Here is a 72,089-nt window from a genome sequence, read left to right as displayed (position 1 = left end):
ATCATCATTCTCCCCTTGATCACTATCACCACTCACCTCTTCTTTGTCATCTAGACTATCATGCTGCACATTAGTCTCTGTAGGAGCAGATATTAATAAGTAACAATTAAAAAAAGTAGCATTAAACCAATCATATTTAATACATAACACTGAACAAAGCGTCATATGTAAATGAAATGGACACATAAGTGACTACCTGTGTGCTCCGCAACCCCGTCAATTGTATTGGAGTCCCCATCCACTTGTGCTTCGTCATCAATGTAGACACATATTTTTGGACCACGTCCTTTCTTTGTTGAAGGAGTGTCCACTAAACTCAAACGCGATGATGCTTCTTGCTCTAAGATCCGCCCAGGAACACATCCTGAACGTAGCTTCATACAGACTTCACGGCTACTATGAGGTGACACACATTTCTTTCTCTTTCTAAGCACTCTTTTAGGTGCCATAACTTTCTCTACACACTTACAAATAGATACACAATCAACCTCTTTAAGATTAACAACACAATCAATCTCTTTAAGATTAGCAACACAATCAATCTCTTTAAGGTCACGGGACGAAGCCACATGCTTGTGCATAAGCCCACGGATCGTCCGCGCGGATGCGGACGATTGGGGGTTCAATCTCTTACCTTGTTCTCACGAAGCATATGGGATGAAGCCACACGCTTGTAGCCATGGGACGAAGGATAAGCCCACCCAACGGTTGCGCGGACGCGACCATAAGCTTCAATCTCTTACCTTGGAGGCCCGTCAGAAGGCATACGGGACGGTTGCCACGGGGCATAAACCCACCCATCGTCCGCGTGGACGCGGACGATTGGGGGGCTTCAAGGTGTTACCTTCGAGGCCCACACGACGGCGCATAACCAAATGACAGGGATGGCATACGGGACGATTGCCACGGGGCATAAGCCCACCCATCGTCCGCGTGGACGCGGACGATTGGGGGGCTTCAAGGTGTTACCTTAGAGGCCCACACGACGGGACGGCATAACCAAATGACGGGACGGCATACGGGACGGTTGCCACGGGGCATAAGCCCACCCATTGTCTGCGTGGACGCGGACGATTGGGGGGCTTCAAGGTGTTACCTTGGAGGCCCACACGACGGCTCATAACCAAATGACGAAGCGTAGCACACATGACGAAGCGTAGCCCACACGACGGCGCATAACCAAATGACGAAGCCACGGCAAATGACGAAGCGTAGCCCACACGAAGCGTGACCAAAAGACAAAGCCTAAGCGTGACCAAAAGGCAAAAGAGGAAGCGTGACCAAAAGACAAAGCGTAGCCCACACGAAGCTTAAGCAAATGACAAAGCTTAAGCCCACCCATCGTCCGCGTGGACGCGGACGATTGGGGGGCTCAAGGTGTTACTTGGGAGGCCGCGGACGAAGCCACGGACAGTTGCACGAAGCCAAGGTGTTACGAACGAAGCCGTTGACCATCGCGAGAGCTGCAGGAGTTACGAACGAAGCCACAGACAGTCGCACTGTCGCGAGAGCTGGAGGAGTTGCACCGTTGCGAGAGCTGCAGGAGCTACCGCACGAGGAGTTGGGGAAGGAGTTGGCACCATTGTGCAGGAGTTGCACCGTAGCGCAGGAGTTGGGGCAGGAGTTGGCACCGTCACACAGGAGTTGGGGCAGGAGCTGTCGCGCAAGAGTTGCAGGAGTTGTGGGGCACCATCGTGAGAGCTGTAGGAGCTGCAGGAGTTGTGGGGCACCGTCGTGAGAGAGAGACGGAGAGAGGGAGAGAAGGGAGAAGGGAGAAACAGAGAAGGGAGAAAGAGAAGGGAGAAAGAACAGAGAAAGAGAAGGGAGAAGGGAGAAAGAACGGAGAAAGAGAAAGAGAAGGGAGAGAGAGAGAAAGAGAAGGGAGAAAGAGAGAAGGGAGAGAGAGAGAGGGAGAGGAGAGAGAGAGAGCAAAGAGAGGAGAGAGTTGAGGAGAGACTTAATAACCCTAATAAAGAAGTTAGCCGTTGATTACGTAATTAGGTAACTAGTTAGCCGTTAAATAATTAAATAATTAATACAACATAAATAAATTATGAGTGCATAAAGGTGAAGGATGGTGGGTAGTTGAGTTGTAAATTTTTCTATTGATTTCTCTCCGCTTGTAGTGACGGTGAACTGTTGCCTTCTCTTCATCAAATACACACTGTGAGCTATATTCAGAGTTTTCTTCTCTTCATCAAATACTAACCCACCAGAGGGCACAACATGTCGAGTTTTGCTATTTTGACATGGAGACTAGCCAGTGATTGCTTAGAGCACAGGGTTTCATTAAGAAATGGGGAGATTCTTTTGAGTGAGTACTACCTACAGAATCTATTGCCTCCAACACAAAAATTCCAGGGGTTGCAAGCCGTCATAGAGATGATGGTGGAGCAAACAACGTCAATGTGTCTCCAAGATGGGATCATGAAGGGCATGCGCACTATTTGATTGATAGTACATTATCAGCCGCCTACTCTATCAGGCACTCAAGTAACTATGTGTGCATCTCTGATAGTATTGAGTCAATAGAAGATGAGATTGACAACTACATTGATTGTACTCCTGGTTGTAGCAAATCAAATCCAGTGTGTCTTGACGTACACTCAGATAACAAGAAGGATGTTGATGACACAAATGTTGGGGAGGACCTATGTGTGGGCAGCCAAAGCGAGGACTTATCTTCCTATGATAACTCGATTGCAGCCTTCATTGAGGAGAAAGCTAGAACGGGTAGATTGAAAAAATTACTAGCGCTCTGTGGACCTCCACGAAGGGTGGATGAGCTCCCAATTGAGTATAATGGCACAATTGCTTTTGAGCTTCCAGCCACAGATAGCAAGAAATGAATGATGGGTGTGTGATGGTCACCTGTGGTCGCGGCCCTCACAAACAAATATGGCAATTGAGTGCACTGTGCGCTTGAGCTATTGTCTTGGAAGTCTTCAATGTCTTAGGATCACTTGTCCTTACTACATAACAGAGGGAAAATACAATGATGTTTTTTTCCATGGTCACTTGGATAGAACCGTGAGCATGGGTTATCCTGCAAGTGAGGGAAACTCCAAGATAACATGTCACTATTGTCTTAATGTTGCTACTTGTGCAGCCATTTGCAAATGCATGATCTATTATGTGTTGCCACTAGATCCTACAATGACACGTTTGGTGATCCATGTTAGGGAGCATGCTCATAGTGTTCAACATGGCACTAAGAGGGCAACCCTTGGCAAGGTGCGGAGGCTTGTGAGCACGGTCCTAAAGATCGAAAAGGGAGGCCCACGAAAAATACAGATGCTAGTTGCTCGGCAGATGTTGTTTGAATCTTTAACAAAAGAAGACAAGTCGGAGGCGACAGAGGTGGATCTTAATCATTTTCTAGAAGAAATGATGCCACTTGTGCAAAATAAAGGGACCAGCATCAGGGTGGACTTAGTGAATCGTATGAGGCGAATTGGGACTGGAGATTTACAACGTGCATGGGTGCACTTTGATCATACCCATAGGATTGATGGGTGGGCAACTATGTCTTGTTCAATTTATGATCACGGGTATGTGGCAACATAATGAAAGCTTTTATTGAAATTAAATTGTTTTTGATGAACACTATACTAATGTATCAATCATGAACTAGCATGAGAGCATTGCAGGTAATTGCAATATGTGAATTTAAAGGGGAGGACGAAGAGTCTCAAATCCTATTTTGGAGAAATTTGAATTCTGTCATGGTTCAATGTGGCCATGATCCACCTGACTTTGCTAGATTTATGTCCAATGAGGCAAGTGCGAATTGGATGGCAATAAGGGCTGTGTACAATGGAGGGCCTCATAACATAATGGAAGGGAGAGAGCGTTCTTGTCTTTTTCATTGGGAGCAAAGTTTGCAAAAGCATACCAAGAAATTAGTCACTGTGGATAAACAAATGCACCACATTGAATTGTGTGAAGCATGGAGGCTAGCAATGACAACTCAACTAGCCTCACTTCAGGCCTTTGCTATCCGAGATTGGTGGGCACGAAATGTCAACAAGGAACACATCAAGGCTTTGGATAGGTGGTTGAAATGGTGGGAGCAAAGAATTGCCCACTGGGGAGGAATTGAATCTCATGTAAGTGTGACATTTTTTCCAGCTCATTAAGATTTGTTGCACAGTGTAGCAATGGGGAGAGCTACTGATTCTATTTTTGGATTTGACTCCGCAGGCTAACAAAAGTCCTTGGGAACATGCTCAAATTCCAAGCATAAACTTATCAGAAAGTATCCATGCTAGTTGGTTAGCAAGTGAGGGTGGAAAACGAAAGATATCACTTTATGATGCATGTGTTAGTGATGTTTTGAATGCATATATTCAATGTGCAAAGAGGTTGGGCTATACCACGGGGAGGTTTATTGGATCTGGGCCTTCTATGGAGTCTTTGTTAGCTAGTGCCAGCAAAAGGGAATCCCCAAATCCCTCCTCTGTTGCACGGGTGTTGCAAGGTGTTGTAGCTAGAAGTCCTTTGTACCACGAGCCTATAATGCAAGGTGATAGGGAGACTGTGCAAAGAAAAAAGAAGGGAGGTGGAGCAACTGTAAGTTCTCATAGACCAGGATACGTGATGGAGTCAAGGCAAAGGAAAATCAGGGGCAGGCCGCGGAGTATACAGTTTGACGATGGAAAGATGGAAGAGATATGTATCCAAGAGGATGAGGAGATACCACCCTTTACAGGTGGAGTAAGTGCACCAAATGCAGAAATGTCAACTCATGTAGAAGAGGTAGAAGTGGCACAGGAGGAGTGGGCTTTACGAAGGACACCACCTAACTGTGTGAGAAAGTGTTTTGGTATGGAGGGTAGAAAGAATTGCAGCAGCAAATTACAGAGTCGGCAAGTGGGGTTAGTCGCACCATGCTTTTGGACTGAGAGAGCCTATAAGAACAAGGCCATTGCACAATGGATATGGTTATGTAATCATGATGTCAAGCATACAAACGCTGTGTGCAGAAAGAAGTGATAGCATCACCAATTGTTCCATCTTTGTGGCCAGTTGATATAGGAACAAATATATCGAAGGAAGAGTGTAGCAGCCTAAGACAAGCTGGTTTCAAGTTTGCCTGCTTTACAACACCACCAAGGAACAAGAAGAGCAAACCTCCTATTTCTACAGAATGTGGTTCAAGCGGGAGAAGACGCAAGTGGAGACATGGAATTTCCAAAGATGCACAAAAGAGAATAGAGGCAGTTGGTTGCATGGTTGTGACATTCTTGGAGGAGGTAGTGCAACTTGAGAGACAACATTCAGTATTTCGAGTCTTGACAGAGAGTTGTTATGATATACACATCAAAGAAGAGCTTAGGTGCACTTGTCCTGATTTTGAAAAACGAGAATCTACCCAAAAGGCATTTCTTGCTTGCAAACATATGTATTATGTGTACATGCACATACTTGGCCTTCAACCCAAGGAGCACATGGTCATACATCAGCCTGCACTAACCCCCACTGACCTTGCCTTTGTGTTACGGCAAACACGTAAGATATGCCCTGTTATGTAGGAAGCCCAACGTAAGCATGGCTCATTCATTGTTCTGGATGACTCATCATCATGCACTTCATTAGGGTGTGACATGTCCTTTTTGTTACATGAAGATCTTGGAACCTTTCTAGATATTGTACTCCTTTTGGGTAATGCAAAACTTTCGAATGTTATTATTTGTTGTGATTATTCAACACCATTGCTCCCTTTATTGTGAATGGGTTAATAATGCATGATGCGCAATATATTTTTGACATGTCATTTGTAGAAAGCATCCAAGGTTGTTTCAAAAAGCTCTAAAAATCAATTTCAATTGCAAAAGCACGAAATCAAAAGCTCGCAAAAATAACACACCCGTTACACCCTCTCTCTTCCTTTATCTTCTCTTGTCACGGTTCATTTCTTCCTCTCTCTCATTTTGGGACAACACTTGCCTTCTTGTTCTTGCTTTTCTCTCTTGTGCTCCTTTGTCAAATCTCATGGAGAGTGAGGAAGAGGAAGAGGGTGAGGATGGAAGAATTGTCCAATTTCTTGTGCGCCTTCCTCTTGTGTGTCTTGAGGATATGGATTCTTGGTGAGAATGAGAGTTTTCTTGCAGGTTTTCATGGCCAGCAAATGTATTTGCAGCCTCTCTTGGCCGGTTCGTGGTTCGATTTGTGCCGTGGCAGGGTGCTCTTCACTCTCTACTATTTACCCTAGGTATAATCTATTTTCTCTCTCTCGAATCTAAATTTCCTCTGTCTCTCCATTATCTCTCATTCTAAAGTGTGAGACATGCTCTAACACAACAGAATATTTTAAGGTTTTAAATTTCTTGTGAGCTTATTTTGGAGTCTGAGAAAGGTTCCAACACAACAAAATAAATTATGAGCCATTATAGTCATTCTAAAGTGTGAGAATTTCTCTAACACAATAAAATAATCAAATTACTTATGTGCAAGTTGAAGCACCACTCGAAAGAAATGACAATTTATCCAATTTTATATAGAGAAAGCTCTTTGATTAAAAAAACTCTTCCATCAAGAAGCTTTTTTATCAAAGAGGTTTTTGTATGAAATATATGTAGTATTCCACCATTTCCTAAAATGTTGACATGGCACCATATAATATTAATCAAAATTTTGGATGCAATGTGAAATTCTACCATTATTCACATAGAAAATGAATTCCAAATAACATAAAATGCAACCTAGTCACAAAGTCCTTTTCTTTTTTGTTAGCCATAATCCAAGTTTTCACTTTTACATTCTTATCTAAACAAAGAAAATTTCTTTCTACAATGATTCCTAAATGTTTTGACCATAAACAATGGGTTGTAGTACATTGACTTAATAGGATTTACAAATTGTCATTACGGATTTGTAGAGCTTATCAATAGTGTCACATGGGATCTTTGGTATATATTGTATGTGGTATTGAACATGCCATTGAAGAAGAAGATATCCTAATGAACAAAATGTTAAATTGGTACTTTCTATCCAATTGCAAGTTATGCATAAACAACATACACAAGGAACATTGAGTTAATTTAAGTGGATGACAAGGGGTTCTTTAAGGACCTGGTCAAGTATACTTTTGTCATCAATCACTCCTCCTCAAAGTTCTTTTAATCTACTAGTACTTGATGAACCTTTAGATTATGTGACCCTTTGATTTGACTAAGGATATGAGGATAAAATATAAACCTTTCAAATCATTAAGACTATACACAAAGTGACAATGTATAACATATTCTTCACAAAAATAATTGCATGATGGAAAATTTCCACCTAAAAGTGAGCCGAAAATTGCTTACATTTGTACTAAATGTACTAGAAATTGTGATGTAAAATATGAGTTTTTTTTTTTGATTTCACATATAATTCTGTGCTTACACACATGCATATACATGTGTTTTCAACATACATTATTACATAAACATATGATATAGCATGTATAGTTCCTTGAAGTTTTGCCATAGAGAGAACTAAACATATTATGAAGTTATGAGCAAACATAACCATTGTTTGGGATCTTGCATAGCATACCTTCATAAGAAAATAATTAATATAAAAATCTTATGACATTGTAGAAAATATAAGCCAATCAAGCCTATGCCATGAAAAATCATTCTCATAGTTATGCTCTTATTTTGTGAGAAAATGTGTGTAGTACGATGAACAACAAATGTTGGATTGGAATTTTATCTCAACAAGTGCAATTTTGGGTTGCTTATTCCCTCTTAAATGATCGTGAATGCATTCATATTGAAAGATGCTCCTTTGGTATAACCAACTCCTCTTGGGGGACAAGGGTATGCGAGGATTACTCAATAAGGTTTCTAAGAATCATGCTTATAGAGGTTTTCTACCCTAGCTTGACTTAATCTTCTTAAATTTTGTGTTACAAATAGACATTTCAAGATAATTGATGTCAGTGAGACTAGGTATTTCCCCATGGTTCCCATACAATCTCACTTTTTACACTGTCTCAACCCTAAAGGTTTTTGCCCTAAAAATTGAAATAAAGAGACTTACTATGATGCTCAAAAGTGGGGATGTAGAGTATTACTCTCATCAATAATATAAGGAAAGAAAATTTGAATGGAGAGCTCACATCCAAGAGGAATTGGGGTGTATAGGCATATATGAATAATATACATGAAATAGTCATCGATACATGGGAGACTTGGCCACCAAGTCATCACAAATGGGGTCTTGAAGACTATGGATAGCATGTTGTCACCACAAGCTTGTGATGGATAGCATGTTGTCCACCACAAGCCTATTGAGATATATCTACCATAACTTTTGATGGGCTATTCTAAATGGGGTCTTGAAGACTATGGATAGCATGTTGTCACCACAAGCTTGTGATGGACAGCATGCTATCCACCACAACCCTATTGGGGTATATCTATCATAACTTTTGATGGCCTACTCTAAATGGGCTATGCCACACGTCAAATGGAGCTTATAGCAAGTATTGTTAACCCATGTATGAATATCTTTGTTGTAATTAGTACATGATTCAAATTGTTCTTAAACACAATGCCATCTGCATGCAATCTGGGGTCAAAATAGGGCATGTCCAACTAGTCTTCAGCCCATCGAGCTCTCTTAAGTGGGAAAACTCCTACAAAATGGTGGTTGGTCACTAAGAGGCTTATTCCAAGAGAAGTTCTTGCTCGTTTAATGAGAGGATAAATGGCTTAGATGCTTATCTCCCTACCTAATGATTGCCTCAGGGATATAGTCGATGATGTCTTCTTTGTTTATGGGGGTTGAACAAGAAATGCTCTCACCATCAAAGAGACAAAGGTGCCAAAGACAATGTGGGCAATTCATAGAACTGAACCCAATAGAAAAATGACATGTTTTGCAAACTAACCAATTAGGTTGGACTATGTGGATAATAAATATGCAATAATGATGTGAATGGTGGATATGACAAGCTTGCACCTTACTTTTGGGGTTGAGAAAGTTTCCTACTAGTGTCACTCAGGGATTCATTTGGTTTTGCTATACCTTGAACACACACTCATGGGTTGTTGATGAATGTCATCTTGTGGGACCACTAAGCTCTAGAGTAGGGGGTGTGGCCAATTTTGCTAAGGGCACAAGTTTCCTTCTATAGGAGGTAATGATGCTTCAAAATAATGGGTTTGTCTTGCAAAGTATTAGTCTTGTTGCTTACCAAACTCCATCTACATCTATTTCTACAAGTATTTCTAGTAGATATTGCCCTAGATATTGGGATGATAAGCTAGATAGATGGAGTTCCAAGTTGACAAATGAATTTTAGGAGAATATTCATAAGGCTAGAACTCTCAATGCACATATTATTCGTGAAGCCATTGTGTTGTGTAATGAGTCACATGTATTGTACATTAGCATAGAAGGGAGTTGAGCTTTAGGCGTTAATTACTCTGTATCAATTGTAGAGTTTGCTCATTGCAGATGCGATGGTTTTTAGAAGAGAGAAAGAAATAATTAAATTTATGTTCCTTGCAAGCATATATACTATGTGTTCTTAAATGTTTTGGGCTTGGACCTCTTCTCACATGAGTTCATTCATCAAGTTGCTTTGACAAAGGTTTTTGAATAGTTCCAAGCTTTAGGAGGAAGAAGGGTCAATGTGCTTACTTAGAGAGATATTTGGTCATAGTGATACCTAATAGTGCATTTTTTGAGTGTATGAGACTTCACCGATTTTGACTACTTACACGAAGATGTAGTGATACAACCCTAAACCTACTCAAATAGATATGCAATGCTATGAAGTTACATTGCTATGATTTTTCTCCTATGTATCTTTTGCATTTTTTATTTGTAGATATTTTGAAGATCATATCTAGAGGTATGCTTCTTGTTCAATATGTATGATCCTTACATTAATTTTCACAATACACTTTGAGCATGCTTCTTATTCATGCAGTTGTAATTCTAGCATGCTTAAATATATCACTATTTCAAGGTGCTATACCCATGTAGAATGACCAACCCATTGCCTACGAGGGTCACAAATTGAAACCTTTTGAGTATAATTATAGCATCTATGATAAAGAGTTATTAGTAGTTGTCTATGCTCTAGATATTTGAAAACATTACCTTATAGATTTAGAAGTTTTAATAAAAACTAATTAGCAAGTCTTAAAGTATATTTTTTTTAGTCATTAATTTATGATAGGCATATTAAATGGACTTTCTTTTTTCAGAACTTCCATTATATGATTTTGTATAAACAGGATGACATGCTAATGTTGTAGTTGATGCCCTTAGCCGATATCCCCATGATCATATCTCTACTCACCATACTATTGGTTTTGACAAGGTAAAAATTGTTTATTTAAATCATGTTTTTTTAGTAGCAATGCAATCTTTTGTTTTTGTGATTTGTATTTATCCTTTTGATCCTAATTTTTGTGATGTATAATATCATGTGTATAACTCTAATCTTTTTGTTTTCAATGATTATACTTTAATTAATGGATTTTCATACTAGAAGTTGTGTGTATTTGCACAATTTAGAATCATGGCTATGAATGAAATGTATGTACCACCCTATATGAGCCATAGAGATATTTAATCTACTTTAATTGCTTGTAAAGAATTTTTCTACTAGCCTAATTTAAAACATGATGTAGCACAATTTGTATTATTAATATATCATTTGTCAAATGGTTAAATGACATCATGGAAAAACCTTTGGTTTGCACATATCTTTATCCATCCCTACTAGTTCTTGGGAATTGATTATCACTAGTTTACCCACTACTTTAGCCCATAATAATATGATTCAGACCATTGTTGATAGGTTTGGCAATAAAGCCTATTTTATTTCCTATAAAAGGACTTTAACCACTCCTCAATTTTCCAAGCTTTTCATTAGCATTATCTTTTTGCACCCTGTTTTTCTCCAAATTCCTGTATTTGATATTTGGGTTGCCTTATTTAAGAACTTAGGTTCTAAAATGGACTTCACATCTACTTTTCATCATGAAAGCATGGTCAAGCCAAGGCTACTAATATCACTATCGTAGATTTTCTTTGATCTTAAACGATCGATCAACCTAATAATTGCAATTACAATTCACTTATAATAACACAGCTCACTATGCTACTAAATACCATTTTTCTATCTTTCTAATGCTTACCTGTGTAGCAGGAGTCGGGTTGATAAATGGAAATCCCAAGTATTGTACCATGCATGTTCGACATGTGGTTGTGATATTTCAGTTTTGAGACACGCCTCATGCAAGAAGAGAAGAAAATGTATTCTCGCTTCTGATTTTGAGTCCCCAAGTGGAATTTTATGTGGCAAGGGGCATGTTTGCCATCTAGCAACTAAGGAGAAGCAAAGGGCAGCTTAGTAAAATAAGGGAAAAAGCAAAAACGTGAGGAGTTTTTTGAAAAAAGAGGAGAAGAGAGGGGGGTTCAACACAAGAGAGAATAAGAGAGAGAGAGAGAGAGAGAGAGAGAGAGAGAGAGAGAGAGAGAGAGAGAGAGAGAGAGAGAGAGAGAGAGAGAGAGAGAGAGAGAGAGAGAGAGAGAGAGAGAGAGAGAGAGAGAGAGAGAGAGAGTGTGTGTGTGTGTGTGTGTGTGTGTGTGTGTGTGTGTGTGTGAAGGAGGGAGAGAAGAATCTTGCAGGTTGAAGAGAAGGGACAAATCTGAAGAAAGAGGTCCTAAGGCTGAAGTTATTGGAGCCAAGGAGCAAGATGGCAGGGCTGGTGAAGTCAATGGGCTGATGCGAGTTCTCAGTTTTCAGACGATGGTAAAATGAGTCTTCTTTTTTTCTTTTTTTCTTCTACTATTGCGTGGGGTAGAGAGTTCACGGATTAGTTCTGATGTATGGATATGAGTAAGACAACAGAGGGCTATTCTTCATCATGTTGAGAGTGATGTATGTTAGTTGTTGTGTGACTTGCTTCTCGTCAGCAAAGAAGAATGGAAATAAAGGATCTCTACATCTGAAACTAGGTATATGACGAAGAATATGTGTTATGGGAAAATGTTGAATGCATGGGTTCAAGTTAGTGGAAATCTGAAAAGATTTGCAACCAACAAAATAATGGATCAGAGTTCATAAAGTTCGAAGCTCCCACAACTCTTCATCAATGCAAGATATGTTGAGATATATCTGCTAATATGCTGAAATGACAATCTGAAGTCAAAGAATGTGTCTTCCCATTTGCAAGTTTGTGCTTTTGGAACAGAATAGTTGTGTTTGTTGTATAGAGCATGTAGGAATTTAGGACTACAGAATGTGCATAGCTATTTCAGGGTAGCAGATCAAGGAATTTGACTCTCAGTTGTTCTAAAAAATTATAGATTGGAAAGATAGATACAATTTTCATTTTTAAACCTTGGCAATCTGAGATCTAGTTAGAAAGTTATGATTTGTTATGTGTAATGATCCATGAGGAAATTTTTGTGCTCTATGAGGAAATATGAGAATTTAGTAGCATCTACGTCACCAACTTGATTGTCTACAACAGTGAAATGCTTATAGCAGTTGATTTGGCATGAAAATTTATTGTATAAAGCTTTGGTTACTTGTGTATTTGGTTTCTATTTATGTGTGCTCTAAGCAAAGAAGAAGAAAGAGGGTCTGGGGGGGGAGGGGGCGTCGTGACATGGTGGGTGGGTGTGTGTGTTGGGGGGGGGGGGGGGGGCACCGCGACATGGTGGGTGGGTGTGTGTGTTGAGGGGGGGGGGGGGGGGGGGAGGGTGTGTCGCAACATGGTGTGGTGTGTGTTGAGGGGGGAGGGGGGGGAGGGGCGGCACATCATGGTGGGTGGGTGTGTGTGTTGAGGGGAGGGCGGCAAGTCGCGTCGTGTCATGTCATGGGGGGGGGGAGGGGGGAGGAGTCTCCCCCTTCCCCCACGACATGGCAACCCCCTGAAAAAACCTCGCTCCATCGATCCCACCCCACCTCACCTCAAAAAACCACGCTCAACCCACCTCACCTCCCCATGATATGGCACACCCTCATCCCCCCCCCACCTCTCAAAAAACCCCCAACCCATCCCCACCTCACCTCATCCCACCCCACCCAACCTCGTCTCACCCCCCCATGACATGGCGCACCTTTCCCCCTAAGAAAACCCCGCTCCACCCAACCCCCCGCCCCCCCACGACATGGCACAACCCCACCCCACCTCATCTCCCTATGACACGGCACACCACAGAAAACCCCGCTCCATCCACAGCACCCCACCACGCCTTGAAAAACCCTGCTTGACCCACCCCACCTCACCTCACCCCCACCCCCACGACACGGCGCATCCCACCCCACCTCACCCCCCATGACGCGGTGCATCCCCCCCGCACCCCACCTTGAAAAACCCCGCTCCATCCACACCACCCCACCATGCCTCCAAAAACCTTCCTCGACCCACCCCACCCCGTGTCACCCCCCCACGACACGGCACAACCCCCCCACCCCACCGCACCCCCCCATGACACGGCGCATCCCCCCCACCTCACCCACCCATGACGCGGTGCATCCCCCCTGCACCCCATCTCGAAAAACCCCGCTCCATCCACACCACCCCACCACGCCTCCAAAAACCCCGCTCGACCCACCCCACCCCACCTCACCCCCCCACGACGCGGCGCATCCCCCCCACCTCACCCCCCCTCACCTCACCCCACCTCGAAAATCCCCGCTCACCTCACCCCAGGACGCCCCCCGCACCCCACCCCACCCCACCTCACCTCACCCCCCCACAACGCGGCGCATCCCCCCCCCACCTCACCCCACCTCGAAAAACCCCGCTCACCTCACCCCCCCTCACCTCACCCCACAACGCCCCCCGCACCCCATGACATGACGCGGCGCATCCCACCCCACCTCACCCCCCCACGACGCGGCGCATCCCCCCCGCACCCCACCTCAAAAAACCCCGCTCCATCCACACCACCCCACCACACCTTCAAAAACCCCGCTCGACCCACCCCACCCAGCTTCACCCCCCCCCCCCCCCTCCCCATGACACGGCACACCCCCCACCCCACCGCACCCCCCCCACAACGCAACGCATCCGCCCCGCACCCCACCTCGAAAAACCCCGCTCCATCCACACCACCCCACCATGCCTCCAAAAACCCCGCTCGACCCACCCCAAGCCCCAGCGTCACCCCCCCCCCCCCCCCCCCCCCCCCCATGACATGGCACAGTACAGAAGACATCCCATGATTCAGGAAAGGTACCAAGTAGAAACAACAGGTGCAAGTTGTCTTTGAACTCAATACCCTATGACAAGAGTTTCTTCATGATAGCATGAAACTGGCTGAAATGAGATAATAGGGATGTCCCCTCTTTCATGCGAAGGTCCATTAACTACTTTAGCCAATACATCTGTGACGCAAGACTCTGCTGCACATAAAGCTCCTAAATCTTCTCCCATAAGTCCCATGCACTCTGAATCTCATCTTCAATAACATTATGATGGACCTCTTTTGAGAGTGACAAGATAATGGTAGACTTACATGGCTCATCAACTTCCATCTAAACATATTCATCCATATCCTTGGGTTTAGCACCCTTGAAACGCAATGGTTTAATCTGCAACTTCTACACCAAAACCTGCCATATGTAGGACTTCCAATACCCATAGTTGGTACCATCCAACTTGGCAATGTTAAAGAGAGCTGTGTCTTTCAGATGACCAGCAATACTGTCCCAAATCAAAGCAAAAAATGCAAAATTGTAGGTGGCTGTAATTAGTTGAAAATGCACTTAAAACACTGCTAAATTTGGTTGAAAGAGTGGATATCACCAAGAGAACCACCAGTCCACCAAATATGACCAAGATAACATCAAACGGTAAGCATTACCCTCATATAAGTGCTCGAAATCTACAGATTTCAACTTTCTTGAATAAATTACAACAGTATGTAAAACTGTCCCAAAGTGAAGCAATCACTGATACATATGTCACTGCAACTGCAAGGTAGCAAGATATATCCAATAGCGAGTGTCAAGAGGCAAGAAGGTACCAAGAACTATCAAACCAATAACCTATCAGGCAAGATATATCTCATAGGTCTAGAAGTCATGCATGTAATGTGTCTTAGGGTAAGAGAAGAGACCAATCACAAGCACAACTGATAGAGCAAGAAGCTCAATGCATAACCTTCCAAGATGCATACAAAACTAAAAAACCTGTGACAAAGATAGGTGCCTACCCCAATAGGTGTATCAAATCATCCCATTACAGACTGTAGACATAAAGCTCTCAAGAGAGTAAATTCATGTAACTGTCCACAAACTCAAGCTCAAGTGTAAGTAAAACTCTGTGTACATCCGAATATGCCAAGAGGCTCCCACTGGAAGTAAAGTCAGATGCAAAAAAAGCAAGAAACACTCAAATACATCGAGTACATATCATGAGGCATTCCAAATCCCAACAGGGTACATCCAGAGCATAAATCCCAAGCTATCTCACACTCGTAAAGCATAAGCCTGAAAGCATTCAAATGTAACTGACAACCAAATGTAATGCCCAGCAAATCCAAAATGCTCAAATACATCCAAAGATGAAGTTCCAAGTGGCTATCATGTATGGGAAGACCAAGTGACAGCCATATCGGACCAAAGCATAAACATAGAATCCCATAACATCTCGGCATCACCAGGCATCAATAGGCATCAAACGGGCAATGCCAAGAAGCATCAAACATCAAATGTCAAGTGCTACCATGTTTTTGACAGTCCTAGCACTGTGTATACAGCAATGGCTGAAGGTGGAAGCACTCGTATCGATCGTCGGGAGCTAAGAACCAATGTCGATGAGTCTGAGGATGATCAGGAAGGTTGTAAACAATGCTAGAAGCCGGGGAAGGAGCCGTAAATGCCAGGAGTGAATTAGCCCCCCTAAAAATGCATCAGATTTTGTGCCAGCTACTCCTGGGGGATGCGGTGTCTTTAGCAGTGCTACTGAGCATTTGGCAATGATTAGGGGGCTCTGATGTAGCCCTCCAAGGTGCCGAATGAAAACCGAAAGATCGAGGAGGAGGCGGGAGATCAAAACATACCTGCAAATGAAGGTGCCATGGCTGCCATTGAAGCTCGAGTTGAAGCTCTTCAAATCCAGGCTGAAGAGAATGTTGGGAAAGCTCCAATGCCTTTGCTCTCATACCAGTTGAAAGGGAAGTAGAACCCAAGAGGAATAAGCTTGGTGGTGAGAGCTATGGCAGATGGAGAGCAAGAGCAAGAGAGAGAGAGAGAGAGAGACTCAAAAGTGGAAACTCCAACAACCACAATGTGTGGCCAGGCCTTCCTTTATTCATACTATCACTAAAAGAATAAATAATAAGTGACTGTGACTTGCCACCTACAATGTGCAATGGCGAGTACTGTTAGTATAGTAATACATGGGCGGCTAGGCAGAGGTTCCTTTACCCCCAACATTAAATAGAGAAAAATAGCTAAAATTTAAAAAAAAGGATTTTCATGTTATAAAAATCTAGAAAATTATGATTCGTGGTTGTGGCTGCATAACAAAGCTGAGGCATGAAGTTTCGGCTTTGTTTATGCGTTGTAGTTCATGTTTTTTCCATTTTATGTAAAAAATACGTACAAAATAATATCCTACACCTATGCAACGCAGCATAACCTAAACGTTAGAGGGAAAGGGTAAGGTTAGGAGATTAAGAGGGCTGAGAGGGTTTGAATTTTTGAAACATTTGATTGTGCATTCCATTTAGAATTGATATAATTCAGTTTAAGGGGCTAGTAGCACGTTTGGTGAGGATCTATAAATTCCTGGATCGTACAAAATAAGAAAAGAGTGGAGTTTGTGCATTATGTCTTATATGTTGGAGCGACACATCTTGGAGCTAATCCCCGAGGTGTAGGAGAGTCATAGTGGAGCCACAGCAATCAGCCAAGGGGAGCTTTCTGATGTTTGTGTGACGAGGCTTTATGCCTACATGTTATAGGATCTCCCTCTAGGGAAGGTAAATGTTGGACTACATATCTAGTGGGACCTAAAATGGGTCGGCACTGGCTATAGCACTAGTCTGACCTGTGACGTGCACAAGACAACCCCACGGCCTTGCGGTCGGAAGCGTCTAAAGGACACATTGCCTTGCCATCATATGCACATTTTGCGTTTGTATCATGTTTGTAGTCCAACCCTTAACCTTCTCAAGCTCCTTAGAGGGAAACCCTACACATTTTGGTGTAATTCACCACATAGAACAACATAGGAGGCATCGATAACACATATAACACATACAAAACAGACTCCGTTCACAGCCACTGCGACCCTCCTACACCTTGGGGATTGGCCCTTCGATGCATCGCTAACACATATAACACATACAAAACAGACTCCGCTCTTGGTACCAATATTATATTGTTCCAGGAATGTACTAGTCCTCACTTACTTGTCCCCTTGGACCGACCATCTAGACCTACAGCTTGGGTGCCTTACTCTCTCACATGTGGATCATTTATAATTCAATCAATTGCTATGCATGCCAGGAATAGATACCATGTGTATGATTTATGCAATAGTGGATGCCTTATTGTGTACAAATAGTTATGGTTTGAAATCAGCCTATGTGTCGTGCAAAACAACCCTTTTAATGAATTTCCACTAATATGCAATGCTTCCTTGCAGGAACCTAGCACCAAGGCAAACCTTGTGTTGCTAGATCCATTATTTCTAAATAAACCGCATCCTAAATGTTATGTATAAAGAGAACAATCAAAATTTGTATTATTTCAATGCTTAGACTGTTGTATAATATCATCCTCCCCCTCACCATTTAAATTTTGCTGCATTGCATAGGTGTAGAGGTTCTTTTATGTCATTTTTTGTATGTAAAAGCAATAAATACACACTTTAACACAAAGGACAAGGGCCAATTAACCTCATGCTTTAGCCCCATCAGACATTCACATACATAGATCTCATTTTTCCATTCTTTTCGAATGCATGAAACCCATTTTTTTCCATTTTTCTCTATTTTTCCTATTTATTTTTAATAGAAAATAGATATTTTTTGGTTTTTTTCTGATGATGACTGATCATTGGAATTGAAACTCAGTATTTTTCCTTATTTACCCCATATCCACTCATTTTTCCCACTCAAAATCAAAGAAATACGAGTTCTACATAACAGTGAGCAGCCCTCAAACATAATGCAAGGAACATTTAAATAAACTTTCACCTCATGTGCACACCATTTAGACCATGAACGATAAACAAACAAGCAAATTTCTTTCATAAAATAGAGCATACTGCCTTTTTGCATGTTTGGGTTTTTTGAATATTTAATTGGGACTGTGTATCGACCAACCAGCCATGGATTTCAGCATAGATCTTCAGCCTTCAACCTCCTCAGCTTCTTGGAACAATTCGATGCCTCCCGGACAAGCATCCATCTCCCGATCCTCTTCTTGATTCTTGCCACATGAAGTGCCTCTATGTAGGAGAGAGAAAGAGGAGAGAAAAAGACTGGTTTTTGATCAGGCCATCCGAGCAGTCATTCCACGTGTGAAGACTGGTGATGAGGAGTGAAGATAGAGTGCATATCAGGCATCCATGCAATTGGGGGGGTTGCTTTCAAGTGCCATAGCCCCCTCTTCATAAATCGTCATTTCCTGATGATGGTGCCTTCCTTCCCGTTTTTTTTTCAGTCGAAAAAGAGCCCCCCCCTCCCCTACGAAATCGAAAAATTGAGGGAAAAAGTCACCTCCTTTGGACCTAAAGTCCTTCCCCACTTGCCCTTTGGCCTTGGCCTCCCAGACACTCCCTCTCCATCGTCTAGTACTCGATTCGCGGTTTGAAAAATCCAAGGCATTTGTCTTGAAGTCCTCCACTACTGGGCATCTCCCAGGGTCTTGTCTGACACACCAAAAATTTATGAAAATTCACCAATTGTCATCTAGTGGGTCTTTTAAGCAAATTCGGGCATTACCGCTTAAAATCGTACTGATTGCCACCTCCACCTTCGACGAAGTCTATTTTTCCCTTGAAATTAAATTTTTTTGGATATTTTTAAGCACTTATCAACATCAAAAATCATCTATCATTGGTGACACGGGATAGGGTGACTCATCCCATCGAATCCCATGAATAGATTTGCACATAAACACAACCACAAAGAGCATCAAGATGATACAAACTAGATACACAATAAAATACATCACAGCTCTCACCCTACCCCCTATCAAAACCAAGGCATGATTCCACGAGGAGTAGTTCTAGTATAATCTAACAGAAAGTCTAAAGCTAGTCACTAACCAACTGCTGCAACACATCCAAGCTAAAAAGAACTATCAAAGAGGTCATCCTAAGTGGTGGTCTAAACTACCTACCTAACTAAGGACAACTCAACTAGGAGCTTCTACTAGGTGAGAACTCCCATAGCCTGATCAAGAAATAGTTTATTTTAGTACATTGCTCTTTTAGCCTCTTATTTTCCATACTCGAGCGTGTAAAAAGGAGGGAGCTGAACGTAGTGACCCAAGGAGAACAAGGCATCGGCCTCAGGTCCTATCTCAGTACCCAAGAACCTACCAAGCCCTTGCAAGGCGACACTGAATCATTTTCTAATGCTCACTTTTATTTTTGCTCCAACCGTCTTTTATTCTTATGGTTCCAGCTAGATGCCACCCCTAGGAAGACAGGGCATCAGCCTCGGGTCTTTTCTCATCCCCAAGAACCTACCAGGCCTTCGCAAGGCAATAAACAACAGCTCAAGGATTTTTCTTTCTTTTCTTTTCTATTTTTATAGGGGTCAGAACCCCTTTTCACACACCTCCGTATATTCATATATTGTCTTTCAGATATTTAGGGTTTTGCATATTTCCATTATTATTTTAGTAGGCTTCTCTAACTGCCTCACAACTAAAGGAACTCCTAGAACGGCCACCTAGCAGGTCAGTAGAATAGGGTCACTAGAATTGCCTTCTAAAACATGTCTTTCAATGCCTGACAATGCCTTTGCAAGAGGCAATGACTACTCAGACCTCCCCCAGACATATAGAGCCTAAACTTGGGACTTCATGCCTTGAGTGCCGGTCCTCAACAAACAAAAGAAAGTAACCCTTACACACACATATATCATTAATTAATTAAGGGAAAAGACTCGAAAAGGGGATGAAACCACCCGGAATGGCCACAAGAAGCTCCTTCGTAGCAAAGGCTCCCTCCAGCGACTTCGTCAACCTGTATGATGAAATCACTACAACAAAAAACCATTAGCTGTACCTGTACCAAACAAACATGGGGCCCTCTTGGCCTAAAGAAATACCACATTTCACTACAAACTAGCTGGCCCTCTTGGCCTAAAGAAATCAAACATGACACGATAAAACTAACTAGCCCTCCTGGCCTAAGTAAATAGATCATTAAAACCTTAAAACAACTGGCCCTCCTAGCCTAAAGATTCAAGCAAACCAGCTCATATAGATCCCTCCTTGGAAGAAGGTAGATATACAAAAATACGCTCCATTCCAAGGGAAAAAATAGGGCTCTCAGCCCTAAACTAAATGCATCAAGGTGTGACCCATATCTCCTGCATATATAGCAAGGAGGTATGCATAGCATGTCATCTGATCAACCTATGGGTCCAGGATAATAGTGGTAGATGGGTTTCGGCCACTCTTCGCATTACCCATATCAACCATCGCCTGCCATATAACGTGTGGTCTGATAACATTCCCCACAAGAGACCAGGTCCCCTCTCATTATCAAGAGTGACATCCGGACTAGGACCACAATTGAAGAAGAGGTCCTCTTCATAAGCAAAATTAGCTAAGGAATCCGCAAACTAATTCCAATAACGTGGAATGAGCACTGTGATGATACATGTGAAGGATGGGATTCCGGACTGTATATGTCCTATTGAGTTGATTTAAGATCGGCTACTATAGGAATCCCCCTTTACCAACAACCGTCGAATACCACTTTTGGCAATATTCAGTCCCATAATCAAGGCTTTATACTTTACCATGTTGTTAGTGAATCCTACCCTAAGATAAACAACTAATTTCATTGCAACCTTACGTCGGGGATCTCAAATAACTACTCCAACACTCCCTTTTTTATTAGGCCTCCAAGACGCTCCATCAAAGTATAACGTGTACGTCCATAATGGGTTTACAAAGCCAGCCATCAAGAACTCCCCTATTTGTAATTATGATAGTCAAAATTCATTATATTTAGAGGATGAATTGACGACTCCATCCCACCTTCTTCATCAAACTCAACAGGGATGCTTATCAAAATTTGTAAATAGTGATGGCAGAAAACTTTGATCTCCAAGACAAAGGTACCATCTTCTTGCTCAATCACTTTGTATCCCTTGCTCCACCAGATAAGCTTCCCCTGATGATATCTTTGCTCGAGATATGGGCGTTCCAAATAAGGGATTAACCGCCCCATCAACTAGTTTAACCTCTCCTACAGGTCTCAAATCAACCCCAGCATATACCTGCAATGCATTTAGCATGTTAGCATATTCAAAAATAATAAGGTTTAATCTTATTAAGATTAATCTTATCCTTAAATTTCACCTCCTGTAGATCAGCTAATAAAGCCATGGACTTATTTTTACCTAACCGAACTATCTTGTAAGGGCCATCCCATCTAGGTTCCAGCTTTCTTGGAAATAGCTCCCTACATGCATCGTAGTATATAATTAATTGCCCTTTCTTAAAAGTATATTTCTTTGCTTTTAGATCATGCAACCGCTTCATGTGATGTTTAGCCACCTCCTGGTACAACAAACTTTGCAATTTAAGTTCATCCAATGGGTTGCAGTTGTAAACAGCTCAAATAGGGCATTTTCATCACCCAAAGAATGATTGATTGCGAATCTTATGGTTAGAATCTCAATTTCTAAGGGCAAGACACACTCCTCCCCATACATTTATTTGACTAGGGTGTGGCCAATGGCTCACTTAAACGTTGTGTTATATGCCCAAACCGCCACATATAATTTTGTATCCTAGTCCCGCTTCTTTTCGGAGACTATCTTGGATAGGATACCCACGAGTTGCTTATTTGTACTTTCAACTTATCCATTTGCTTGTGGATTATAGGGGTCATCTTGTTATGCTTAATTTTCTATGCTTGAATCAGGCTTTTAATTACCTTGATCAAAAAATGGGTTCCACAATCCGATACTATTTTCTTTGGTGGACCAAAATGGCAAATGATCTACTCAATTAGGAAACTGGCAGTCTCTTTTGCATTTTTCTGCCTCTCGCTCGTGCTTCTGACCACTTTGTAAAGTAATCATTTGCTACTATAATGTATCTTTTTTGAGTAGTAGATGATGGGATAATAGGTCCCACAAAATCGATGCCCCACCTCTCAAATGGAAGGGTAGCCATAATCGATGTAAGTGGACACTTTCTATTCTCTCTACTGTCATGTCTTTCACATGTATCACATCTCTTGACGTAGTCAAATGAATCCTGGAAGATGGATGGCCACTAATATCCAGCTCTTAAAGCCTTCTGTGCCGTTAACCACCCAGCAAAGTGCCCTCCACAAGCAGCATCATGGCACTCTTCCAATGTAAATGGAACCTCGTTAGGCATTACACATCAGTGATAGATATCATCAACACCCTTCCAATATAGTGTTCCTGTGATCAAGGAAAATTTCAATGCCTGCTGTTTAATTTTCCTCTTCTCAGATTTGGATAAAGTAGCTCCAGTCTCTCTCGTAAAAAGATAGTGCATTATAGCAGCATGCTAGGAGGGAATAGACGCCGTATCAATCTTGAACAAAGTTTCCATGTCACTTCCTTCAGCCGAGACCTCTTTTGGCTCTCCGAAATCCACAAGACACTCTACAATGCCCTAAAGCTTCGGCGGCTTGCTCTTAATCTCATAATCGAACTCCTGCAAAGTGATTAACCACTTTGCTAAACGATCAAGTGGCTGTAACATATTCAACAACAATCGAAGCCCTTCCGCCTTCCTATAAAAAACCAAATTCTCATAAAGAATGTAGTGTCTAAACTTTTTGGTCACAAATACCATTGCAAGGCACAACTTCTCCATATAGGTGTAGTTAATTTCCGATATGCCCAACTTCCGACTAGCAAAATCTATTGAATGGTAAATTTGGGATAAGGAGCAGCAGCTGATACTATACATGGTTGCTGGTGAAAATATATAGAACATTTTGCCCCTTTTAGGTACTTTTAAAACAGGTTCTTTGGCAAGCTCCTGCTTCACATCGTCAAAAGATACTTTGCAATCATCACTCCATGCAAACTGACAGTTAAAGGACAATAGGTTCGTCAGTGGCAACATTCTTTCTGCCAAGGCATTGATAAACATCTGATAATACCCTACTGATGAGAGAAAGCTATGCACTTCCTTTGGAGTACATGGCGGACTTATGGCGACTATGACCTTGAATTTTTCAGGGTCAGTCACAATCCCTAGTGAACTGACTACATGGCCTAACAATAGCCCATAAGGCACTCCAAAGACGCACTTCCGAGGGTTGAGAGCTATGAAAAATTTTCTACAACACTCGAAACACTTCTGCAAAAATAATCAACTACCTTTCTCTTACGGTGGCTGCCCCCAGGTCATCAATGAATACTTTCAACTCCTCTGGGAAGATGTCACCAAAGGTTTTATCGGTTGTTCTTTGCCACGAACGAGGTGCATTACATAACCCAAATACCATCACATGGTACGCAAAGGTACCAAAGAAAGTGATAAATGTCATTTTCAGCTTGTCTTGCTCAGCATTCGCTATTTGGTTACACCTTGCAAAGCAATCCATGAACGAATATATTTCTCTACCCGCCAATTGATCCAAAAATTGATCAATAAACAGCAACAGGTAGTAATCTTTAACAATTTGTTTATTTAGCTCTCTAAAGTCTACACAAAGACGGATTTGATTATTCTTCTTCTTTCTAATCACAACTGGTGAACACCATTCAGTATGCTGAACTGGGAAGATCAAACCCGCCTTTTGCAACTTTTGAATCTCTTTAAATATTCCATCCCTTAGTTCAAAAGGCATACACCTTACTTTCTGATATACAGGGCAGGTACCTTCCTTTATAGGAATGTTATGCACAGCTAGACTGGGAGGAATACCCCTAAGTTTGTCATAGCTCCAAGCAAAGATGTTGCGGAACTCCTGAATCAAGGACACATAGCCCTCTCTCTTTCCTATGAGCACGGAAACTAATTTGATTGGCCGAGAATCATTAGGCGTGCCAAGGCCCAACTCAATAATGTCTGCATCTCTTATTCAATCTTGAGGCTCTATCGACTCATTCAAGGTTATCTGATTAATATCCTCTATAGTGGACCCTTCTTTAGATCCATTGCTTGATGACGTCTTACTACCAGATGGATCATCTACTATTTCTAGTTCAATGGAGGATAGTGGAGCCCTCTCACTTTGAGGAGACTCAGGGTAAGCATCCACTATTACACGATGGGCACCTCAACCTAGAATCACTCGACTAGTGGGTATATTGACTTGACAGTCTGTCCATAGAATCCATGCCCTACCTAGCAAAACTCGATAGCTAGGATGTCCTGCAAACCTTATCACCCTAAAGTCCAGATAGCATTCCACGCTTGCAACTGTAACATGGACTTTAGTGATGCAACCTTCCGGTTGTCTTAGACTATCATCAGCCATCCTAAAAAGTGTGAAACCATCTTTTTGGATCTCTAGACCTAACCTCTCCATCAAATCTGAACTCATGATATTGACAGAGGATCCAGTGTCCACGATAGTGTGCTCCACTAATATTCCATCCACATATGCTGGAACCCTAGGGCAATGCCTTTCAGCATGATTGAACCAATCTTCTCCCACTCTAGCTATGTCCAAATGTTCTACAATATACCCTATACATAGGATTTTCTTGAATTCCTTGCGTACTTCTGGAGAAAGTTTAATCAATTGTAGGAGATTTACGTCTCGTTTAACTTCGCAAAGAGAAATTGCTAGGTCAAAGTCGTGGTAGTTAGCCAAAGTTCTCTTCTCGCGCCAAACCATTCTCTCCTTTAGTCTTTCAATCAGCTTTGCTGCCTCTTTTTTAGCCTTTACCTTCTTTCTTGCCAATCCTTTATCCTTCTCGGGATCAACTTTACTACCAACAATAGGTCTTAGAGGTCCACCTTCCATATTAGGATTCACAACTCGCTTTGTCAAGATTGTGGGAAAGAAGGAAGGAGTCTCACTTGTAGCTTTCTTGCTTGCACAATGGGGGAATACACACACAGGTGGAGGCTGAAAACAGTTTTCCTCTTCTAAGTTGTGTAAGCCAAAAGAACTCTCATACAAAGAAATAGAAAAACCCTATATATGGGTCTTAAACCAAACTCAACTAACTAAGGTGGCATACTAACTAAGCCACGAACTAGAATAGATAAGGATAGCTGTCATGTAGCTATTATTCATGGGCGGTGTACCAACCGCGCCTGCAAACAACTGACAAGTCGGTGACATAAATACACAACAGTCACCCTGGCGTATCACGAGTGGAGCTCGATATCTCAACACTCCCCCTCGAGCTCAATCCCAATTCCTACACACCAAGCAGGTCTCTGAACTTGCGCAGCTTCTCTGCGCCCAATGCCTTCGTGAATATGTCAGCTACCTGATCCTCTGTGCTGACATAAACTAGATCAATAAGACCTAGTAAAACCCTCTCTCGCACATAGTGATAATGCACCTCAATGTGCTTTGTTCTAGCATGATAGACTGGGTTATTTTCCAAGTGTATACTACTCATGTTGTCACAATAAATGACAACTAGCCCATCTATAGACTGATGCATATTATAAAGTAGCTTATGCAACCAAGCTACCTCACATGCAGCCATTGCTGCACCCCTGTACTCAGCCTCTATGCTCGACAAGGTAACTGTAGGCTGTTTCTTGCTGCTCCAAGTGACTGCAGCACTCCCAAAAGAGAACACATATCCACTGGTAGATCGTCTATCAGAAATACTACCAGCCCAATCAGCATCAGTGTATCCATGCAACTGTATATGAACCCCAGTCTCATAAAATAGTCCATACTGCAATGTGGACTTCACATACCTGAGTATGCATCTAGCCGCATCCAAATGGGGTTTCCTTGGAGCCTGCATAAACTGACTTACCAATCCAACAGCATAGCTCAAATCTGGCCTGATAATAGTCATATAAATCAAACTTCCTACTATGCGTCTGTACATAGTAGGGTCTTCTAGAAGCCCACCTGCATATGTGCTCAGCTTCACATTCTGCTCCAAAGGAACTGAAATAGGCTTACAGCCTGTCATCCCATATTTGGATAGCATGTCCAATCCATACTGCCTCTGCAAGAGTTGTATCCCACTTGGTGATCTAATCACCTCAATGCCCAAGAAATAACGCAGCTCTCCCAAATCCTTCATCTCAAACTTCTACTTCAATAGCATTTTCACATGAAGGATATCTTCATCACTGTCACTTGTCATAATCAAATCATCAACATAAATGACAAGTAGAATAATACCTTTCTCTGTTTTTCTCACATAAAGTGAGAAATCTGCCTTGGAAATCTGAAAGCCAATAGTGACAATATACTGTCCTATCTTGTCAGACCATGCTCTAGGTGCTTGCTTCAAGCCATACAAGGCTTTCTTCAACCTGCAAACAAACTCAAGATGAACAATATGCACACAACCTGGTGGCTGCTCCATATAGACCTCTTCTTGCAAATCACCATGCAAGAAGGCATTCTTTACATCCATCTGATGTAAAGACCATCCCTTTGATGTAGCCATAGCAATGACTGCTCTTACGGTTTCCATCCTTGCAACCGGATTGAATGTTTCTTCATAGTCAATGCCATATGTTTGTGCATACCCCTTGACTACTAATCTTGCCTTGTAACTGTTCACAGAACCATTTGCATTGTTCTTCACCTTATACACCCACTTACAGCCAATTGCATTTTTACCTTTAGGCAAAGGTACCAATTCCCATGTAGCATTTACTTCCAAGGCATCCATTTCTTCATCCATGGCTTTCTCCCATTTTTCTTTTCCCATGGCTTGCTCAAAAGAAGTGGGTTCTGGTTCCTGTATCACTTTGACCATATATGCATAGTGAATGGCTATAAATCCATCATATTTCAGCCTATCCACAGGATACCTAGTTCTCGTAGACCTGCGCAAAGTAGGTTCACTCCCAGGTGCTCTCAAAACATCCCTGGTCTTCCTTACTCCAGGTGTAACAATAGAAGGAATACCCAACTCATCATCAATGCTCTGTTCTAAGCCACTGGATTCACCATCCACATAAGAGTGACCTGCATTCACATCAAACATGGGCTGATCAACCTTCTCTTTTCCTTTTCGTGATACCTGCATACCACTATCTGCATTACTTTGAGAAGAATCTCCTGATCTCAATCTGCATGTCCATGGCGAAGAATGTGAACCACTGCTAGAGGACGCTCCATGTCCACTAATATTTTGTGACTACTGCTGTGAATTCTGTGCAGCATTACTGTTTTGTGCATCTACATCATCAATCACATTTACTGGTTTATACCAGCTACTCATCTCATCAAAAACAACATCTTTGCTCATTGTAAACTTACGAGTAGAAGGGTTATAGCATCTATACCCTTTTTGCTGCAGAGAGTAGCCAATAAAGATGCACTTCTCAGCTTTTGGATCCAACTTGGATCTCAACTCATTTGGCACATGTACATAGGCAATGCAACCAAAAATTTTCAAATGAGAAATATCTAGTTTCCTACCAGTATACCTCTCCTCTGGAGTCATCCCATGTATTGCTGCAGTGGGAGTCCTGTTCATTATATAGACTGCTGTAGCAACTGCTTCAGCCCAATAAAAATCTGGCAAGTCTTTTTCATTGAGCATGGCACGAGATACCTCTCCAATATGCCTGTTTTTCCTTTCTGCAATTCCATTTTGTTGTGAGGTATGATTGCATGAATATTGCTGCTTTATGCCATGCTCCTGCAGGAACCTTGCAAACACATTTGAGAGGTACTCTCCCCCTCCATCTGACCTTAGGCATTTTATTTGCAAGCCTGTTTCTTTTTCAACCATAGCTTTAAGAGTTTTGAAATGCCCAAAAACTTCACTTTTCTTTTTCATAAAATACACCCAAACTTTTCTGCTATAGTCATCAATAAAAGTGACAAAATAATAACAGCCTCCAAGAGATGCAGCTTTAGTTGTCCACACATCAGAGTGGATTAATTCCAATGGCTTCTCACTCTCTTGAACATGTCTAAGAAATGGTTTCCTTGCCTGTTTTCCAAACTGACAGGCTTCACATACCTTATGCATTTCTGCAACCTTGAATTTCGGCAAACCTGCAACAATATTTTGGGCCTGCATTGATTTAAGTCGCTGTACATTAACATGACCAATGCGTTTATGTCAGATATCAATATCTGCAACTACACCGGTCCCATGTGCAAACATTGCTGCACTCAATTCAGACATGTCTGCATCCAATGTAAACATTCTGCCCTTCTTCTTTCCTTTTGCTATCAAGCGACCTTTATTTTTCATATCCTCAACAAAGCATCCATGAGGATTAAATCTGACCTGCAAGCCCTGCTCAACCATTTGACCAACAGAAACCAGATTCTTGGTGATATTTGGGACATGAAATACATCGGACAGGTATTTCTTTTTCCCATCCTGCATAGACAAAGGAATTTTTCCAATCTACACAATAGGATGTGCAGTATCATCACCAGTTTCCACAAATCCTGGTTTTTCCATTTTTCTTGCATCCTCCATCCATTCTGCATGACCTGTCATGTGGTTTGATGCACCTGAGTCAACATACCATACATCATTGCTTTCTTCTGCACTTGTCACAGAATTGTTCATGTGCTGCACCATAAACAAATGCTCATTTCTGTCATCACCCTGTCTACTAGAAGATGCATAATTCCCTTGTTGCAATTTTCCATTCATGATGTCATTCTGCTTTTTATAGCAGTCTTTAGCCATATGACTCATTTTACCACAGTAGTAGCATTCAACATTACCGTTTGCATTTTGGCCTCTTTGCCATCCACCACGACCTCTTTGGCTCCCCTTGCCTCTAGAGTTACCATGTCCTCCTCCATAGGACTGGTTTTCTTGAGTTTGCTGCATATTCTGATTTCTACCACGGCCTCCATAACGGCCTCCTCTACCTCTGCCTCTACCTCTTCCAGCATTTGAGTAGAAGACAGCTTCTTTTGAAGTTCCTCCTGAAGAAGATGCACCACCATTTCTCTGCTCCTCTTACCAGAACACCGCGAGCTTGGCTTGCATTCTTGAGCTCCTTACCACGAACAAGGCTCTGATACCATGTCAAGATTGTGGGAGAGAAGGAAGGAGTCTCACTTGTAGCTTTCTTGCTTGCACAATGGGGGAATACACACACAGGTGGAGGCTGAAAACAGTTTTCCTCTTCTTAGTTGTGTAAGCCAAAAGAACTCTCATACAAAGAAATAGAAGAACCCTATATATGGGTCTTAAACCAAACTCAACTAACTAAGGTGGCATACTAACTGAGCCACGAACTAGAGTAGATAAGGATAGCTGTCATGTAGCTATTATTCATGGGCGGTGTACCAACCGCGTCTGCAACAACTGACAAGTCGGTGACATAAATACACAACGGTCACCCCAGCGTATCACTAGTGGAGCTCGATATCTCAACACGCTTTTCCCTAGCATCTTGCTTAGGGCTTCCCTCGACAGGTTTTACAATTCCTTTGTCACCCTCTTTGATCTTTTGACCTCTTGTTACGGCTCGTAGATTAGAAGTTTCAGCATCACTAATGCATGCAGCCTCAATAAGGCTGACTCCACTGCCATGAGGCAACTCCTCTACAGTAGCCTTTCTTCATGGCAATATTTGTCTTGGTCCCTCATCTTGCTGGAGATTATTCCCTTGTGCGAGATGGTTAACTGGACCTGGTTGTTTACTCCCTTATTGGAGAGAACTGATCTTACTCCAACAGGTAGCAGCTAAGTGTTGAGACTTTCTACAAATATCGCATTTGACATTCGGGCAATTCCTAGGGAAATGTTGACCACCACACCACATATAGTTGAATCTTGAGGGGGCAACCTCCTCAGGGCATCGACTCCCTATCAAATTCTACTACTTCTTAAGAAAATTGATGTCCACAGCTATTTATCTGTATTGTTTAGAAATCATATCGGTATAGTGCTTCATCATGTCCTTAACTTCACTAAGGACATTAGAGGCACTCGACTCATAGCCGCAATCATCTATCTATCGTCCCATCGATCTAACTACTTGATTACGTTGACCTACTAGGACAACATTAGGATTCATTGTTTGGCTTCCACCATTATTTAGTGAGGCCGCCTGACTAGCCATGGGCATAGTCATACTAGGAGGGGTTAGTAACATAGGAAACTTTGGCATGATACTCCCTCTCCCATTCGCATTTGTTGTGGGATCACCTTGACTCCCATTGGTCAAGGCCAAATTATTACCATTCCAATTTATCCTTGCTACATAAGCCACTTGCAAGCACGACTCCACTCCTTTTCCTTGGGTAATAGCAGTGTCAATGTTGGCCAAAGAGACACTATTGAGCTGCACCTCGATATTGAAATCCAATCCATGTAGGAAATATTGAAATTGTGCAACCAGTGGAATGGGGATATAAGTATTCAGTTTGTGAAGAACTGGCTTTAGCTTCTTGGCATAGGCCTGGACATTCTCATTTGGCTCTTGGCGTGTTACATTCAAGACATGCAACCAATACTATCCACCCCTCTCAGGAGCAAACTCTCTACGAAAGACCATGAAGAATTGGTGAGTGCTAGTTATGGTTCTGACTTCTAGACCATGATACCACACCGTCGCTCTTCCTTTTAACGTCATGTTGAAGAACATCATTAGGTGTCCTTCGTCTTGGATCTGATAGTTGAACATGAGTATTTGAAACTCCTTAATATCGAGCTCTCCATCTTCTTTTGCTAACCCATGGAAAATGGGCAAAGGTGCTCCTAATGCCGATAAATTTGGTGTACCTACTGGAATTGTGATGGGTTGTGCCATGGCTACAACCGAATTGACAACAGGAGTTTGTGTAGGTACAACAACACCCCCACTTGACCTAGGTTGATTAACAGGAAGAAGGGAAGTACCAAGACTTCCACTTGCACTCAAAGGGCTGCTTGTGACACTTAGGTTACTATAACCACTGCCACTTATTAGTAGTGGGCTAATTCTTTGAGGAGAATATCGCCTTACAATCTCCAACCGTCGTCTAGCCCTCTCATCACGTTTTTTTTTTGTATTTTGGCTTGATGGTCCTTGTCAGAGGACATAAACCAACTATTTGGTCCCTAGAAACCCTAGATTCAAAGCCACCACTTGTTGGCAGCTCCCAGCAGAACACACCACTGATGGGACCTAAAATAGGCCAAAATTGGCTATAGCACTAGCCGGACCTCTGACATGCTCAAGACAACCCTAGGGCCTCGTAGCGAGGAGCATCTACAGGACACATTGCCCTGCCATCGTATGTACATTTTGCATTTGTATCATGTTTGTAGTCCAACCCTTAACCTTCTCAAACTCCTCAAAGGGAGACTCTACACATTTTGGTGTAATTCACCATGTAGAACAACATAGGAGGCACCCCTCTGTTGATTGCCGCGGCCCCACTGCAACCCTCCTACACCTTGGGGATTGGCCCCTCGATGCGTCGCTAACATAGATAACACATACGAAACAGACTCCGCTCTTGATACCAATATTATATCATTCCAAGAATGTACTGGTTCTCACTTGTCCCCTTGGACCCACTGTCTAGACCTACAGATTGGGTGCGTTACTCTCTCCTGCATGGGTCATTCATAATTCAACCAATTGCTGTGCATATAGAAATAGATACCATGTGTATGATTCATGCAATAGTGGATGCCTTATTGTGCACAAACAATTATGGTTTAAAATCAGCCTATGTGTCGTGCAAAAACAACCCTTTTAATCAATTTTTGCTAATATGCAATGCTTCATTGCAAGAACCTAGCACCAAGGTGAACCTCGTGCTGCTAGATCCATTATTTCTAAATAAAGTGCATCCTAAATGTTATGCATAAAGAGAAAAATTAGAGGTTGTATTATTTCAGTGCTTAGAGTGTTGTATAGCATCATCCTCCCCCTCGTCGTTTAAATTTTGCTGTATTGCATAGGTATAGAGGTTCTTTTATGTCATTTTTTGTATGTAAAAGCAATAAATACTCACTTTAACACAAAGGACAAGGGCCAAACGGAGGCTTAACCTCATGCTTCAGCCCCATCAGACATTCACATACATAGATCTCATTTTTTCATTTTTTTCGAATGCAAGAAACCTATTTTTTTCCATTTTTCTCTATTTTTCCTATTTATTTCTAATAGAAAATAAATATTTTCTAGTTTTTTTCTAATGATTGATCATTGGAACTGAAACTCGGCATTTTTCCTTATTTTACCCCATATCCACTCATTTTCCCCACTCAAAATCAAAGAAACTATCAATTTCCATCAAAATTTGTGTTTTTTCGGGTTTTGAAAAATTATAATTGTTGTAAATCAATACGGGTTCTACATAATAGTGATTGCAGCCCTCAAACATAATGCAAGGAACATTCAAAAAAACTTTCAGCTCATGTGCACACCATTTAGACCATGAACAATAAAAAACAAGCAAAATTCTTTCATAAAATAGAGCATACCGCCTTTTTGTGTGTTTCGGGTTTTTTGAATATTTAATTGGGACTGTGTATCAACCAATCAGCCATGGATTTCAGCATAGATCTTCAGCCTTTAGCCTCCTTAGCCTCTTGGAACAATCTGGTGCCTCCCGAACAAGCATCCATCTAACTGATTCTCTTCTTGATTCTTGCCACATGAAGTGCCTCTATGCAGGAGAGAGAAAGAGGAGAGAGAAATACTAGTTTTTGATTAGGTGATCCGGGCAGCCATTCCACGTGTGAAGACAGGCGACGAGGAGCGAAGATAGAGTGCATCTCAGGCATCCAAGAAATGGGGGGGGGGAGGGGGGGGTTGCTTTCAAGTGCCATAGCCCCCTCTCCATAAATCGTCATTTCTTGATGATGGTGCCTTCCTCCCCTTTTTTTTTCAGTCGAAAACGAGATCCCCCCCCCCCCCCTACAAAATCGAAAAATTGAGGGGGCCCCAAAGGGAACCCCCAAAAGTCACCTCCTTTGGACCTAAAGTCCTTTCCCACTTGCCCTTTGGCCTTGGCCTCTTGGACACTCCCTCTCCAGTGTCCGGTACCCGATTTGCGGTCTGAAAAATCCTGGGCATTCGTCTTGAAGTCCTCCACTACCGGGCATCTCCAAGGGTCTCATCTGACACACCAAAAATTTATGAAAATTCACCAACTGTTGTCCAATGGGTCTTTTAAGCACTTTCGGGCATTGCCGCTTAAAATCGTACTGATTGCCACTGTCGCCTTCAACCAAGTCTATTTTTTCCCTGAAATTCAAAATTTTTGGCTATTTTTAAGCACTTCTCCGCATAAAAAATTATCTGTCAATATTAGCTACAAATACATAATTAATTCTATCCATTGTACATCAGTTTATTAAAGACGCTCGTGGCCCGCAAGGTGTTAGAAGATGGGCATAGAAACCCACTGTAAGCAAGGGAGTATAAGGGTAGATGAGTATGAATAGCCCTAGGGGCAGGGGAAACCCTAACCCTAGCTGGCAAAGGGCTATATAAACAGCCTATGGGTCACTATCATTAGTGAGAGAGTGTACCCAAGTTGTACTCTCAGCAACTTAGTAAGCAAGATTTCATTCTTGTACCTTGAGCTCCTCTCTCCCTCTTGTGCACACATTCTACTGCTACAAACTCTGATTCTCAACATGGTATCAGATCCATCTCTGATCTCCTGAGCTTCCCTCAGCATCAGTCATCACTAAGTGCACATGAGCTGTCATTTTCTTCATCCTATCCTTCTTTCCTCCATAGCTGCCTGCAACCTACCTCCATTGGAAGACTTGGGGAGGACAAAGGAGGTCATATCAGCTCCTGTTTTGTTCTAGAAACTTCTTCCCTACCTCAGGGCGAATCAGGTTGGAGTGATAAACCCCGGGATTGGTGGACGTCAAGAGCAGCATTGCGTGGATTCCGAAAACGATGCAGTTCTGGATAGGCGCATATCTCGTGCTGAAACGCGGGCTATAGAAGGCACAATCCCAGCCACCACCATAGGGCTTTGATAGCCCCCCAAGTGGGCTATCCTCAGCTAAGAGGGCTCTGAGAAATTCTTCCTCTGTTGGCTGCTACAAGCCAAACCCTAACTGTGTTTTTTTGGGCAGCCATAGCCAACAAGCTCCAAGCTTGACATTTTGGCATTTTTACACTCTGAGCTTCATTAACAGTGATTCTAGTCACTGAAGTAGAGTCTCTGAATCCTATTCTAGAGTGTAAAGCTCTTGGACATGCTCAACGGACATCACCAAGCATCGGGAAGCCGACTTCCAACCGGGTTCCATTCAAGCACTTCACTAAGCTTGACAATAGTGTTCTTTTAACACTAATCATAAATCATCATGTTAATAGCTTGCTGGGCATTCACTAAAACCCAGTGAGTTTTTTATTCCTCTTCATATATTGTTGTAAGGTTATGTGTAAAATTAACACATAGACCATTATGCACAAGAAGTGTATTGCATACCGTAAGTGACATTGTCTCAAGTACATTGGTCAGTGAAATCAATAGCATGAGTGTCATCATACTCTCCTCGGAATCATTAGCAACAAGCATTGAGATCATAGACAAACTATGTCCAACACAAGCTTCATCCACTAAGCCGTACCACAAGGAGGAGCCTGAAGTCCAGTCTAGGTTTACTTCATTAAAACCTAAAAAGACTATTAAACCACGGAAGAAGCTTGCACATAAGAAAGGACCACCAAAGTCATACTTTGAAATATTACACTTATATGATTTTCAGCCTTTCTCTTCATTGCAACTTTGACTTTACTTTGTCTAATTTGCTTCCTCATTCAGTGAAAGGTTTGTAAGGGACTAGACAGTGCCCTTGTCCTAACAAGTGGTAAGACCTTCCCAATTACCACAACATATGCTGATGTCCATCCTCAAATTCGAAAGTTTGATGGTAAGGATTTCCATCCATGGCAGGTACTTATAAAATACAAAATGATGGAGAGAGGGTATTGGCCTCTTATTCAAGGCAGTAGAGTTGTAAACTCTGCAAATATGATTGATATAGAGGATGACCAACGTGCTCAAGCAATCATAATGCTACACTTAGATGAATCCCTGATTCATCATGTTGATCAACTAAACACTGCTAAAGAAAAATGGGATGAGCTTGAAAAGCTCTGTGGAGCCACTGGCAAGAATACTAAAATCTTCCTTAAAATTGAATTCTTTAGCTTGGAATATCGTTCAGGAGAAGATTTGGGAAAATTCATTTCTCATATGAAGGGACTTATGGCACAGCTTGCTTCTGTACAAGCTCCAATACTTGAAGAAGATGCTATTGCTATTCTCGTAAAAGTTGTAAAACAGGTGTTTCCTACTCTTGTAACCACTCTCACCAACATTCCAAATCCTACTTTGGCAAGTACCACTCAATCCTGTTTGGATGAAGAAAAGAGGAACCACAAAGAAAGCAGCAACAGTCAGGCAACTTCAAATTCCCGTGAACAAGTATTGGTTCATACAGTTCTCACTAAATGTTCTTTCTGTAAGAAAAAAGGACATCTTGTAAACAACTTCTGGAAGAAGTATCCCGAGAAGATGAAATGTAACAAATGCAAGAAGACAGGGCATATAACAAGTAAATGCCCCAACACTCCTGAAATACCTAAAGAATTGGTGGCCAACTATGTAAGCCTGATTTATAAAGGCATCCCAAAAAGGGGGGATCTTTTACATGCCTTGTAATCCAATGCCACCCTAGCATTGAGGGGGGGTGTTAGAAGATGGGCATAGAAACCCAGTGTAAGCAAGGGAGTATAAGGGCAGATGAGTGTGAATAGCCCTAGGGGTAGGGGAAACCTTAACCCTAGCTGGCAAAGGGCTATATAAACAGCCTATGGGTCACTATCATTAGTGAGAGAGTGTACCCAAGTTGTACTATAAGCAACTTAGTAAGCAATATTTCATTTTTGTACCTTGAGCTCTTCCCTCCCTCTTGTGCACACATTCTACTGCTGCAAACTCTGATTCTCAACACAAGGCTGTGTGATGGGGTTGTCCATTGTGTGTATGAGGTTCGGCTAGTGCCATAGCCAGTGCTGGCCCATTTTAGGCCCCATCAGTGGTGCATCTGTCTAGAGCCGCCAACAAGTGGTAGTTTCGAATCTAGGGTTTTTAGGGACCAAATAGTTGGTTTATGTCCTCTGACAAGAATTGTCAAATTGAAATACAAAAAGCAGAATGTGTCGAGAGGGCTAGACAACAGTTGAAGATTGTAAGGCATTATTCCCCTAAAAGAAGTAGCCCACTACACATAAGCGGCAATGGTCCTAATAACCTAAGTGTCATAAGTAGCCCTTTGAGTGCAAGTGGAAGTCTTAGCACTTCCCCTCTTCTAGTCAATCAACCCACTTCAAGTGGGGGTGTAGTTTTACCTATACAAACTCCTGTTGTTAATCCGATTGTAGCTATGGTACAACCCATTGCAATTCCAACAAGTACACCAAATTTACCGAGATTAGGAGCACCTTTGCCCATCTTCCATGGTTTAGTAGAAGAAGATGGAGAACTCCACATTAAGGAATTTCAAACACTCATGTTCAACTATCAAATCCAAGATGAAGGACACCTAATGATGTTCTTCAACATGACATTAAAAGGAAGGGCAGCAGTATGGTATCATGGTCTAGAGGCTGGAACCATAACTAGCACTAACCAATTCTTCACGGCCTTCCGTAGAGAGTTTGCTCTTGAGAGGGATGGACAGTATTGGTTGCATGTCTTAAATGTAACATGCCAAGAGCCAAATGAGAATGTCCAGGCCTATGCCAAGAAGTTAAAGCTAGTTCTTTACAAACTGAATACTTATATCCCCATTCCACCAGCTACACAATTGCAATATTTCCTACATGGATTGGATTTCAACATCCCGATGCAGTTAGTAGTGTCGCTTTGGCTGACATTAACACTGCTATTACCCAAGCAAAAGGAGTGGAGTCGCGCTTGCAAGTGGCTTATGTAGTAAGGATAAATTGGAATGGTAATAATTTGGCATTGACCAACGGGAGTCAAGGGGACCCCATGTCAAATGTAAATGACAAAGGGAGTATCATGATAAAATTTGCCTATGTTACCAACTCCTCCCAATAGCATGACTATGCCTATGGCTAGTCAGACGGGTCCACTACATGGTGGAGGCTAAATAAGGAATCCTAATGTTGTCCCAGTAGGTCCACGGTCAATTCCTAATCAAGTGGTTAGGCTAATGGGACGACAGACAGATGATCGCAGCTAGGAATCGAGTGCCTCTAATGTCCTTAGCAAAGTTAAGGACATGATGAAGCATTACACTGATATGATTTCTGAAAACTATGTACAAATAGCTATGGATGTCAATTTTCTTAAGAAGCAACAAAATTTGATAGGGAGCCAATGCCCTGAAGAGGGTGCCCCCTCAAGATTCAATTGTAAGTGGTGTGATGGCTAACATTTCCCTAGGAATTTCCCGAATGTCAAATGTGATATTTGCAGAAAGTTTGGCCACTTAGCTACCACCTCTTGGAGTAAGATTAGTTCTCTCCAACAAGGGAATAAACTGCCAGGTCCAATTAACTATCATGCACAAGGGAATAATCTCCAGCAAGATGAGGGACCAAGACAAATACTGCAACGAGGAAAGGCTATTGTAGAGGAGTTGCCTCATGGCAATGAAGTTAGCCTTATTGAGGCTGTATGTGTCAATGACACTGAAAATTCTAATCTACGATCCATAACAAGAGGTCAAAAGATTAAAGAGGGTGACAAAGGAATTGTAAAACCTGTCGAGTGAAACCCAAAGCAAGAGGCTAGGGGAAAGCAAGTTCTAAATCTTGACATGGAAGGTGGACCTTTAAGGCATGTTGATAGTAAAGTTGATCCCAAGAAGGATAAGGGATTGCTGAGAAAGAAGTCAAAATTTAAAAACGAGGAACTAAAGCCTGTCCAAAGACCAAAGGAGAGAATGATTTGGTGCCAAAAGAGAATTTTGGCTAACTACCACGACTTTGATCTAGCAAGTTCTCTTTGTGAAGTTAAACTAGACGTGAACCTCTTGAAGTTGATTAAACTTTCTCCAGGAGTACGCAAGGAATTCAAGAAAATCTTGCATATTGGGTATATCGTAGAATCTTTGGGCATAGCATGAGTGGGAGACGATTGGTTCAATCATGCTGAAAATCATTGCCCTAGGGTTCTAGCATACGTGGATGGAATATTAGTAGAGCATGCTATCGTGGACACTGGATCCTCTATAAATATCATGAGTTCAGACTTGACGGAGAGGCTAGGTCTCGAAATTCAAAAAGACAGCTCCACACTTCTTAGGATGGTGGATGACAGTCTAAGACAACCAAAAGGTTGCATCACTAAAGTCCACGTTACAATTGTGAGCTTGGAATGCTATCTGGACTTTAGGGTGATAAGGTTTGCAAGACGTCCTAGCTATCGAGTTTTTCTAGGTCGGCCATGGACCTTATGAACAAACTGCCAAGTCGATATACCCACTGGTCGAGTGATTCTAGGTAGAGGTGCCAATCGTGTAATAGTGGATGCTTACCCTGAGTCTCCTCAGAGTGAGAGGGCTCCTTTATCCTCTACTGAACTAGAAACAGTAGATGATCCATCTGGTAGTGAGACGTCATCGAGAGCGATGGATCTAAAGAAGGGTCCACTATAGAGAACATTTATTAGATAACATTGAATGAGCCAATAGAGCCTCAAGATCAAATAAGAGATGTGGATGTTATTGAGTTGGACCTTGGTACGCCTAATGATTCGCAACCAATTAAATTAGGTTCCATGCTTAGTTCTTCGGAAGAGAGAGAAAACTATGTGTCCCTGATTCAGGAGTTCCACAACAGCTTTGCTTGGAGCTATGATGAACTTAAGGGCATTCCGCCTAGTCTGGTTGTGCATACTATTCCTGTAAAGGAAGGAACCCGCCCTGCATGTCAGAAAGTAATGTGTATGCCTTTTGAACTAAGGGACGGGTTGTTTGAAGAGCTACAAAAGTTGTGAAAAGCGGGTTTGATCTTCCATGTTCAGCATATTGAATGGTGTTTACCAGTTGTGATTAGAAAGAAGAAGAACAATCAAATCCAACTTTGTGTAGATATTAGAGAGCTAAATAAGGAAACAGTCAAGGACTACTACCCATTGCCCTTTATTGACCAAATTTTGGATCAATTAGCGGGTAGGGAAGTATATTTGTTCATGGATTGGTTTGCGGGGTACAATCAAATGGCAATTGTTGAGCAATATAAGCTTAAAATGACATTTATTACTGTCTCTTTGGTACCTTTGTGTACCATGTGATGGCATTTGGTTTATGTAATGCACCTGGTTTGTGGCGAAAAATAGCCGACAAGACCTTTGGTGACATCTCTCCAAAGGAGTTGAAAGTATTTATTGATGACATGAGGGTAGCCACCACAAGAGAGTGGTTGATCATTTTACGGAAGTGTTTTGAGCATTGCAGACAATTCTGCATAGCTCTTAATCCACAGAATTGCATCTTTGGAGTCCCTTATGGGCTATTGTTAGGCCATGTGGTCAGTTCACTAGGGATTGTGACTGACCCTGAGAAGATCAACGCCATAGTCGCCATGAGTCTGCCACGTACTCCGAAGGAAGTACATAGCTTTCTGTCATCAGTAGGATATTATTGGAGATTTATCAATGCCTTGGCAGAAAGAGCATTGCCACTGAAAACCTATTATCATTCAGCTATTAGTTTGCATGGAGTGATGCTTGCAAAGTATATTTTGACAATGTGAAGTAGGAGCTTGTCAAAGCACCCGTTTTAAAAGCACCTAAAAGGGGCGAAGTGTTCTATATATTTTCAGCAGCCACTATGCATAGTATTAGCTACTGCTTATCCCAAATTTGGGAGGAAAAGTGGTACCGTTCGATAGCTTTTGCTAGTCGAAAGTTGGGCATATAAAAAATTAACTATACTTATATGGAGAAGTTGTGCCTTATGATGGTATTTGCAACCAAAAAATTTAGGCACTACATTCTCTATGAGAATGTAGTTTTCTATACAAGATTGGAAGGGTTTTGATTGTTGTTGAATAAGTTACAGCCACCAAATCATTTAGCAAAGTCGTTAATCACGTTGCAGGAGTTTGATTACGAGATCAAGAGCAAGCCACCAAAGCTACAAGGCATTGTGGAATGTCTTGTGGATTTTGGAGAGCCCAAAGAGGTCTTGGTGAAGGAAGTGACATGGAAACATTGTTTAGGATTGATACGACATCTATTCCCTCCTGGTATGCTGCTATAACACACTATTTATCTACGGGAGAGACTAGAGCTACTTTATCCAAATCAGAGAAGAGAAAAATTAAACAGCAAGCATTGAAGTTTTTCTTGATCGCATGAACACTATATCCGCAGGGTGTTGATGATATCTATCGCCGATGTGTGATGTCTGACGAGGTTCCATTTATCTTGGAGGAGTGCCATGACTCCGCTTGTGGAGGGCACTTTGTTGGGCAGTTGACAAAACAGAAGGGTTTAAGAGCTGGATATTGGTGGCCCCATCTTCCAAGATTCATTTGAGTATGTTAAGAGATGCAATACATGTCAAAGACATGACAATAGAGAGAATAGGAAGTGACCACTTACGCCTATTATGGCTATTCTTCCATTTGAGAAGTGGGCCATCGACTTTGTGGATTCCATTACCCCATCCGCTACTACTCAAAAGAGATACATTATAGTAGCCACTGATTACTTTACAAAGTGGTCAAAAGCATGGATGATGAGGCAGGACAATGCAAAAGAGACTGCCAGTTTCCTACTTGAGTAGATTATCTGCCGTTTTGGTCTACCAAAGGAAATAGTATCAGATCATGGAATGCACTTTTTGAATAAGGTGATTAAAAGCTTGACTGAAGCATGAAAGATCAAGCATAACAAGATGGCCCCCTATAATCCGCAAGCCAATGGACAAGTGGAAAGTACCAATAAGCAGCTTGTGGGTATCCTATCCAAGATAACCTCCAAAAAGAAATGGGACTAGGAACAAAATGATATGTGGTAGTTTGGGCGTATAACACAATGTTTAAACAAGCCACTAGCCATACCCCATTTAAATTAGTTTATGGGGAGGATTGTGTCTTTCCCTTGGAAGTTGAGTTGATGACCATAAGATTTGCAATCAATCATTCTTTGGGTGATGAAGATGCCCTATTTGAGCGGTTTACGACTATAGCCCACTTGAATGAGCTCAAATTGTAGAGTTTGTTGCACTAGGAAGTGGCTAAGCATCGGATGAAGCGGCTGCATAATCTAAAAGCAAAGAAATATACCTTTAAGAAAGGACAGCTAATTCTATACTACGATGTGCGTAGGGAGCTATTTCCAAGGAAGTTGGAACCTAGATGTGATGGCCCTTACAAGATAGTTAGAATAGGTAAAAATAAGTCCACAGCTTTATTAGTTGATCTATAGGAAGTGGAATTTAAAAATAAGGTTAATCTTAATAAGATTAAATCTTTTTTTTTTAGTATGCTAACGCGCTAAATGCATTGCAGGTCCATGATGGGGTTGATTTGAGACCTACAAGAGAGCTTAAACTGGTTGATGGGGCGGTTAATCCCTTATTTGGAGCACCCATATCTAGAACAAAGTTTCATCAAGGGAAGCTTCTCTGGTAGAGTGAAGGGTACAAAGTGATTGAGCAAGAAGACGATACCTTTGTGTGGGAGATTAAAGTTTTCTGCCATCACTGTTTACGAATCTTGACAAGCATCCCTGTTGAGTTTAATGAAGAAGGTGGGATGGAGCCGTCAGTTCATCCTCTAAATATGTTGAATTTTAATTATCATCATTACGAATAGGGGAGTTCTTGATGGCTAGCTCTGTAAACCCATTGTGGACGTACACGTTATACTTTGATGGAGCATCTAGGGACCCTAATAAAAATGTTAGTATTGGAGTAGTTATTGGAGATCCCTGACGTAGAGTTACAATGAAATTAACTACTTATCTCAAGGTAGGATTCACTAACAATATGGTAGAGTATAAAGCCTTGATTATGGGACTAAATATTGCCAAGAAAGGTGGTATTCGACGGTTGTTAGTAAAAGAGGATTCCCACAGCTAATCGTAAATCAACTAAATGGGACATACACAGTTTGGAATCCCATCATTCACATGTATCATCAAACTGCTATAACCCTACTTGATGAATTTGAGAGCGTCTCTCTTCAGCTAATCCCACATTATTGGAATCAGTTTGCGGATTCATTAGCCAATTTTGCTTATGAGGACCTCTTCTTCAGTTGTGGTCCTAGTTCGGATGTTGCTATTGATAATGAGACATAACCTATCGCTTGTGGGGAGTTTTATCAAACCACGCGTTATATGGCAGGCGATGGTTGATATGGGTAATGCGAAGAGTAGCCGAGACCCATCTACCACTACTATCTTGGACCCATAGGTTGGTCAGATGACATGTTATGCGTACACCTCTTGCTATATATGTAGGAGGGATGGGTCACAACTTGATGCATTTAGTCTAGTACAGAAAGGCCTAATTTTTCCTTGAAATAAAGCATATTTTTGTATATCAGCCTTCTTCCAAGGAGGGATCTTTATGAGCTAGAATATTTGATTTCTTTAGGCCAAGAGGGCCCTATGTCTGTTTGGTGCAGGTACGTTTAATGGTTTGTTGTTTTAGTGATTGCATTATACAAGTTGACAAAGTCGTTGGCGGAAGCCTTTGCTGCAAAGAAGCTTCTTGTGGCCATTCTAGGTGGTTTCGTCCCCTTTCCGAGTCTTTTTCCATTAAACAAATAATGATAAATGTGTATGTAAGGGTGCTTTCTTTCTATTTGTTGGGGACCATCAATCAAGGCATGAAGTCCCAGGTTGAGGTTCTGTATGTCTGGGGGAAGGTTTGAGTAGTCATTGCCTCTTGTAAAGGCATTGTCAAGCACTGAAAGACTTGTCTTAGAAGAGATTTCTAATGATCCTGTTTTGCTGACCTGCTAGGTGGCCATTCTAGGAGTTTCTGTTAGTGTAGGGCAATTAGAGAAGCCTACTAAAACTAACACAAAGAAAAAAAAACCCTAAATATCTAACATAAAATCTATGAATATGCAAAGGTGTGTAAAAAGGGGTCCTAACCCTTATAAAAATAGAGAAGAAAGAAAAATCTTTGAGCAGTTGATTCATTGCCTTGTGAAGGCCTGGTAGGTTCCTAGGGACGAGACAAGCCCACGGCCAATGCCTTGTCTTCCTAGGGGTGGCAACTAGCTAAAAAGCATAATTTTTGACACCGAGAAGTGCTTAAAAATAGCCAAAAAATCCAAATTTCAAGGAAAAAATAGACTTTGTCAAACGCGACAGTGGCAATCAGTACGATTTTAAGTGGGAAAGCCCCAAAAGTACTTTAAAGACCCACCGAGCAATGGTTGGGGAATTTTCATAAATTTTTCTACTACAGGATTGGATCTCGGGAGATGCCTGGTAGTGGGGAACTTCAAGATGATTGAGCAAAAATTTTCAGACCTTGATTCGGATGCCGGATGTGGAAATGGGATGCCCGAGAGGCCAAGGGCCAAAGACCAAGTGTAAATGAATTTAACAAAGGCCAAAGGGTGTGACTTTTGGGGGGCCCCTTAATTTTTTATTTCGTTGGGGGGGCGGGAGGAGATTTTTTCGGGCGTGAAGAAGGATGAAGGCGCCATGAAACCAGGTAGGCGATTTGATGAAGAGGAGGGGAGAGGGAAAATGCCACCCCAATGTACCCCTACCAACTGATCAGATGACTGAGATGCTTGCTTCCTACGCTCTCCATCGCTCCCTTCGGCTCATGAGATGGTTGTTCGGTTTGACAGATCAGAAATCAATCTTTCTCTTTCCTCCCTCTCTCTCCCCTTAAGGGGCAATTCACATCCATAAAGAAGAAGGAAGATCGGTTGAAGGATGCTTGCCTGGCATGAACCGGATTGCTCCAAGATTAAGAGGAGGCTGAGAGAAGATGTTCGGCATTGAAGATTTTCTTCTAATCAGTCCATTGGCAACCCGAAAAAGTTAATTATAGAACCTGCAATACGCACATAAGCAGTATGCCTCATTTTTACAAAGGAAATTTACTTCTTGTTGATGTTTGATGGTCTAAATGAAGTTCATATGGAGCAAAACTTTGTTTGGAGCTTGTTTGCATTATGATTGACATGTAATGATAAATAGTCATAATAATTAAATTATGGCACGAAAAGTACCTTTTTAGTGTAAAAATGAAGGTTTTATTGATTTCGAGTGGAGAAAAGAGATGCACATGGGATAAAATTCTGAGACAAAACATCTTTCAGCTTTCATGATCAATCACGAATCATAAATCAGAAAATAATCTATTTTTATGCACAAATAAATAGAGAAAATAGCTAAAAATGGGGAAAAATAGGATTTTAGTGTTATAAAAATCTAGAAAATTATGATTCATAGTTTTGGCTACATAACAAAGATGAGGCATAAATTTTGAATTCAGTTTGTCTTTGTTTATGCATTGTAGTTCATGTTTTTTTTGTTTTATGTGAAAAATACATACAAAATAATACCCTACACCTATGCAACGTAGCATAACCTAAACATTAGAGGGAAAGGGTGAGGTTAGGAGATTAAGAGGGCTGAGACGATTTGAATTTTTGAAACATTTGATTATGCATTCCATTTAGAATTGCAACAATTCAGTTTAAGGGGCTAGTAGCACGAGATATCGATGCTAGTCTCCATACATTGAAGCATACATTTAGTGAAAATCATGAAAGGGATGTTTTGTCCACATCACAAAATGTTGATTTGATAAATATTGTTTGTGCACTAGGATCATATGCACTATGCATGACGCATGACATGGTATCAATCTTGGATTGCATAGCAATTGTCTTCCTAGGATATGACTTATACGTTGAGTGGAAAGGAGCCTTTGCTTTAGGTCAGTTGTATGCTTTCCTTGGGACTGTTTGGTGAGGATCTATATATTCTTGGATCATACAAAACAAGAAAAGAGTGGAGTTTGTGTGTTATGTCTTATATGTGTTGAAGGAAAAGAGAGAGACTGAGAGAGTGATCTCTTCGATTATTTGATAAAAAGCAATACTCACACTATATGAGGATAACCTAGTGTAAGCGTTAACTAGACTGACTAACTCACTGACTAACTCTAGTCAGGTCACCTACTAGCTGAACCGACTTATTCAATATAGTCATATGCAGACAGCTGCACACTAGCTGTCACTGATGTCAGTCATACATAAAGACAGACTCACGGAAGAGCTTGACTTCTAACACTCCCCCTCAAGCTCAAGACAGCATCTGCACACCAAGTAGCTGTCTAAAACCAGAAAACTTATCTTTACCTAGAGACTTGGTAAAGATATCTGCAACTTGCTCATCAGTCCTCACATGCATGAGATCAACCTTTCTTGCAAGGACCATCTCTCGAATGAAGTGGTAGTGTACCTCTATGTGTTTTGTCTTGGCATGGTAAACTGGATTCATGGCCAGGAGTACACTACTGAGATTGTCGCATAACAGTGTCACTGGAGCATCAACCTGTATATCCAAGTCAGCCATAAGCTTGAGCAGCCATGCAATCTCACATGCTGCCAGTGCAACTCCCCTGTACTCAGCCTCAGTACTGGATAAAGCAACTGTAGGCTGCTTCTTGCTGCTCTAGCTGATCATGCCACTACCAAAGCCAAAAGCATAGCCACTCGTAGACCGTCTGTCAAATGAGCATCCTGCCCAATCTGCATCTGTGTATCCAATCAGTGTCAAGGGCTTATCTCAGACATAGAACAGCCCATAGTCTACAGTGGACTCAACATACCTCATGATCCGTCTAACTGCATCTAAGTGTGGCTTCCTCGGCTTCTACATAAACTGGCTTATCAGCCCTACAACATAAATCAAGTCAGGCCTAGTGATGGTTAAGTAAATCAGACTGCCCACCATCTGCCTGTACATAGTCACATCTTCAACTTCAGCCCCAATGTTCATGTCTAGCTTTACATTCTGATCCAGAGGTGTACCGAGTGGTTTGCATTCAGCCATGCCATACTTCACAAGAATTTCCATGGCGTAATGCTTTTGCATCAGCCATAAACCATTTTCAGCTGGTACAACCTCAATACCCAAGAAATACTTCAGATTCTCCTAGATCTTTCATGTCCAATTCAGATTTCAGCATCTTCATTGCCTACTAAATTCCCATGTCATCATCTCCAGTAATTATCAGGTCATCAACATAAATGACTAGCACTACCAAGCCACTGTCAGTCTTCTTTGTGAAAAGGCTGTGATCAGCCCTGCCAACAACAAATCCAAGGCTCTACAAGTAGTTGCTGATCCTAGCATGCCAGGCTCTTGGAGCTTGCTTTAGCCCATATAGTGCCTTTTTCAGCCTGCACACATAATGCTGAAAATCAAAGTGCTCATACCCTTCCGGCTAAACTATATATACATCCTCTGTTAAATCACCGTTGAGGAATGCATTCTTGACATCCATTTGCTGCAATTTCCAGCCTTTTGCAGCTGCCAAGGCAATTACTGTACGTATGGTTGCCATCTTTGCAACCGGGCTGAATGTTTCATCATAATCCAATCCATACTCTTGAGCGTATCCTTTAGCAACCAGCCTGGCTTTGTATCTTTCCACACTGCCATCAAACTTACATTTGATTTTATAGACCCATTTGCAGCCAATGGTCTTTTTCCCATCAGGCAGTGGCATCAGATCCCAAGTCTGATTTTCAGCCAAGGCATTCATCTCTTCATCCATAGCATTGCACCAATTTTCATCCTTTACTGCTTCAGCATAAGTACCTGGTTCTTTGATCTCCATCACCTTTGTCATGTAAGCATAATGCTTTGCAGCATAACCAATGTACGTAAACCTGTCAACAGGTCTCATAATCCTCTCTGATCTCCTGAGCTGTGGCTCACTCTGAGCTTGCCTCTCATGAGGTGGCACATAACGGCTCTGCTAGCACCTGGCGTCATAACAGACGGAATCCCCAATTTGTTGTCTAAGCTGTCACTGCTCGATGACTCATAGCCTGCTGTGAGTGGTCCTATCACATCCTCAAAAACCTTTTCTTTTCCTTTTCCCTTGTCATTTCTCCCCCTCACTGACATATCTGTGTCAATGGACATAGAATTACTGTTCCGTAAGCGTCTGGACCAAGGACTCACTGCGCAAGATACATCTGTTGTTTGACCACTCATAGAAGTACTCTCTGCAGGAGTATTTTTAGTATGATTCATACTAGGTGAGCCATCAGTAGACACTGCAACAGGATTCCCATACCACGATGCTAACTCATCAAAGACTACATCTCTGCTGATGAGTGTCTCATGCGTAGAAGGTACATAACACTTGTATGCTTTCCGTTCCTGTGCATATCCCAAAAACACACACTTCACTGCCTTAGGATCCAATTTCTTCCTCTTCTCATCTGGTATATGCACATACGCAATGCATCCAAATACTTTCAAGTGCCTGATATCAGGTCTATGACCATACAGTTTCTCATAAGGGGTGCCTTCTAATCCCATACTTGGCAAGATATCTGTCAAATTCTTTGGATACATATTCACCTCCTCCATTTGATCTCAAACATGATATGTAGCAACCAAGTTCATTTTCATCATGTTTTTTAAATTCTCTAAAGACTTCAAACACCTCATCTTTATGCTTCAAAATGTACAGCCAAGTGTACTTGTTGAAATCATCAATAAATGAGACATAGTACAATGCACCTCCAAAAGACGCATTATGCGACGGTCCCCAGACATTGGAGTGCACCAACTGCAAAGGCCTACTGCTGTTTTGTACATGTCTCATGAAAGGAAATCGTGCCTGCTTCCCAAACTGACATGCAGGACACACATGCCCAAAGTCATTATACTTGAATTTTGGTAATCCAAGTATGACTGCCTTCTGTTGCATGGATTTCAGCTTTTGTACATTTACATGTCCGATTCTCTTGTGCCAGATCTCTACATCTCTGATGGCACTCTCATCATGAGAAAACATAGCTGTTTTAAGTTCAGGAATGGTCGCTTCCAAAGTAAACATCCTGCCATCCCTTCTGCCCTTGGCAATTAGCTTGCAACCATTTCCATACTCCTCAATGAAACATCCATCCTTGTTAAACCTCACTTGCAGATTCTGTTCTGCCATTTGACCCACAGACAACAAATTCTTTGTTATGGTCAGTACATGTAAGACATCATGCAGGCCTTTCTTCTTGCCACCATCAGGCATCATCAATGGAACAATCCCTTTATGCTTTATGTCATGTTGGATATCATCCCCAGTACATACATGACCATGTGTACCTGCAACCATCTCATCAAACCACTCTCCATGTAGGGTCATGTGGTTTGATGCACCAAAGTCAATGTACCACCTGTCATCTCTGTTTTGCCTTAACACAGTCTTGGACACATGCTGCATGGCAAAGAGTCTATCAACCTGATCATCTTGACTACCACTAGAGGATGCATAATGCCCATGCTGTTTCCCTATTGTCTTCATGTCATTCTGCTTTTTGTAACATTCCTTCACTATGTGCCCATACTTACCACAATAATGACAGTCCTTGTCCTTGTTGGACTGATCAGTAGACTGCCAAGATCCAGATCCACCTCCTCTTCCTTGAGGTGATCTCCTCCTACCTCTAAAACCACCAGATCCTCGCTGGCCCTGTGTATTGGCACCATGCCAATTTCCTTGCTGTTGCTGCTGTCCATAGGCATTACGAGTGTTGCCACGACCTCGATATGAACCACGGCCTCTGCCTCCTCTGCCACGCTGGCTAGAGTATAACACAGTGTCTTTGCTCTGAGAGGCTCTGGAACCTGTACTTAGACCAAGTTTGACCTCCTCATGCAGCAACAATGCAACCAGTTCTTCCCAATCAGGGGGATCTGCTCTTACTGAGATGGACGTGTCAAATGCTTTGTATTCTTTCCCTAAACCATTCAATGCAACAACAATCATATCATCTTCTAATACCCTTGAACCAATGGTGGCTAACTGATAAGCTATAATGGTCTTGATCTCCGTGGTATACACCTGGATGCTCCTACCATTTCTAGACATATTATTGAATTGATGTTTCAACTGAATCTTCGGTGCATGTGTCATGGTTCCATAATTTCTCATCAGTATATCCCAAGCATCCTTTGGAGACTCACAACCAGTGATTTGAATAGCCATAGCATCTGATATACATAGTGAAAACCAATGCAATACCTTACATGCTCTTTCAGTCCATAACCTGTGAGCTATCTTCTGTTCATTTGTTGCATTTACTTCTGGTAATTCAAGAGATGCTTCATCTCCTGTGCATAAGTCCCAATATCCTCTGCCAACCAGAAAATTTTTCATTCTGAATTTCCATAATGCAAAGTTTTTGTTGTCTAGATTTTCTCCAACTATTTGCGTGATATTATCAGTCCCATGTGCATTAGCCATGATGCAACAGACCGTATGTCAATTGCCTGACTCCTTGCAAGTCAATAAGTCACTTGACTGACTTTAGTCCTTGACTGTTTATGACAGTTTGCTGGTTATTGTCTGCTCAGATACGCAGTATTTCAGTCCAAAAACATTGGTACATGCTCCCCCTGACACTTGGCAATCAGTAAGATATTTCAACATGTGTGTATGGACTGTAATCAATGCAAAGCCAGCATGTATTCAAACAAACTGTTTATGATCAAACATGCAATCTGTAAGCGTAAAACTTGAGTGACCAGCAGCTTCTTCGTAGTCTATAAATGAGTGTATATGATCCAAAAATGCACCTACAGCAGTCCAGATGTTGACCTCTGCATACGAGGTTCCAAACAAGTCAATCTGACACTTTTTGCATGTACTGCAAGTACCAAAACATAGTAATCTGGCTACAAATCTCAATCATCCACCACCAAAGACATTCAATCACCGTGTATTTCAGTCCAAGAGCTGCAAATACATTCCATCCATTCACTGCTTGATGACAACTTAATACATGAGCATTGGATTGATCAAAGACAACCTATCTTCAAGGAGTCAACCCCATCCTGGAAGAGGCAAGTCAAGAGTTTGCATCAACTATTTGTAATTAGCCCCCATAGTCAATGAGCACAGATAAGAATTTCTATTCAGCTTCAATTAGTCCAGATTTGAGCATCCAATGCTCTCTGTACTTCACAAGTACTTTGCATTCATGAAGACCCTCCTAGCATTTACTGTGACCAAGTAAGCATATATAGGCTCTCAATCTTCAAAGTGTAAACTGTCATAAAAGTAGAAACTATTTTCAACCAGTTAACTCTCTACAAGTCTGAGAGTTTAACTCTTCAAAGGCATTTCATTCCAGCCATGATGAATATAGGACATCCCATGAAGTTTGTGTATGCCAGTTCTACTATCAAATGATAAGAACTGTCTGCTGGTATATTACAGATCTGTAGCAATCTTACATACAGTCCATGTCTATATGCAAGCTGAACATGAAGCTGCTAATGCTGCCCATAGCACTGACTTATTGCATATTCTCAATAATCTTCAACTAACATGCCCTTGTGTATTGTCTTGAGGAGGTGCATTTTCCTGGAATCGTGTGGACTGTATGCTGAATATATCCACGTTTTTACTGCTGCCTCAGGTATGGGAGATGCCAAGCACTCATCAGTGCTCACTCTTCTTCAGCTACCAAGTGAAATGTCATCATTAATGTCAAGCATACAAGTGTATACTTCATCATGTTGACCAATAGGAATAGGCGCATATTTTCAGACCAGGGGGCGCAGATTTTCAGGCCAGTCCACGCTAATTTTCAGGAGGCAGTCCACGCTGATTTTCAGGAGGCAGTCCACACTGATTCCTTTAATACATATTCCACTGTTTAATGCTTCCAATGCTGGTCATAAACTGCTACAGAGCATGATTCAAATCAAGCTCTTCAATCCTCCCTTCAAGCCTTGATGACCTCCTGTAACATGTATGCATACAGACATTGATACATACCTTCCTTTGACTATGGCTTCATTTGCAAGTGTCCAACTTCTTCCTCATTCCTTACTTCCATCTCCTTTGCACTGCAAGTTGTCATGCCCATTCTCCCATAGCCTCATGGATGAGGCTCTAATACCATGTTGAAGGAAAAGAGAGAGACTGAGAGAGTGATCTCTTCGATTATTTGATAAAAAGCAATACTCACACTATATGAGGATAACCTAGTGTAAGTGTTAACTAGACTGACTAACTCACTGACTAACTCTAGTCAGGTCAATATAGTCATATGCAAACAGCTGCACACTAGCTGTCACCGATGTCGGTTATACATAAAGACAGACTCACAGAAGATCTTGACTTCTAACAATATGTTGGAGCGATGCATCTTGGGGCTAATTTCTGAGGTGTAGAAGAGTCGTAGTGGAGCCACGGCATTCAGCTGAGGGGAACTTCCTGATGTTTGTGTGATGAGATACTATGCCTACATGTTATGGGATCTCCCTCTAAGGAGAAGGGAAGGTAAACGTTGGACTACATATCAGCTACAAACTCATAATTAAGTCCATCTAGTGTATATCGGTGTATTACAGATGCTCCTGGCCTGCGAGGCCATGTGGTGGGGTTGTTTGTTATGTACATGAGGTCTAGCTAGTGCCATAGCCAGTGCCGGTCCATTTTGGGTCCCATCAATTGCCAACCACACCATCCAATCGGACCGAAGTAGTCACACCTTGTGTCAGTCAGACAACCTTGGTCCAATCAGACATACCCAATAAGACTTGGATAGTCCCACTCCTAGAGTTGGACTAGGACCATCCGATTCTGATAATCAGACCTCTAAGAATCAGACAGAAAACTATCAAAATTAGACAATTGAACATAATACAAATTTGACACATCTAACCCTTGAAACTAACGTAGAGACCATATAGAGCCAAAAGCACATCATAGATTTATCACTGGGTTGAAATCTAGAGTAAATAGTTCAAAACTTGGCTACGAATGGTCCTTCAAATTGCACATGATATTTAGCATAATGGCCTTGCGAACCGGGGGGACTGCCCCTCCCCCTCCCTTCAAAACCCGGCAGAGGGGGCTCTACCCTCTCCACACCTCTCCCAAGTAGGCTGTAGAGAAAACGTATGCCATGATAGGTCTTCCAAACTAGATCCTAGTGTAGTGATAGCTCTGCACAAGCATAGATTCTCACTTGCAAAACAACAACCAAAAGCCCATACCCAAACAAAGACAAATAGAGACCCTAGAACCTCAATGGACCAATCTAGCAAACAAGGGAAAAATGACCACACCACAAAAACATGTATAGGTTGCATTCGGACCGCATCTAGCCAAAGTGGAATGCAACAATATCAAGCTACAAGTGCGAAGATGACTAGACATGACAATCCTAACGATAGATGCACCTTGAATGGCACTGCACAAAAAACCCAAGACATCAGTAGAGAATCCACATTTGGATGTGTAGTTGGGGACTCAAAGGCATGTATCAAAAGGTTGAACTTATAAGCCAAGACTTGGAAGACGAAGACATAGTACCACCTACTTATCTTAGGGTCAAACTCACCACCAAAAGAGAGCATAGTGTCGATGCTCTCATCAATGAAGGAGCTCACTTTGATAGCTTGACCTATGAAGCATGGAATCTACTAGGCCAACCATAGCTCACACTAACTAGTGCAACTCTTAATCTTTATGGGGGACACCCACAAGCACTTCTAGGAAAGTGTAGAATCCTTGTAACTATTGAAAGGGAAAGCTTGTCTATCCTATTCCATGTTCCTCCAAATAGTACAAATTGTGGAAAGGAAACCCTCCTAGGAAGACCCTTCAAAAGGGTGACGAAGTGTCAGGCCGATTATGTAGCACAGAGGATGCACTTGACACTATCGGGTGTGAGAATAATCACAACTTTTAGCAAGGGTGACCTCACCAAACCTCGAGGGAAAGATAATGAATATTTTGGCATAATAGGTAAGCCTAGTAATGAGAGCAAGGACTTGTTGAAAGACTTGATACAAGTGCATGTTGAACAGAGAGAACCAGTGAGCAAGGCCATGCTTGAAACAAGAAGGTTAGGAGATAATGCCAAGGATAGGCTTTGGGCTTATAAATATCATAAAAGATCACAAAAGAAGCCCAAGCCTTATAGATGAAGCTACCGATGGAGATCCATCACAATGCCATGATGGATATCCAAAATGTTGCTACGTGCTCAAGGATATTACATAGAAAACCGATGGATTTGGGTACCAAAACCCCCTATTAAACCACCTCTGTTAACTAAAAGCCAGATCGTATCAAAAGCAAAGAAGCGCAGGAGGAAATCTAAATGAAAAGCCAAGTCTCGAGTCAACAACATTGGATTGACTAAGCCCCTCATGATTGAAATCAAGAAACCAAACACGGCTATTCAAAAGGTAGATTCTCAGCCTAGTGTGCTTAACAAGTGGATGTCAGATGTAACCGTCGAGTGTGCACAAAGACCACTAGTAAGGAGCCTTTGACTTCCCAAGAGGATAATAAGCACCACAAGTGCAATGTTGCTCATGATAAGGCTGATTGCTCAACCAAACAAATAGCAAAATCATCTAATAGCCACGAGGAATCTTCTAGCCAGTGCCAAGTCCACCTAGGAGTCCCAAATCTCCTACACCCTCTTTCCCTAAATGGACATAGGAAGCACAACAATAGTCGTCAAGTGCAGCTACTCAATCCCAATCTCTATCTCCATCTGAGCTTCCAAATGCCGAAGATGTGGGACATGACACCATCCCTGATTCTCTGCCTAAGGATATGCCTGTGCAATCCACCATGACTAGCTCAGATCGATCTGCACAAGTGAAGGCACAAAGGGGCAATAAAAGACATGATCACTTCTAACTACCTAAGGACTTGACATCGCAGTCTACCAACAATAGCCAGTCCACTGAATTGCTAGAGTCACCTGAACCTCTAGAGCAAGAGAAAAACAACTCTAAACACAACACCCACTCTGGTAAGAGGCAATGGAGGCATGTTCCAATGGATAAGGACAAGAGTCTAGAGCAAATTCCTGACCAAGGGAAACTGCCAATGCAATCGGATGAGGGGATAAATGGAGAGGAATTAGCTAAAGAGCTAGACCCTCCAAAAAGAGAGGCAGTTGTGCCCTCACAACCTAGCGAGGATGTTCAGCAAGCTGCAGCTATGTTCCATGAGGACACACTAGAAAAAGAGAATGTTGAGGCCCAACCAATCACATCAATGACTGACCTGGTTTAGGGTCTTGAGTCTTTAAAGGATATACCTCGATTGCCCAAGAAAAAGAGGAGAAAACAACGAAAACAATGGCACTTGCAAGTGGTTGTAGACACCAAGAAGATTGAGACCAAGAGTGCTGAAGAGCTGAGGAATAAAGCATTGAGTACACCCATGAATGAACCCACTACCATCTCTCCTAACAACGGTGAAACCTTAGACACATCTATATATTCTGATAAATCAAAGCAACCATTACCATCAATGGTTGCTTGCAATGCTCAATCCACTGACAACAAAACTTACATTGACCAATGAAGAGTGGATACAACACTATCACAATAGGTTGATGAAACTATACCAATCACATTCGAGAAGAACCATGACACAAAAGTAGCAAAGCCTCATGAGAAACATGAAAACCCCAAGGACATAAGCAATCCTAGAATTGACCAATCTTGCTCATCTAGGCTGCCTAAGCCCCCAACTATGCTAAAGCCTAGGGAAACTCCCAGAACCTTGCATGAGATAGCAACTGAGCAAGGCCTCATAGAACATAGAAGTGTCATAGAATGCTTTACCATGTTGGAGGTTGGACTCAAATTATTCACACATGCATATATCCTTGCAGACATGGGCACATTCCCTAGGGAGCGTCTTGAGGAATATTTGCCATATTCGCTATCCTAGGAAGAGCAAGAATATCTTGATGAGCACTATGACAAGCTCCTACATGAACGCATGTGACTCATCTCTGACAAGGAAGCCAATGAACTATGCTTAATTATGACATTCAAGAAGAGTTTTTGCTAACCAAAAATCTTAGAGATAGAGTAACTAAAGCAATATTCAAAGGGTCAAAGTCAATTTGAAAAACATTGGTTTGAAAACTACATTACAATGGCCAAACTTGGAGCCCATATTATGACAGTCTCAGAGGAGTGACTGGCCAAATGGCGGTCTCAAAGAGACCTGATCTATGTGGTTCCAACTTCCTTTCGAGTACTGACTACCATTCGCAATATGCACTTAGCTAAAACTAGTCAAGAGAATTCTCTGATTGTTAACCCTCAAACGAACGAAGGTAGAAAATTTGGAAAAGCTAAAGCAGAAGACAAAGGCCAAAGCAAAGTGAAACGGAAGACAAAGATGCACAAGGAGAAAAGTCTTAAATAAGGGAGAAAGGTGCATGAGGAAAAGTGCAAGTCAATACTTTTGTAAAAGATCGCAAGCACATCATGGTTTAATTCAAGGAACGCCGGTGGGCTCTCACTCGTGCAATTTGTAAATGTAGATGGGCTCAAAATTTGGCTATAAACGGTCCTCCAAATTGTGCATGGTGTTTACCGTAGCGGCCCTACAGGCCGGGGGGGACTCCCCCTCAGACCCCCGCAAAGGAGGCTCTGCCCCCTCCGCACCTCCCTCGAGTAGGTTGGAAAGAAAATGCAAGCCGTGATAGTTCCTCCAAATTGGACCCTAGTGTAGTAATGGCTCTACATGAGCATGGATTCTCACTTGCAAAAGAGCAACCAAAATCCCACACCCGAACAGAGAGAAACAGAGACCCTAGAACATCAATGGGCCAATCTAGCCATCAAGGGCAAAAAGGCCACACCACGAGAACACAAAGACATTGTGTTCAGACCGTGAGCAAAATGCAACATCAGCAAGCTACAAATGCGAAGATGACTAGACATGACACTCTTGATGAGAGATATACCTTGAGTGGCATTGCACAGACGACCCAAGACATCGGCGGAGAACCTACATCTGGTCGTGCAATTGGGGACTCAAGGGCATAGTCATCCTAAGTGGTGGTCTAACATGTCTATCGGTAGACCTAGGGTAGCTAGACTAGGAACTCCTATGTCAGAAGACTTAAATTTACAAGCCAAGACCCGGAAGATGAAGACATCGTACCACCTACTTACCTTAGGGTCAAACTCACCGCAAAAAGAGAGCATACTATCGATGCTCTGATTGATGAAGGAGAAAATTTTAATATCTTGACCTATGAATCATGGACCCTACTAGGCCAACCAGAGCTCACATTGACTAATGCAACTCTTAGCCCTTACAGGGGACACCCACAAGCACTCATAGGGAAGTGGAAAATCCTTGCGACAATTGAAACTGAAAGCTTGCCTATCCTATTTCATGTTCCTCCAAATAGTGCTGGTTACGAGAAGGAAACCCTCCTAGGAAGACCCTTCAAAAGGGCAACCAAGTGTGAGGCTGACTATGTAGCACAGAGGATACACCTGACACTACCGGGTTTGAGGATAGTCACAACCTTTAGCAAGGGTGACCTCATCGAACCTCAAGGGAAAGGCAAGGAAGGTGCTGACATAATAGTCAAGCCTACTAACAAGAGCAAGGACTTGTTGGAAGAGTTGATACAAGCACAAGTCAAACAACAAGAATCAGCAAGTGAGGCCATGCCCAAAACAAGAAGGTTAAGAGACAAAGCCAAGTACGGGCTTTGGACTTACAAATATCATAGAAGACCCCAAAAGAAGCCCAAGCCTTATACACGAAGGCATCGATGGAGGGTCAGCACAACGCCGCGATGGATATCCAAAGCGTTGCTACGTGCTCAAGGGTATTACGCAGGTAACTGATGGATTTGGGTGCCAAAACCCCCTGTTAAACCTCCTCTGTCGCTTGAAGGTCAATTTGTATCAAAAGCAACGAAGCACAGGAGGAAATCTAAGAGAAAATCCAGGTCTCGAGGCAAGAAACCAAACATGAGTGTTCGAAAGAAAAAGCCTCAGCCTAGTATGCTTGATAAGCAGATGTCATATGTAACCATTGAGCGTGCACAAAGACCACTAATGTTCAAGGAGCTTTTGACTTCCCAAGAGGATAATGAGCACTAGAGGCACAGCGCTACTCATGGTAAGGTTGATCGCTCAATAAAGAAAATGGCACAATCGCCTAATAGCCTCGAGCAAATCATTCAGCCAGTGCCCAGTCCACCTAAGAGTCCTAGATCTCCTACACCCTCTTTTTTTGAACAGACACACTAAGCACAACAGCGGTCATCAAGGGCGGCTGCTCACTCCCAATATCTATCTCCATCTAAGCTTCCAAATACCCAAGAGGTGGGACATGACACTAGCCGTAGCTCTCGGCCCAAGGATATGCATGTGCAACCTAATGTGACTAGATGCTCGATCTACACAAATGAATGCTCAAAGGGCAACAAAAGACACGACCACTTCCGATCACCCTAGGGACTTGACACCGCAATCCACCAAGAGTAGCCAGCCCACTAGACTAGCTGCTACTACTTCCAATCAGGGATCACAACAGTCACAGCCCTTGGCTATGACAATACACCTTGCAAAACGTGTCCTTAGCAGTTTACCTGTGGAGGAGGTGTCGCAACCAACTTCCTTGACAACTCCAGCACTTCCAAAGTTCCTAAATCCTAGGTTAGAGGAGTTAAACACAAGGGAGTTGGCTGAAGAGCTAGACTCTCCGAAAAGGGAGGCAGTTGTGCTCTCACAACCTAGCGAGAATATTCAATAGGCCACGACCACATCCCATAAGGACACGCTAGAGAAGTAGAATGCTGAGGCCCAACCAAGCACATCAATAGTTGACCTAGTCCAGGGTCTTGAGCCATTGAGAGATGCACCTTCACTGACCGAGAAAAAGAGGAGAAAACATCAAAAACAATAGCAGCTACAGGTGGTTGTGGACCCCAAGAACATCGAGATCAAGAGCGCTAGAGAGATGAGGAATAAAGCATTAAGACCATCGACCAATGAACCCATTGATGTCTCTCCTAGTAGTGGTGAAACCTTAGACACATCCATGTGCTCTGAAAAATCAAAGCAGTCATTACCATCAATGGCTGCTTGCAACACTCAATCCATCAACAATAGAACTTGCATTGATCAATCAAGAGTGGATACAATGCTGTCACAACAGGATGACAAACCTATACCAATCACATCCAAGGAGAACCATCTCGCAATAACGAAGCCTTAGGAGAAACATGAAATCCCCAAGAGCATAAGAAATCCTAGCGTTGGCCAAACTTGCTCGTCTAGGCTTGAACCCCGAGCTACACTAAATCCCAAGTAAACTCCTAGAACCTTGCATGAGATAGCAACCGAGCAAACCCTCGTTGAACATAGAAGTGTCACAGAGTGCTTAAATGAGTTGGATGCTAAGCTCAAAGTGTTTGCACGTGTCTATGTCCTGGCAAACATGGGCATGTTTCCTAAAGAGCAGCTCGAAGAATACTTGCCATTTCCCTTATCCTGGGAAGAGCAAGAACATCTTGAAGAGCACTATAACAGGCTCATGTATGAACGCATGCGACTCATCTCTGACGAGGAAGCCGAAGAACTGCGCTTAAGTGTCACATTCAATGATGTGCTCTACCAACCAAATCTCTTAGAGATAGAGTAACTAAAGCGACTATCAAAGGGTCGAAGTCAATTTGAAGAACGTTGGTGTGAAAACCGCATTGCAATGGCTGAACTAGGAGCCCAGATCATGATAGTCTCAGAGGAGCGATTGGCCAAATGGTGGCCTCAATGAGACCCAACCTATGTCACACCAACTTCCCTTCGAGTGCTCACTACCATTCGAGGTATGGACTTAGCTAAAACTAGCCAAGAGAACTCTCTGTCTGATAAGGTTCTCACTGAGGAGGAGTTACATGTTGCCAGTAGACTCGAACAAGGTTCCATGCTACTCGATGTTGCAAAATATCTATCAATATTGAGTAAGCCGCCACAAGTACTAGATGCGTGTGCCACGCTCCAGTACAATTTGAAGTTCTACAATTGGATTTTATCCTCGTGAAGTGACATGGATTCATGGATATGTATATAAATAAACAATGACTTTTGTGACCCTCTATAGACACTATCAACACACACAAGCAATAATAGTCAAGCACAGGGAGAAGAGTTGGGTTCATGTTTACCTAACGTTTGCCGCAGCACAGAGGAGCGGGAAATGGAAAAAAGGAAATAGCAAAAGTCGTAGGACAAAAGGAAGAAAAAGACACCTTAACTAGTAACCAGACCCTGAAAAAATTAAAAGCACGTGCACGACCCTCAGGAAGTCTTAGAGTCGCCCAAGGAAAGTAAAAGAGTAAAAAGCACACCATTAAGTGTGAAACTGCTCTCAAATCCTTGTAAAAGAACGCGAGGCTCACTCTTGTGCAATTTGTATGCATTAGTTGGGAATAGGATAGATTAGAACAGTGGGAAATGAGAAATGGGCCTAGGCTAATGGCCGGTCATGTAAAAAAGGGAATGACCGCCCATGAAAAGTAGGGCATGTATATAAAGTTCAAAAAGTGAATGAGAAGATCATTCTTGTGTGTGGCCAAAGCTTCTTCTTCTTCTTCTCTTGTTTCTTGCCTTCTTGCTTGTGCTTGAGAGAGGGATTGAGAGAGTGTGAGGGAGTGAGGGAGTGATTGTGTGAGAGTGAGGGATCTTGGAGAAGAAGCTCTCCATCTTCTCTCTTCATCTTCCCCTCCTCTCTTCTCTTCTCTTGTCTCGCGCGTGGCTATGGAGGATGAAGCTCATGGGAGAGGGATTGAGGTTGCTTGAGCTTGCCTCAAGGATCGTGGAGCTACCGGTGTGCAAGAAAGAGGAGGGTACTCGATTGAGCATCAAGGTAAGCTCACTACACCCGTAAGGTAGGCATTGCGTGTCAGCTATGTGAGAGGTAGCCATGGCCGCTCGGTTCGAAACACTTGAGCAATAAGTGGTCCGTAGGTCTCGGGGTAGAGCTTATAGCTCCCCTTCATTTTGGTTCCGTTTCCGGGACAGGGAATCGACCCTTGAGCGCCGCGCGCATCAAATTGAGCATAGAAGTAGGGTTTGCACCCCGAACCGGTGCTCGGGATAGCTAGGAGATTTAGGAAGTTTTAATCTATGAAACAAGTAAGTGTTTTGGTTTGTTGGAAGCATTAGTGTAGGACTACCATTCTGCATCTCTGTTTTGCATTTTGGATGCACTAGATTAAGGTTAGATTGGGTTAAGAAAGGAGAAAATAGAAGGTTTTGGCTGTTGCTAGAGACAGGGAAACAGGGGACCAGATTCAAGTTTTTGGGTAAAACAGGGAAAAGGGAAGTGGCTTTAAGGTTTTGCAGTGCTAGGAAAGGACCTTAAGAGGCTTGGGAGGCCAGGGCAAACCTCATTTCACTGGTTAGCTTTGTGAGTGAGAGAGAGAGAGAGCTTCTGGTTGCCAGGAAGAAGGAGCGCTATCATGATTCTGGATGCCATCAATTTGTGCTACTCCAGGTGAGTCTGGTGCTTCTTAGTAGTGCCCTAATCATATTTGGAAAGTCTCTTGTGATTGTGTGTAGCAAGCGTCAAGTGGGATCAAAACGTGTCAAAATCATGCCTGCCGCCAGACCCAATCAGACTAGGTCTCAGTGCTCCGATTCCTAGAATCAGACCACCCGAGTCCTGGAGTCGAACCCGTCCAATTCCAAGAATTGGACCGTCCGACTAAGGGAGTTAGACTATGTGCTAGTCGGACCCATCCAACATTCGGATCAGACCAAACAATTTTAGAATCGGACCCCACTACCGGATCGGACAGTCCGATCGGACGTGCCACATGGCACTCGGACCGCCCATCATAGTCAGACCATCGAACTTTAGGAATCGGACTCGACCTGTCCTACTACTGGACTCGGACCACTTTGTCCAACTGTAAGAATTGGACCGTCCGACTACTAGAGTCAGACCAGCCCTGTTTGATTCCTAGAATCGGACCATCCTACCATAAGGAAAAATAAGGATCTTTAGTTGACCCTGCCACAGAGCTGACCCCTAGGACACAACCCTGAACACCCCCAAGACCTAGTTTGACCATTAGAACCTCAGAGACCAATCGACCTTAGAGCAGAATAGAAAACACAACACAGACCTTCAAAAAAACCATAGAATAGCCGGGAACCGAGCTTAGAACTCAAATCAGGCTAAGAATGTGGAGAGAAACAGAGTGGAGTTCGCATTAAACGCTTTCTGCATCAGCACTTCACTCTTGTGTTCTACTAAGTTTGCACTGTAAGAAAAGAGAAAAGCCTGTTTTCGCACCAAGCACCACGAAAGCACTAAGCATAACGTGTGAATAAGGATTGCAACTGCTTTCAAATAACAAGGAACACATCATGATATCTAATAACATTAAGGAACTCATAGTAGGAGAAGACCCCAAGACTTAGACAAGTGCCTGAGTGCCCTACTAGTAGGACCTGGAGAAGACACGAAGACACGGAAAGCAACAATATAGAGGATTGGATGCTACCGGAGCTGCTTGGATTTATTGACAACCTTGTGGAGCTAGAAGCAGAGGAGAATTTCCAACCTCAGTCGAGGAACTGGTCCACAACTACGATCTACTCACTAGGACCGTGATCCAGGGCAGCCTTGTAGAGAAAGTGGTAGCAAACCTAGAAGAAGAGAGAAGAGCAATCAAGAGAGCGCTAGAAGGCATAATTGGCTACAACCATGAGCAAAGGGCTAGAAGGCTACATCAAGATGTAGATATTTATGAGGCTAGACGAGTGCTAGACCTAGCTGGAGCGGCCAAATCTGGACCGGATGTAGAGAGGGAACGGGCAGCAGAGGCTGACATGACATTGAGCAAATTGGTAGCAAAGCGACTCTTGGACAATACGTCCGTTGAACAGAGTGCTACTACCCTAGCCACCTGCTACTATCAGGATTGGGAGTCACGCAAGGGGCTAAAGGGCAGGCTAGAATCCCCATCGTAGAAAACAACTAGCTAGATACGAACCTAGCACTGACCCGTACAGCTTCATGGAGCAGTTCGAGCAAGTATGTGAGGCAAACGGTCTTATGGACCCTGCGCAGCGAGCTCAAGCTTTTGGCATGTACTTAGGCGATAAGCGGAGGACCTGGTATTCTAGTCTAGATGACGCCGAACATACGAACTTTGTTCGCCTTAAGGGCCTCTTCATCAAGAGGTTTTCGGAGGCAGGGTATTCGGATAACCTCATCGTTAGGTTGATGAATATCAGTCAAAGGGAGAAGGAAGACGTTAGGGATTACATCACTCGGGTGCGTAGCCTCTACAAGAGAATCCCTGCCAATGAGCGACCTACCAAGAGGGCAGTGTCTACAATGTTCATGAATGGGATTCGAAGTGAGGAGCTCTACAAGGCTTTGGCCAGTAGCTCCACCTTGCAATGAGACATGCTAGCTAGAGTTTTCGAGGAGGCAATACACGTAGATGATCAACTCAGGGAATGCAGCATGAGGACTACCAACCGAGAGAGTGCACAGTGTGGAATCACACATCTGTTTTGTGACTGTCCTAGGCGGAAGCCATCAACCAGCTCTACCAACATGCCATCAGTGCCTTTGGGGCTTTTTGGAGTGGAAACCTTTGACAGTGAGGATACACCCATCCCACTACATGTTATGACACGAGCTCAAACAAAATAGGCAGGCATCTCTTTGCCAGGGCCAAGTAACCTTGACGCAACCTCAATAGGAAAGAAAAGCCGAAGGAGACGGAAAAAGAGAACCGATGCAAAGATAACTCTTAAAACTGAGGAAGCGACTACGTTAGTAACGGGAAAGAGAGTCACAGACGCAGAGGCGGAGACCTCAGCTCCTAAGATAGCCAAGCTAGGGAGTGCCAAGGTAGGGGAATATCCCCATCCCAAACAGTAGCTCGAGGCTATAGCTAAGGTCAAGGAGTGGGTCAAGGACGCCCAAAAGCACCTCAAGGATGCTGAACCCATATTAGAAGATCCTATTGACGATTTCTCCAGCGTGAGCACACTAGTCTCACCTTCAAACCACAAGCTGTGAGCATACCTACACCACTCGGGGCAACTCAGCAGAAAGGCCAAGGGGAAACTTGCCAAGGCAGATAGAACGCATGGCCTAGAAATGCTAGCCTCAGGGGAAGACAAGAGCCCAGTAGCCTCCTCACAACCTTGTTGTCTACTCCAGTAACTCTAAGCTTGGAAGACCTTCTTAGGTAGAATCATTCCTTATGGCAGGAGTTAAAAGACTTGATGGAGGGACACACATGACATGCGGGTGCTGATCCACAAGATCATGATGCGATTACACAGATCCCAAGTCTAACTCTACACTCAACTCCTAAGTCTTTGCACATCAATGCTTTTTGGGAAGGCACTGAAATGCATGCAGTTTTACCCGTCCTAGCCTTAGGAGATATGACGTGAAAAGGAATTGTAGACACAGGCGCAGGTGTTAGTGTACTAAGCCATGCAGTCTTAGAGGCATGGGGAAACCCTCCTGTAGAGACTGCTAGGTTTAACGTCACGTTAGCAAATGGAATGAAGGTAAGACCATTCGGGGTCTTAAAGAATTGGCCAGTAAAGATTGCCGGTGTGCAGTTTTCCATAAACTTCATTGTCATGAAGGGAGTGGATTATGATATACTATTAGGCCGACCTTGGATGAGGAATGCGCATGTCATTGAGGACTAGGGCAATGGTTTGATTTTCCTAGGGAATAGAACTAGTGCAGTAAGGGTAGAGATGGACACTTGGAAGATGATCCCTGTTGACCTAGATGCCATCTCAGCTATGCTGAAAGGCGATACTCAAACAACCAAACCCCTATTGATCACTCACTAAATATATTCCTTGCCCTGAGGATGAGAGGGATTGGATGCACGTTTTGGCAACCATTGACCTACCATTCTCGGATGAGGAAGAACTATATCGGCAGGCTGCTAAAGCCGCAACCATGCCAATTGAGGAGCCAATTGTGCCACTTTGCATGATGGCAGAAAGCTCACTCAACCCAGGCAAACCAGCCTCGTTCCATATCCCCAACAACAAACTAGAACTTCAGGAAATCGTAGAGTATCTGACCAATAAACTGGAAGGCAACTTGGCTACTGACTTAAAACCTCTATGTGATCTATTAGTTAAGCCAGAATGGAAATGGACCAAGGTCCACGACCTGAATTTGTTATATAACTAGGCTTTAGTTACCGATGACAAGGAGACTGGAGAGGAAAGCTTAGGTGATGATGAGCAGTCAGAAGGATAGGACTCTGATGACGAGGAGTATGAGGACTGTCACTCTACGGGAGAGGAGAGGGAAGAAGAGATAGATACAATAGAGTACGACATGGAAGGAAAAGCGATAGAACAAATCAGGGCAGACTCAAGGCCTAGGAGAGGAAGGACCAGTCAGAATGAAAAAGGAGTCATGCACATGGAGTGTGACAGATCCTAGCTAAAACACATAAGAGCCGTGGATTACGAGCAAGCCGGAGTGGCACAACTATGGGTAATCCCAGTGCTCAAGACGGATGCACTACTGAACTACAACCTCCTCGGGAAACACCTTCCTCAAGTGAGGGATGTGAGTTTAACTCAGAGTTGGAAGTCACCACTGAGAGTGATCCCAAGATACCACAACCTTCTAAAGTCAAACACACCAAGGGAGACTTGCCAGTCCACCTATGGCGCAAGAGGCTAAAGGAGGAGGCCAGGAAGCAAGCAAAGGACTCAGAAGCAGAAAGGCAAAAGAAACCTCAGGATCTACCCAAACGGTTTACAAAATTTAAAAAGGGTGACAGAGTGGTGATTCTGCTAGGTGTGAAAAGACAAGGCCAAACTAGTGAACCGATCGAGGGACCCGCCAAAGTTAAGGAAGTTAACTTGGCTGGGGAAGGTGAAAAGCCAAGACTTGTATTCATTGCAGATGACTTGACAGAGGATGAGGAGACCAAACTTGTTGCACTCTTGCAAGATTACATTGACGTATTTGCTTAAGGGAGTCGACCCTAGGGTTGTGACTCATAATATCCCAATGGTCCCTGATGCAGTGCCAACGAAACAACGACCTTACCCCATGAATCCCAAACACGCCCATGCAATAAAAGAGGAGATTGATAAACTCATGAGGGCAGGATTCATATATGATATCGAGCACACGGACTGGGTATCACCTATCGTGATTGTCATGAAGAAAAATGGAAAAATCTGAGTGTGCGTGAACTACAAGAAAATGAATGCCGCTACAAAGAGGGATAACTATCCTTTACCTTACACCGAGCACATGCTTGAGAGGGTAGCAGGTAAATAAGCCTATAGTTTTCTGGATGGTTTCTCGGGCTATAATCAAGAGTAAGTGAACCCCGACGACAAGCACAAGACTGCCTTTGCCATAGAATGGGGTGTATTTGCCTACATTGTCATGTCTTTTGGGCTGATGAACACGCTTGTGACTTTTCAACGCCTAATGTGCACTATCTTTAAGGACATGCTTAGGCGCGAATTGGAAGTTTTTGTAGATGACTTATGTGTACACTCTAGTTGGGCCGAACACTTAGAGAAATTGAGAGCTGTCTTTGAAAGGTGTAGGTTGTACCACCTCTCGTTGAACCCCTTAAAGTGCCAGTTCTGGGTGAAACACGGATGCATCTTAGGGCACGTAGTGTCAAGGAACGGCATTGCCACTGACTTTTCTAAAGTCAGATGTGAGCACGAGATGCACGATGCATTGAAAGAAGCACATGGCAGAATCGCTGGAGGACACTTTAGCGGGGACACAACAGCCCGAAAGGTGCTACAATCCCAACTATGGTGGCCCACCCTTTTCTGCGATGCAATTAAATTCATAAAGCACTACGATGAGTGCCAAAGGACCAAAGTGCTCGTGCGGAAAGACAAGATGGAGTTGACCCCTGTCATAGCCCGACAACCCTTTGAAAAATGGGGCATCGATTTTATTAGACCTATCAGTCCTGTGGCACAATATTCCCAAGCTCGCTACATCATAGTGGCAACTGATTATCTAACGAAGTGGGTAGAGGCACGAGCCACGAGGAAGAATGATGCTAGAACCACTACAAAGTTCTTATGGGAGAAGGTCATTTCACGATTTGGTTGTCCAATCGAACTTGTAAGTGACCAAGGCACACACTTCATTAATGAGGTGATTTTCCACCTGCTCTCTACCTTCCTAATAATTCATCAGAAGTCCTCTCCCTATTACCCTCAGGCTAATGGCCAAGGCGAATCCACGAATAAAATCTTAGTCAACGTGCTTACAAAGGTAGTGTCTACTTCAAGAAGTGACTGGGACAACAAGCTAATGGCGGCCTTATGGGCCTATCGCACAGCTTATAAAACGGCTGTAGGGCAGACGCCTTTTAGGCTGACGTACAGAACTGAAGCCATTTTACCCTTAGAATTCTTCATCCCTAGCTTAAGGATAGCAGTCTAGGAGCATTGGGAGGGAAGAGAGGCTTGGACCAATCGCTTAGTGGAGTTAGAGTGCCTAACGGAGACCCGACTCCTCGCCACTCACTCTCTGATTTGCGAGAAGTCTCGACGAAAGATGTGGTTTGACAAGCATGTCAAACAACGAGACTTTGAATGAGGGGACCTTGTTCTGCTATACTCTGTAAAAGGACATAAACAGAAGATCAAGTTTCAGGGGCTAGGGCCTTTTAGAGTACACATGATTGGTAGAACAAGGAATGTTGAGTTAGAGACACTTGAAGGCAAAGGAATAGGCTTTTTTAATGGCAGCCGCATAAAGAAGTACTATCCTCCTTCCCATCCATTACATGAGCCACCCATGCTAGAACCCCCAATGAACGTCTACATGGCTACTGTAACCGACCTTACAGATCAGGACGAAGAAGCAGTGGCACCGGTGTATCTACAAATCAGAGTCACAGCAGGAGCGACGTATTCTTTCGATGCCTTGATTGATGAAGGTGCTGACTACAACATCTTGATGCATGACCATTGGACATGCATTGGTCAATCGAAACTACAGCCCATTAATGCCAAACTCACCCCGTTTGGGGGTAATGCTTATTCACTCCTAGGGAAGTGCAAGGTAGTTGTTTCTATCGAGTCTGAAAGTTTACCAGCTTTCTTCCATATGTTTCCTAACACTAAAGGAGCCAGTAATATGTCACTATTAGGTCATACTTTCAAGAATCAAACGAACTGTAATGTGGATTACAACCTAAACCACATTCATCTTGCTATAGGCAATGTGCGTATAGTGACGACTTTCAGCAAGGGCTGTCCTGACTCCTCCACCATTACGAAGCCACCAGTAGAAACTCCTACGACCATGCTTCAACCCAAGTCTAAATAGAAGAAAACTAAGGCCTCATGCCAAGCTCTCGACCCTAGGCCCAAACCCACCAAGAGTGCTCACAAGGCCAAGGAGTCCAAGCTTATATGGGTGCCAAAACGGCAAAGACCACATCTGGGTAGACCACCCAAACATGATTCTAAATGCCAAAATAATCAGCCACCCATCACGGCCTAAGAGGCAGTCTAGACGATATCAACGTAGACACACAACCACGCCGCGATGGATCCCCAAAGATCTCTTGCGAGCACAAGGATACTATGAGGGCAACCCCTGGATTTGGGTGCCTAAAAATGGCAAGTTTAAAAGCTCATCTACAAGAAATCTCACCCCAATGAGGGAGGCTTGCACACATGGTGCCCAGGGCATGGTCAACAAACCATTGCTCGCTGTGGCTAGTAAGCCCCAGCTCATCTATCAACCAAAGCAAACACCACAAGCCTTAGAATTACCTAATCCAGAGAACTTAAATACCCCCATGACTGCTCACTCAGAACCTAGCATAACTCCCATGCCCCCAGAGCTTCCTACAGCACCTCAAAGTGCTTCGGAGTGCAAAGCCACACATGTGATACCAATGATGGAGTCACCACTATCCAGTCCATTTGCACCATTCCCACCAGCAGGTCTTAAACCTTCCTACGTGGTACGACCTTTCCTTTCCTTAGCTAAAGACCTCGCCACGACTTCTGGGGATGACTTAGTAACCTGCATCAAGATGTTGGACAAAAATTTCACTACATTCGCTAGAAGTTATGAGAGGCTAGACCTAGGTCTTCTTGACAAAACACTTGCTTTGGATGTTCGTGCATTACCATGCACTTGGGAAGAATATGAACTTATGACCGATAAATTCCCCAAAATTGCTGCTGAACTGATAGCAAACGACGAAATCTCAAAGGAGCAAGCTTCCCTCACAAGACTAATCACTTCATATTGTAAGCCTCCTCGTTCTGTTCCTGAGCACGAGTTGCAAGAGCTCACGCAGATGGCAAGCTCGCCTTCCACGTTCTTGCAGTAGTGGTTTGCTCTGAGAATCCAATGGGAGAAAAAAGGTTTCCAGATAATGACCAATGATGAGCAACACAGGGCAGTTAAAACCATCAAATATTACCCTACTTATATGGCACCTATCTCGTTTAGGATTTTGACCATCACCCGTGACCAGCATTTAGACGATCATGTGCTCGTTCACCCTTACATTGACCAATTCCTTACGGAAGAGGAATTACATGTTGCAAGCCACCTTAATACTGGAGATCTCTTTCATGATGTCTTGACCTACATCTCCCAAGTCTCCATCCAACCATCTGCTCTTGATTGTCATGCCCAACTCGAATACAATCCAAGCTTCTATGATTAGTTATTGTCTAAGTAAGTCAATCCACGAAAAATAGCATTTGCCTCGTACTTCCTGTGCTAATCCTAGGAAGGATTCCTTGAAAGATCCAAGACAGGGGGGAGCAATGTGAGCAAGAGTAGAGCAAAATGAGAGTCAACAAAATGAGAGTCATGCTATCTAGCAAAACGTTATGATTAATTGAGTTTCAATGGAAGATACTGCAAAGGGAAAACAATAGCAATTGCTGCTATGAGCCTGTCTCTAAAATTCAAGCCTCTAAGCAAGTATACCAATTTTTGACACATACATTTTTCTCTCAAAATTGAGTTTTGTTAGAAATAAGCCAATTTTTAAGCATTAATGTTGACATGGTGTGTTGACAGGTAACCACCATGGCAGGACAAGACAAAGGGGGCAAACTCCCATTTTTTGAAAAAGAGATGACCAAGTTCGGCATCAGCGTCGAGACACGAGGATTCAGTCAATTCACCTTCAAGCACATGTTGAACCTGGATGAGGCCATCTTGGAGGAACTTGCAGTCAAAGAATTGGTGGACAGATGCCACCTCCACAAGTATGTGGAAAAGGTGGGGCAGGCCGTGGATTACGGTATGTGTGCTGAATTTCTAAGGAACTTTGACAAGGGCAGGAATTGTGGCACTGTCACAGTGAGGACAGGGGATCAGGAAAGGAGAGTTGAAGTGCCCCTCAATGCGGCAATTGTAGAGAAGGCCTTGGGGCTCGTACCCAAGAAAAAGAGGCAGCCGAGAAGGAATGTTTACGCCATGCTGGGGGTAAAGAAAGAAGAGGTGCACATAGTGGATGGAATCAACTTGGCTGACATCCCAGATCCAGTAGTGAAGGTGCAAGCGAAGATGATCCACACACTCTTCTCGGGCCAAAGTACAACGCATTGATGAACAGGATCGGGGTCCCGTTGTTAGAAAGCATCGTGGTAGGAGTCCCTGAGGAGGTAGACTAAAATGGGTTTGTGTAGAAAACCATTCAAAGCTCAGCTGCCCTTCTCACTCTAGCAGAAGCACCAATAGGAGGAGAATCCCCTGCCTCAACAGCATGCTCCACAAGGAAGAAACCTGCCTCAAAGCTGGCCATAATTAGATATGGTGGTGTTTTGACAACCATCATAAATGAAGCAATGAAGGATGATGGAGTCATGGAAGAGCAAGCTGCACATCAAAGCCCATCTCACCATGAAGGAGAAGAATCAAGTGAAAGAATGATAAGTGAAAAGGGAGAACAGGAGGTGCCGCCTACACAAGCAAGCAAACCAGAAGGACAAAAGAAAGGGGACATGAGACAGAAGGAAAGGAAAGAGGAATTAAGCAAAGAAGAACGAGCTGAAATCAAGAGGGCTCAAAGAGAGTCTAGGAGGGCTGAGGAAGAAAGAAGGAGGAAAGAGGAGGAAGAGCTTACAAAGATAAGAGAAGAATCAAAGAAGGCAGAAGAGGACAAGAAAAGAAGGGCGGAAGAAGAAGCTGAAGAGTAGAGACTGAAGGAGCTTGCCAAGTTGGCAGAGGCTACACGAAGATCTATGGAAGAGACCCACGGGGGTAGAGAGCTCGAACCTGTGAGTCCCCATCATAAAGCTGAAGCTAGTTCAAGTGTGGAAGCATCTCCAGTGGCTGTAGGCAAGGGCAAGTCCCTACTACATCCACTTCCTTCCTCTTTTGTGCCTACAACGACTGAAACCATGACTACAACCACCACACAACCCACACCTCCCCTCGACACGACACAGCTAATGAACATGATGCAAATACTAGTGAGCAAAGTGGCCGAGATCGTGCCCCAGAAACCGGATTGAAAAGGCTCGCTACCACAGATGTAGAGTCACGGGAAGACCCTAAAAGACAAAGGCTGGAGGCATCAACCACCACACCCCATACTCCCATGCCTGCCGACACTAACTATGACGCATATGTGGCTGAGCTACTGGCACAACTAGACAAGGCGAAGGAAGAAAAGAAAGTGGCCTTGATAGAGCTAGAAAAAGAAAAAGAAACATCAGCTGCTCTTAGGCTAGAAGTCTCAAGGCAAGGAGCTAACCGACGAAGAGAAATGAAGGCCTTGCAAGACCAGCTAGTAGCAAAAGCAAAGGAAGCCCAGAACAACGAAAGCCGCCTTAGACAAAGGTTGGAAGACAAAGAGCAGAACCTGGTGGCAGAGCAAAGGAGTCTAAAGCTACTACTGCAGTAATACAATGATCTACATCAAAAGGTCGCTCAAGTGGAAATGCTAAGATAGGAGGTTCAGGAAGGCGAAGCCAGTACACCACAACATACCATGGAGCTCTGTTTGTGGCAGGAGCTAGAAGAACAAAACAGATTAATAAGTGAAATCAAGTTTCTGAAGAGTTAAGGGCCAGGAGTCTCAGCAGCAGAAGCAAAACGGCTACAAGATGAAGTGCAAAGATAATAAGAAGTGTTGGAGACCTCCCAGGAAGATGTAAAGGCCCTCATGGCCATGGCTTTCAATAAAAAAAGGCTATTCCTTTGCTGAGATCCAAAGCCAAGAGCAATTGGTGCAGGAAAAATCAGAAGTACTGGGGCTGAGGTGCAACAAAGGCTTAGCATTGTAGATCAAGCCAAAGGGATTGCTGAAGAGCAGCTGGCTCAGAAGTCAAGAGAAAGAAACTAGTTGTGGTTTTTAACAAATGAGCAGCAACAGGTAGTGACCACCTTGGCGAGCCAACTGGAGGAAGAGAGAAAAAGGATGGAAGAAAGAGCTATGGATTGGAAAATGAATAATTTTGATAGGGTGAGAGACTTGACTGAACGCTTGGTAGTGGCAAAATGCAAAAGGGTGCTTGCAGAAGCCAGGGTTGAAGCTGCCAAAATAACTACTAAAACGCAGTGGCAGGCCTTCCTCAACACGGTACTCCAAGTCACACAAGCTGAGGGCGACGATCCAGTGGAAAAGGTGAAAAGAAAGTTGGAGCTGACCACTCGAGCTCTAAGATATGGTCTTCAAGAGCGGGAGCTCCCAACGAGTACAAGGATCACTAAGGAGCAACAATTCCACTACTTACACTGTACGGGCCTTTCCACTGCTGAGCTCAAGGAGCTAA

Source organism: Lygodium microphyllum, chromosome 8 (assembly GCF_053477565.2).
Source record: "Lygodium microphyllum isolate KBCC chromosome 8, Lygodium_microphyllum_v1.1.10, whole genome shotgun sequence".
In the NCBI taxonomy this organism is placed as follows: domain Eukaryota; kingdom Viridiplantae; phylum Streptophyta; class Polypodiopsida; order Schizaeales; family Lygodiaceae; genus Lygodium; species Lygodium microphyllum.
The sequence above is the reverse complement of the archived record's forward strand: the minus strand, read 5'-3'. Positions refer to the sequence as shown.